General features: G+C 45.6%; 1 protein-coding gene across 6 annotated transcripts; it reads left to right on the top strand.

Annotated features, from left to right (window-relative positions):
• The first annotated feature begins 8110 nt into the window (after positions 1 to 8110).
• On the top strand, positions 8111 to 51042 carry LOC128848916 (dipeptidase 2-like). 6 transcript variants are annotated; one of them, XM_054049192.1, is made up of 13 exons: positions 8111 to 8129; positions 20514 to 20585; positions 28686 to 28908; positions 32359 to 32643; positions 40643 to 40769; positions 41289 to 41418; positions 41630 to 41771; positions 43598 to 43667; positions 46206 to 46382; positions 46853 to 46940; positions 47676 to 47751; positions 49473 to 49608; positions 50453 to 51042. In XM_054049192.1, exons 4-13 carry the CDS (start codon positions 32513 to 32515, stop codon positions 50648 to 50650), a joined length of 1275 nt encoding a protein of 424 aa, XP_053905167.1. In that variant the 5' UTR covers positions 8111 to 8129; positions 20514 to 20585; positions 28686 to 28908; positions 32359 to 32512; the 3' UTR covers positions 50651 to 51042. The 6 variants fall into 6 exon arrangements, with proteins under 6 accessions (XP_053905167.1, XP_053905165.1, XP_053905170.1 ...); XM_054049190.1 differs by lacking the exon at positions 8111 to 8129 and adding an exon at positions 17799 to 17884; XM_054049189.1 differs by lacking the exon at positions 8111 to 8129 and adding an exon at positions 17806 to 18019.
• The last annotated feature ends 1627 nt before the right edge of the window (positions 51043 to 52669 follow it).

The following is a 52669-nucleotide window of genomic DNA, read 5'->3' as shown; positions in this document are numbered from 1 at the left end:
TGGAACTGTCAATAATTGGAATTGCTTTGAAAACAAATTTTAGCAACTGGCTTCTTCATGAATCAGTATTTATGCCATGTGATTAATTACCTAAATTGCTTGGGATTTCTGTTTGCTGAATGATTTATCCTTAAACTTCAGAAAGACGCATAGGCACCGACTCTGTGGGTGCTTCGGGGTTGGAGCACCCCTGGGGAAAAATTAGTGGGTGCTCTGCACCCACCGGCAGCCAAGCTCCCCGCCCCACCTCACCTCACCTCCGCCTCTGCCCCTGAGCACACTGCATCTCTGCTCCTCCTCCCTCCCTCCCAGCACTTGCCGCCACCAACCAGCTGTAGCAAGCTCTGGGAGGGAGGGGGTAGGAGTGGGAATGTGGTCTGGGGAAGAAGCGGGGCCAGGGTGAGGATTTGGGGAAGGAGTCAAATAGGGGCAGGGAGGGGGCAGAGTTGGGGCAGGGACTTTGGGGCAGGGGTTGGAATGGGGACAGGATGGGGCAGGGCAGGGGTGGAGTCGGGCGGGGGCCTGGGGCAGAAGGGGATCGAGCACCCACCGGCACCAGAAGCAGTCGGCACCTATGGAAAGAGAAGATCAGATTCTGTTTGTGAATCCGATCATTTCTAACTGTGGATATCTATTGTGTGTTTGATCAGGTACCATTTTATTCTAAGACTGAAGGGCTGTGCATCCATCACAGTGAAGACCAGTGTGGCGTTTTCTGATAAAATATGACCATGTAGATCATTGTTGCTAACACTGTTCTAGAATTGCAACAGATCTCAGAGAAAGTATGTCAAGTAGTAAGGTGTCTATGGAAAGGTTAAGATTTGCTGAATAAGATTAGGCTGTTTGTATGCATTTATCATTTTTGTACTTGAAGTTATGAGTATTGGCTCTATACCTGTATTTCAAATATGTTTGCTCCTGTGGTAATCCCCACAAGGTATTTAGCCTACACATCTTGAAGGGACTATTCAAGTTAAGTGGCCTATCAAAGGACAGTGAACTCACAATGGACCATGGAAGACACCCATTAACACCTGATGGACTTTCATGTGAACAACTAGAATATGGATAATGGCTTCTGCTGTGACTAAGCAAAATTGTGCATGGACCTGTGACTTGCCCATGTGATTTCAACAGGGCCGGCTCCAGAGTTTTTGCCGCCCCAAGCGGTGCAAAAAAAAAAAAAAGCCGCGATCGCGATCTGCGGCGGCAATTCGGCAGGAGGTCCTTCGCTCCAAGCGGGAGTGAGGGACCGTTCACCGAATTGCCGCCCAATAGTTGGATGTGCCGCCCCTCTCCGGAGTGGCCGCCCCAAGCACCTGCTTGGCAAGCTGGACTTCAAATACCATCTTGCTACCTGTAATTTTCCACAATGAGAACAATGGGTTTCCCTTCGCTTGAGAGAAGTTATAAAAGGCACTGGAAACATCTCCATTTTGCCTCTTTCCTGCTCAAACCTCTGGACTATGAATTTACACTAATGGGAGCATTCTGACTGAGGACTTTCCAATGATTTGGAAGCAACCAGAGACTTAGCAAGCCAGCAGTTTATTCCATCACTGCTACAAGCCTGATCCAAGAACTTTGCCTTTATTGTATATATTTGATTCTTTTAGCCAATTTTAACTCTCTTCTTTCTTTCTATCTTTCTTTCTATAAATAAACCTTTAGATTTTAGATACTAAAGGATTGGCAACAGCATGATTATTGGGTAAAATCTGAGTTGTATATTGATCTGGGTGTGCGGCTTGTCCTTTGGGATCAGAAGAACCTTTTATTTGATTAAATTGGTTTTAAAGTACCACTTATCTTTAAGTCTAGTGTTTTTGGTGGTGATACAAGGACTGGAATACCTAAGGAACCTGCTTTTCTGACTTCTTGTTAGCCAGTGTGATGAAACAGAAGTTTACTTTTGTTGCTGGTTTGGTATATCTTATGGGAGAACAATCACCAGTTTTGGGGTGTGTCTGCCCTATTTCTCAGGAGTTTGTCCTGAATTTGGTATTCTCAGTTGTGACCCAGGAGGGCACGGTGACAACCAGTCAAAAATGATAGCCTGAAAATAAAAGGATAAATATGGCCCACTTTTGAGCAGTAGGGACTTAAGGGATAGACACCTGAAAACCCCAAAGTGTTTTACCACTGTTAAATTAAGTACAATCCTTTTTTTACATCAAGCCTGATATTTCATAGCAATCACCTTTATCCACTAAGAATTGTGCACTCATAACTTAGTTTAGTCTTATGTTGTAATAATTGTGTCCTTTTCACACACTCAATGATTTGTATCAAAGGTATTCTGATTACTCTGCCAACCTTTTTGCACCTACATAATCAGTGCTGATTTCCTGTCGTGCATACAACTTATTTGCCAGTACTGTAGCATAATTTCATAGCTTTCTGCGCTAAACACTTAATGGAAATGGATATGTTTACTCCTCCCAAACAGCTGTTTTTCTACATATTAAACACCATTGTAGTTGTTGAGCAACTTTTTCAACTTGCCACAGAAAAACTGAAATTTTAGTTGGCATACTGTGACAGATTTGTAGAAGTGCTCTAGGTTTTTGTTTTTGTTTTACTTTTTACATGAAGAACTGTTACTTGAATAGAACAGTCATTTTTGGCTTAATGTCTTGATAACCAGCATCTTAAAGTGCAGCTTGTATGACCATCTCTGTGAAATCAATCTTTATGCTGCCAGTTACTGAAGGAAAACTACAGAAAATATCACAAGTCCAGTTAAGTATGGGATATATACTGAGCTAAGTTTTGATCCTAAAAGTAGGCTAGAATTCACATTTGAAAAGTCTCATTCTAATTCTTCTTTCTTGCTGGGTTAGAAATACTGCAGTGTCCTCTTTATCTTCCTGTCTCAGCCAGACTCGTCTCTCAAATTCAATAAATTTGGGGAAGGGTTGGTATGATTATTTCACCTCCTATAGTACAGTAATTCCTGGATGCAGTCTCTAAAGTTTTTTCCCTATGTGTAAAAATTACAGTTCTTAAATACACTTCCATGCAGAAAAATAATATAATCAAAGGCTATGCAACATTCAATTTGCTGGTCTTTTGACCAGCCAGACCTAGGTGGCATATTGTAATAACTTGTTTAGCATGAACAACAGAAACCAGATATCAATTTCAAGGTGATAATAATTGGTCCAGCCACAATTTGAGAAGCTACTTGATGGAAATGGATTTGAATGCATTTTCTGTGATAGTGTTACAGACCCTGTGCTATTTTAAGGTGATGCATTTTCTTAAAACTTTTGTCATAATCAATTCTCAGAGGTTGCACTAGCCCCACTGCTGGAGCTTGTTCCAGGACATCTTGCTCCCCAGAACTGTGTACCTTTGACCTCCTCAGCACAGTTCCAAACCAGAAAAAGACAGAGCATAGGAAAACATAGCCCTGGCATTCCATCCAGTTCATACAGCACGTCACAAGCTATTTTACTAATATTAATATACACACAAATTACAAGTGCTAGAAGAGCACCCAAACTGTTATAAGCTGATGTTTTTTAAATTCAGGGACATGTTACTGGCTTGCCTAAGTCAGTGGGGGTCTCATGAAGTGAGCTCACTTAGGGCATGTCTTCACTAGAAACATAAGTCGACCTCTATTGACCTGGAGCGGAGTTTGGTAGAATTCAATGAGTTGCATTCTTTGCCTCTGACATGGCATATCTCCAGTCCTGTAAAGAAGAGGAGCTCAGAGCAGGAAAGGATGCTAACAAGCATTATGCCAAGAAAATCCAACGTGTGTGAAAGTAGTACTAACTCTGTCACGCAACATTCTTCTTCTCGGTGAGCTCTCCTAGTGTGTCCTTGATGATCCATTATTGATAAACCTTGCTGCTTATTGCTCATGGTTCCTTTATCCTTCAGATGCTTAATGATGATGCTTAATGTTTTATTCCATTATTTCACTAGTGTTGAAGCCTGGTAAACTCATCACTCTTGCCTCCTTGAAAACTGGTACCATGCTTGTCTTTATCCATTCCTCCACTACATCATTCAAAACAATTGCCTGTGATTTGGTAAGTTTGTTTGCCAATTTGCTTAATACCTTAAGATGCATGTCATGTATGTTTGCTAATTTGCTTATGTTCACATTTTCCAGAATTCCCTTACCTGCTCTTTATCCATAGCTTTGGTTAGAGGTTTTCATTACTTCTTCATCGTCAAACATATGTGTCTGTACCTTATTGTGATGGTCTCAAGGAGCTCAATTTATTTAGCTTAACAAAGGGAAGGTTAAGGGGTGAATTGAAACACACTCTACAAGAACCTACTTTGGGAACAAATATTTAATAACGAGCTCTTCAATATGGCAGATAAAGGGCTAACACGATCGAATGGCTGGAAGTTGAAGCTAGACAAATTTAGGCTGGAACTAAAGCATAAATTTTGAACAGTAGGGTAATTAACCACTGGAACAGTTTATGTGGGGTTGTGGTGGATTCTCCATCACTGGCAATTTTTAAATCCTAGTGCACCCACATCCAACACAAGGACCGGTACAAACTCTTTGTTACTCTTTGTTACTAAACTCTGCAGATCAGATTCCGAATACCGGCAGGGAACAGGTTCCTTGGGGAAGACCACGTCATTTTCACATTTTTTCTTTTCCAGAGTAGAATGGCACTTCAGAGAGACAGAAATGTTCCTTTGTAGTAGGATGGAGTTTCAGGACCCCTAGCAGAGAGTCTGAGCCCAGATCAGCTGACTTGGACTCTCGCTATGGGGCTAAAAATAGCAGTGTAGACATTGAACAGGATCAGATCAATGTAGACATTCCCTCTTGGGCTGGAGCCTGGGCTCTGAGACCTGCACCCCCCTTGCAGAGTGGGAACGTCTAGACTACTATTTTTAGCCCTGTAGTGCAAGCCTGAGTCAGTTGACCTGCGCTCTGAGAATCACTGCCATGGGCCTTTTTTGTAGTGTAAATGTACTCTTAGTGTGCAGCAAGCTAGGTGTGAATCTATAGCTTCTAGCCTGCCGCGCGCTAACTGGCTGTGTTTGAAACAGCAGAGCATCAAAGCACACTATGGAACTTTTAGTTCACGGCTGCAAGGTCCCTATGGTGACCTAGGGCTTGTCTACATGAACAGTTGACTGTGGCAAGCTAGGGTGTAAATCTACCCCGACTAGCCTGCTGTGCTGTAACTGTCTCTGTGTGCCCTGATGTACATTAACTGTTTATTATGCACTTTGAGCTAGTCCTCTTTGAAATAGGACTGGTCGAAGTGTGTTAGTGAATTGTTAATGTGTGTCAGCAGGGTGCACATGGGCACTTAGAGCAGACTAGAGCAGGGTAGATTCACACCCAAGCTTCCTGTGGTATAAGTGATAGACAAACCCTTAGAATTCAGCAAGCTGGTGCACTGTAGATTCACACTTGGCTTGTTGCGCAGTAAGGGTAAATCTACACTAAGTCTCCATGTAGACATGTCTGAAACTTTGAATGCAGTATTTCAAAGAGTTTATAGAAACTGATCTGATCCTGCTCAATGCAGAACTTGTTATGGTCTCATTGATGTATTTCACTATCAACTATTTAGATAATAAACTTTCTGCCATTAACCATATTATCAGAAATTAGATGCTAACAAATCAGAAACTCGCAGGTAAATCAGTTTGACCATAGACTTCAATTGAAAATGCCAAACAAATCTCACATGAAACCAAAAAGAAATTGGTGTGTCAGCTGAGCTAAAATGCCAACAACTCTGAACAACTTGAAAGAGACTAACAAATTTATTAGAGCATAAGCTACTGCCCACGAAAGCTTATGCTCTAATAAATTTTAGTCTCTAAGGTGCCACAAGTACTCCTGTTCTTTTTGCGGATACAGACTAACACGGCTGCTACTCTGAAACTTGAAAGAGACTGTTTCACTGATAGACTCTGCATTCTTAGTGGTAATAATCTTATTCTCCACTTATTAGTGTACCAACTGAATTGGAACCATGACAGCCAGCTAGGAGAGTATAGAAGTGATACTTCACATAGTTTGAAGGAAATTAAAAGCCAGCAGAAGATCCTCCCCAACAATTCTGTATTAGGTTACAGATTAACCCTTCAGTTGAGAACATTAGCTGTATACTCAAAGTAGCACCCAAAAGATGTTCAGGTAATGTGGAAAACTGTGCCCTTGCAAATCAAGTCTAGATACAATCTATCTATTCATTTCTCTATTACCATGGAACCAGCCTGCTTTATAAGAGCAAATCCTTGGACCACTTGGAAGCCGGGGTAATGGTGTGAGGTTACATTTAGTCCTCACAGATTCTACTCAGCACTGAACATGTTCATTTGTTTTGAGAGGCGCTTCTAGTTTCCCTTTACTTCCTCCTTAAACCCTGGATAGTCTTTTAGGAGAGATGCTTGTTGTACAGCACAGGGTCATTTAAGGTTTCTTGCAAAAATTCAATTTCTAATCTGGAAAACTAAAAGGAAAAATACTTAGGTGAGTGTTTCTGTGAGACAATGATCTACAAGTCTTGCTAATTTGGAAGCAGGCCTGCTCATTTTGGATTCATTGAACATAGATTTTAAAAGGACTCTCTCTCCCTCTTTGGGATGACGGATTTTGCAGTGTTTCATTGAGACTCAAAATCTCTTAATGTATTCAGATTCTTTTGTGTTTTTAAGTCTGAATGTTTTTTATAGATTTCAGTGTGAACTGAACCACAGTTTTCAATTCTTTCAAGGATTCTTCAGGGTGGAAGGGGTAAGATGATGTGTAGAGGAAAAAGTGGGGTGAAACCTAGCTCTAGCCGAATACCACCCCTTTACAGCAAGCCCAGTTACAAAACAGAACTAGAGAAATTGTAGGACACTTGGCTGCAAATAGTAAAGTAGTCTCTGAGCTAACAGGATTTTAGTTGAGGATGTTTAATAAACTGGCAAGTACTTCGTCATCATCAAGTGGTACAAGTAGATCACCCTGCTGCTTCTTTTTTGTTCCTAATAATATACTTAAGCATTTTCTTTTTTTAAGCCTTGCCAGCCATGGATTGGAATTAATTTACTGGGGCAGGAGGGCTGCAGGTCTACAGCTCATTAATAGACCCTATATAGCCTATGTGTCTTCTTTTTGTATTTTCACATAGGCAGTCTTCCTCCTGGCAACATGCCTTCTGTAAGGCTTCCTCCAGCTATGACTGTCACTGGCACCCACGCTGGTAATCTCAGCAGATGAATGAAGCCTGAGTGTACACAAAGGCTAAACTACCATTTCATCCACAATGGCAACCACTGAAAGCTGGATTGACATTTATAGGCAGAGCAGTATTTTGTGCTGCCCACCTGTGTTTACCTTCATTGTGGATAAGGAGACCCGAAGAGCCCTGGAATGCTAAGCCTGGGACCCTTTTAGGTACTAAAATAAGTGGTAAAATTTTCAAGAGCTCATCGTATTGGGTTCTGAGCTCGTCTACCAGTCTGGGCTTGTGTGTCACCATGGAAGCGGCCGGGTGTTGAGCCCTCCCAAAAACCTGCCCCCTATTGTGGGCACTGAGCTCTTCTGAAAATGTGGCCTTAAATGTTATAACTCCCACATACCAGAAACGCTCTAGTTAAAATAAGTCTCTGAAAACTAGCCTTGTCCAGTATGTTCAGAATGAGATGCGAGAGGTCTCATGCATGAAATCACACACCACTTCAAATTTCAGAGTAACAGCCGTGTTAGTCTGTATCCGCAAAAAGAAGAACAGGAGTACTTGTGGCACCTTAGAGACTAACAAATTTATTAGAGCATAAGCTTTCGTGGACTACAGCCCACTTCTTCGGATGCATATATGCTTATGCTCTAATAAATTTGTTAGTCTCTAAGGTGCCACAAGTACTCCTGTTCTTCTTTTTTCACTTCAAATTGTTTTCTGAAGAAACAGCAGGGCATCTTATCAAGGACAGCAGACAAAGAACCATTGATTCATGGTACGCTCAATATTCTACTCCACTCTTACTCTAAAAAGGAAAATGCATGCGCTGCTCTCTTCCCTTATCCACTTGGTTTCTCACTCTTGATCACATCCCAAGATTGAAAGTGAAGTGAGAAACCTGCCACAGCCATCCAGTGATACTTGCAAAGAAGCCACGTTGTCTTTTAAAAAGTAAGTTTAATGTTGTTGTTGAAAGATGCTATATTGGAATCTTCTCATCATAGAACAGGTAGAGCATGTCTAATGAATACAGGTGTCCTTATTCTGAAATATGCCTTCTCTGAAACGGAAGTTCATTTCCCTCCATGCACTGCCAGTGAGCACCAGCTGTGATGGTGGGAGTGATACCTGTCCACTGAGACGGAAGCCACCACATCTTTCATTAACTACCAAGTATAGTAGCTGTTTGGTCACTTGGCTAGTATTCAAAACTCCTTTTTCATGTGACACTGATAGTTCCTTTAATAGCAAACTGAAGAACAGGAGTACTTGTGGCACCTTAGAGACTAACAAATTGCCACAAGTACTCCTGTTCTTCTTTTTGCGGATACAGACTAACACGGCTGTTACTCTGAAACTTGTCATAATAGCAAACTGTTGCTCTGGACTTGATTTTTGAAAAGCATAGGTGTACATACCATGTATGGCTTTTGAATGTTTAAATGTTCTGGACTTGTAGTAACTGCACATGCAAGTTTGGTGTGCATTTGTTTCCATTTGTATGTCTAAACTTACAATCAGTCCTTCTGTCTCCAGTCAAGTGTTATTTGTCAGTCACTTCGCAAAGAGAAGCTGTTAAATATCTGTTGAATTTCTAGCAAGTGCCCACAGTGTTTTCAGAACTTCACAAGAGGTACAATGTTCCAAAGTACAGGATTACTCTGCAAAGTGACTGTGTAAAAATGTCACCTTTAATCACCTATGTGTATTCAGGACTATCTACTTCAGTGACACAATTCCATGTATGCCTGTTAACACTGCAGAGCCATCAGACCTGTAGGAGAGGGTGCTACATTCTATTTGGTCTCACTTCAGACACAGAATTGATAAGCAAATTGTGTGCTTGGCTACACCTCCCCAGTCCATTGACGGCAAGGGGGGGGGGAGTATGGGAAGAGGAAGAAACAGATGTGCACAGGTATAACTAAAAGCAAAAAATGGCCTCATGGTTAAGGTACTGGACTGGGACTTGGAATACCTGGGTCCAGTTCTTGACTCTGCCATAGACTCAGTGTGGCCTTAAGCACTTGACTTTTGACTTAATCTACCCTGTGCCTCCATTTCCTGTCTATAAAATGAGGTAAACACATGGGTGTTGTGAGGACAGAATCCACAAACGGAGGCACTCAGACGCTATGTTGATGAAGGCCATCAAAGTCCCTAGATAGACACAGATGATATGTATCGAACCAAAACTTTCTTACTGGTGATGACTCAGTATCCAGAATAACAATATCATCCTTTGATTTTTCTAATCCTAAGGCGAATTTGCAGGGCTGGCAATTAAAACAAAACATCTTCCTGGACTGAAATACTGACCCTTGTTATGCCCCTCTTAATGACATTTCAGAGTAGACCTGACCTTTAATTTCATTATTCCTCATTTTACATATTATTGATTTAAATACACATTGAATTTTTGATATTGTTAATTTTTTCACTCATTATGCAGAACTGCAAATATTTTGCGTTGCTTGACTAGATGGTTTACAAAAATAAAAATGCATACTCCCTTCATACATATATTTGTATAGTCTGAAAAGTTGGGTGCATAATTCCTTATGAGGTTAAAAAAAAATAAATCTTGCTAGATCAAGCTTCTAACTGGGAAGCTACTTCCACCTTGTGGCACTTTTACTGACTGCACTCCCTTGTTTTTATTTTGTATGTTGTTGCATAAAGTACTCCTTCTGTTCCAGAAACAGTTCCTCAGGGCAGAACCACAGTTAAAGCATTATGGAAACTGCCTTAATACCGCTGACATTTCACTGTGTCAGTATTGCTATTGAAGTTACTTTCAGTATTATGGTTGTTTCCATGGACTATTCAATTGCTTGGCTGTCAAATGTAATTCCGTTTGTGATGACACACTGTCTGCTTACCCTTTGAACACTGCACTAAGCAAATTAATTCCCCTGTAAAAGGAAGTTGTATGGAGGAATTAGTTATGTACATTTTTTTGATGATTTATAATGTACAAAGAAGAGTTCAAGTTTTTTCAAAGCTCTTTCTGCTTAATTTTTGCATTGGAAATTCAGGTTTTGCCTTCACAAGAAAACTCTGGCCTCGCGAAAGCTGAGGGAAAGACTGAGTTTAAGACTTTCCTTTTTTAACATTTTAACTTCAGTGACTAAAACATTGTCAAGAGAAAATGTATTTGCTAAAGATTCAACACTCCTGACCCTTCAAGGAGGGACAGCTCATAATACACATGCTCTGAGTCATCCAGGAGGACCTCTAGAAAACAGGGAAGACCAGACTGGACACTCCAGATTCTTTAAGTGTAAGAAGCAGAAAAAACTTTAAAAACTATCTCCAGTATTTAAATAGCAATGTCACATTTTGCTTTTGTCAGAATTGTCCTTTGTAGGCCAAATTTATAATTAAGCAAACAAAAATCATGGAGGATTTTGTCAGGTTTGCACCTTTGTCAGGTTTGCTTCAGCACTTGGATGTGATCAGCCTCACCAGATAAATATTGGCAGAAAGTCTATTTCAGAAAGAGGTAGCACCATCTGTATCAACCCATTGTATCTTTTCAGATCTCCATGCTATTCCTTTCTTTTCAACAGATGCCATGATTGAATACCATGGCAGAAGCCTGGAAGTTAAGTGAATCTGTGATTTATTTTGACCCAATTATTACTTTCTTTCTGCTGATTACAAAGTTTTTGTGGCACTATAAGATGCCTGTGGCAGGGCAAGGGTAAAACCCCCTTTAAAGCCCTGCCAAAATGCTGGCTACAGCCTGCTCTCTGGCCAGTAGGCCAGCTGTAGAGATGCAGGTATTCAGCAGGGAGCCCAGCTGCAAGCCCTAACGAGGGCTGGCTCAGAGGAACATGTTGGGCTAAGTAGTGACAGCTGGCCTGGGGCAGGAGAGGGCTATAAAAGCCCTGGGCAAACCTCAGTGGGGAGGCTAGCCTGGGAGGAGACAGGAGGGTAGTATCTTTGTCTTCTTACCAACAAAGAAGCCTCAAGGGCTAGGAGATCCTGGGGAGGGTCTGTGGGGCACTAACTGTTGGGGGATCTGGGAACTGCACAAGCACTGTAAATAAAGATACTGGGGTGAGCTAACAAAAGAAGGAGTGAACGCTCTTTCTTATACCAGCCTAAACACAGGGTACAGGCACAAAAGTGGGAGAGCCTGCGCTGACCCTCTGACAATGCTCCACAAAGATGTCATGTTCAGAACAAGAAAAATAAAAACAGCTGTGTGCTTCTGATTAGGTGGGAGATGAGAAATACTTAGCTTCAGCCTTTTTTTCCTGTTTATCTTCAGCCATTGGTGACCTGCAGCCAGTGCAGCTGCGTGAGTATACTGTACCACAAGTAGACAAAGAAAACTGGAAATGACACTAGATGAGCTTACTCCTGCCAAATTGGAGTCATGCTAATTGTTGCAGCTACACGGATTGGGGAATCAAGGCTAACTCTGTAGACAAAGCATTTGAGTAACTTGGTTCATGATCTATTTGGATTTCAATAGGTTTGGTCAATATTTAAATGGGAGACCTCCACTGAAAAGCTCATTGCATGGATCGCAGCTCATGTAGGGTTAAGGGGCAATGAGTTGGCAGACAAACATGCAAAAGATGCTGTTAAAAATGAGCAAGTTGATTTAGAAATCTCTTTAAGTAAACTGGAGTTTAAAAATCTAAGAATGGGTTGAGAGAGGAATGGCAGGAACAAATACGGGTAAAAGAAACGAGGGGGGAAAAGATTCCATGAAAAATGTCCAAGAGTCCAAAGTGCTAATGTACTCCAAGGCCCTCAGAGAGAGAGAGTAAAGTGGCTCTATTTAGAATTGTAACTGGCCATTGCAGTTTAAATAGTAATTTGTTTCTAATAAGCATACAGACGGATTATGTAGGACGTGCAAGGTCCAGGAAATGGTTCATCATCTCCTTTGGGAGCTCAAAGAATGTACCATTGAAATGGGATATTTATATGAAAAACGAAGATGCCTTAAGGTATCAAAATTTTCACTGTGACACGTAGTAAGAGCATTAGGAAAATGGAACTCTTTTTTTTTTTTTTTAAGGAATAATGCAATTCTTTAATAAAACTGGGAGGTGAAAAACTTTAATGCTTGAATTATCTATAGTGTCCAGAACGTGGCGGTTATAGACTTGGCAAATGAGTCTAAACAAAGTCGATTTCATTTCATGAATTAGAAATGACTTGGAGCTCAGTAAAAGGAATTGCTTGGAACTTTGATGATGTTCCACCAAACAGCAGTCTTGCAGTATGTCTATGTCCTACTTCCAACGAACAGCAGCTTTTTGAACACTGCCAATCTCACTGTATTTTTCATATTAACAGTGCAACTTTTGTAAATCTGCTTTCCTCAATCCAGTCTTTGCATGCAATGATTCTCATTTTTAAAAGTTGGCTTCAGCACTGGATTGACAGCCATGGAGACAGAAATCCTTTCACAGAACATGCAGTCCAGGCAGCAACAATGCAGACTTCTTAACTCTATACCAATGTGCTTCAAACGTAAGTTACTTCATAGCCACAGGGGCCTAAGCCTGACTGACCTGATAACAGAATGTTGAATTACTAGTGAGCAGGGTGGAGGATACATTAAGCTTGCAAAGCATAGGGATATTACAGAAGTTGAGTAAATGCAAAGTTAAAAATGGCTGTCATTGGGTGCATCTCTATTAGAAAAACTTGGACCTATATTCTAATAATGGGGCAATTGAACTTGTCCTAAGTGCTAGTGAAGTGAGTGGTAAAAATGCTTGAACTCTGTCATTAAACCCAGTTTTATGGTACAGTGGTTTAAAAATGCTTGAATGCTGGCTACGCTAGTACTTTTACTAAAACCAGTGTAGCTGCTGTGTGCTGAAGATAGCTGAATTACAGGTACAGGCTTCTGTAGTATAAACAAAGTCTAAATGTATGCTGTTCCATCAGACTTCTGTGTTCTAAAAGCAAGTGATTATAGTTATGTGATACAATTGCAGCAGTCAGTTTACATGTTCTCAACTTGCATGGAAATTTCCAGAAAATAATACAAGTGGGGATTGCTTTGATTGGGTGCAGCTGTGCAGATATCCTTTCAATTATAATTTATTTAAAAAAAGAGCGGAGCTCTGCCGGACAGAGGAGCTTGTAAACAAGAAGTACATCTCGCATGCTAATAATGCAGGCATTATTAAACATAAACTCAAAATGAAGAGCTATCACAGTCAAAGAAATCCAAGGACACCTGACCATAAGTCAAAGGAACAATTTATTTTTTTCAACTTTAAAAATACCCTAAACATTCTAAACTTGTAATAAGGTGAACTCTTAAAACTCAAAGCCGTTATCAGACAAAAGGAAACTCAGTGGTGACTATTGATATTACTGCAGAATTGTGTAAACCGCCCAAGCATTATGTAGACTGACACACTTGGTTTTGTGAGGGGAGAAAATTCAACATTTTATTCTTTTTTTTTTTTTGGTGTTGGGGATGATAATGGCCATGTAGGCTTATGAGTATTGGAAGAAGAGGGAAAGGCGTAAATAAAGGCTGAGAATTGTATTCAGTGTTGGCAAGGAAATAGGAGCTGAGACAGAGTCCCTTTAAGGCAAGCTAGGCTTAGCCTTGCCTGTGATATACCAGCTAGTCCCCACAAGATAGTGATATGGCAACTTAATGATAACTAGTGACCCCAGCTGTTAAAAGGTCAGGAAATGACATAGAGTGAAGAACTTTATTAGGGGGAAGACCTAGGAGAGAGGAGCAAGGGGAGTACCCTCTCTGGGAAAGGCCATCTTGAGGCAAAGAAAGTGACTGCCATGGGGCATTAGAGATGTGGTCCCTGTACAAGTAGACATGAAGGAGTTCCCATGAGGTGAAGGCGCTCTGTAACAGATTGGGGAAGATGTGGGAGTCTGAGGCTGAGACTAGCGTTTGGTGATGGGAGTGAAAGTTGGGAATAAAGAAAGGCTTTGTGCTCAAGGTTCAGAGTGGAGAGGAACACTTTACAAAAGAGAGAATTTGTCCCAACCCTGACCTTAAATATCTTTTTTGTTTAGGATGCTGTAATTCATGTAAGTTGACAGAAAATGTTCATAACTGAAGCTCACTGCACTAACAATGTCCAGTTAAAATTCCAGTGGACTCAGGATTTCTCTCTGTTTGCATCCTAGAGTACAGAGAGTTCTATTTCTGTAGAAATGATGACATACAAACATTCCTGTTAAGAATCTTGACCAATCCTGAAGCTATTGGGTGTAGCTTTTTAACCAGATTATTCCAGTTTTTGTATGACACTGTATTGCTTTTAGATGAGACAATAATCAAGATCCTGATCTCTTTTTGCAAGAATAGGGCTATTACCCAATTGTAATTTGGCAATGACATGGTGCTAACTGCTGGCAAAATTCTCGCCCTCTGAAATTGTTTTCAAAAGTGACATGGGCATATAGGAGCCTTTGTCATTAAAACCTTTGAATCTTAAATTGACTTTACATGAGATTTAAAGGTCAGATTTTTAAGGCATTTAGATGAAAAAAGATGCAGATAGGTGCCTAGTAAGATTTTCAGAAGCACCAAGATACCTAACTCTCCAAAATGGAAGTTAGGTGTTTAGGAGCTTTTAAAAATCCCACTGGGGGGTTAATCTCTATTTTTACATGCTCAAATTTAAAAATCTGGCCATTTAGTTTAAAGATTTTGACAGTTACAAGCGCGTGCTGTACATTTGGCTTAAAAATATAGTACATACAGTAACAACGGCTTTACCTGAGAAGTTGCTTCAAAGTCTAAATTAACATACAACATTGTGCCAGAGGCTTTACACAGGCCCTCCCCCAAAGAGTAGCTAAGGGTTACCCAAAGAGCCTAATTTTGTTTGAAAATTACTCTATCTATAGTAGGATAACTGTCAGGTCCAGTAAAAATGGCTCCTGGCTCCTCTCAAAGTAATATGGTGACACCTTTGGCTATATAGCCCAATTCAATCTGAAAATGAACGAGACCGTTAAAGCTGACACCACAGATTATTCAATTGATTTAAAAATACATATTATCCTATAACCTTCTACTCATTTTAAATGAAAAAAGAAGAACAGGAGTACTTGTGGCACCTTAGAGACTAACAAATTTATTAGAGCATAAGCTTTCGTGGACTACAGCCCACTTTGTCACGGAGTATTGGGGGACTCAGGGCCCTACACCCCCGGCTTCCTGCGATTCACCATGACTCTCAGCCAGCCAGTAAAGCAGAAGGTTTATTTGGATGACAGGAATACAGTCCAAGACAGGTCTTGCAGGCACAGACAACTGGGACCCCCTCAGTTTGGTCCATCTTGGGGTCCCAGCCCCCCTTGGGAGGTCAGAGCCATCTCTGCCCCCCAGCCATCTCTCCAGCCTGCTTCCCACACTCTGCCTTCAGCGACCCCTCCCACAGCCTTTGTTCAGTTTCCCGGGCTAAGGAGTCACCTGGCCTTCAACCCCTCCCTGGGTTCTCGGGTTACACACTTAGGTATGCGCCCTCGGGCTGTCTCCCATCCCCCAATGCAGACTATTCAGCCACACTTCCCTGTCAGCATTCACAGACCACAGTGAGAACAGGCCCAGTTCGTCACATCTCTCCCCCCTTCGAGACCGAACTGAGCAGGGTCACTTTAGCCAGTGACCCGGGGAAGTTCGAACCTACCCCCGTTCCCATGGATGCCCCCGCATCCCTCCAGTTCCTTGGTGGGAATTACACCAGGCCCCTTCAGTTTCACGCCCCCCCCTTAGGTCGGGGTGCTTGATGGCACTCGCAGTTCGCATGTGGGAAGGTTTATGCGGCCTGTGCCCTTTTCCCACCCCCATACCTCTGGGGTTCCAACTGGGCTGTGGTCTTCTCCCAGCGCTCCAGTCTGGAGGTCTGTGCTTTGGGCTCTCTTGGTTTAGAGCCGCCCTTTTAACCTTGGCCACCCTCTGGAAAGGATCCTTTATGCTAGGCAAGGGTCCTAAAGCTGTTTTCCCCTTGTCCCAGGCCTTCCTCCCCCTCTGACAGGGGTCACAGGATCCGCAGTACTGTCGGACAGTAACAAAGACCCCAGGCCAGTAAAAGCTCCGTAGCAGCCTCTGCTGGGTACGCCAGGTTCCCTGGTGCCCTGAGAGGGGAATATCATGGGCCCGGCACAGCAGCTGGCGGCGATACTTCTGGGGTACCACCAGCTGCCTCCTGATCCCCCCTGACTCCATTTCCCCTGGGGGAGCCCATTCTCGGTACAGGAACCCCTTCTCCCACAGGAACCTTTTCCGGCCACCGCTTATGCTCTAATAAATTTGTTAGTCTCTAAGGTGCCACAAGTACTCCTGTTCTTCTTTTTGCGGATACAGACTAACACGGCTGTTACTCTGAAACTTGTCATTTTAAATGAAAATTTTTATTAACAAACAAAAGTCTCTAAATGGGATCAGGGTCTGAACAGCAGAGTGGTGAGTTGCTCTCAATATGTTGGTTCATTGTATTAGTATTTTCCTACCGGTTCTTACTCCCTAATCTCTAAGATTTGACCCTTTGAGGTTGCTGACACCATTCTAATAATAAACTTCTTTTGGGCAAGTGTTTGCTACTCACATTAGTTGCTACTATGCAACACCTTGAGATGATTGACCACTGTCAGCCACAGAATATATGCTTACATTGAATGCAGATTGCCCTTGAATGGAAATCTGTATATTTCATACGAAATACCCGTTCCCAGGAGGTGCCAAACACCTACAGCTCCTCTTGAGGTGCCGACTGGAGAACTGGACAGTCCCTATTGGAGCTGATTTTTTTTCACCAGGACTGATCTGTAGTAACAAAATTACAGGGTGCCACAAGCTGCTTTGTGGCCATTTGACCAAGTACTTTTTTTTATGGAGGCTGCTTTCTTGTACTCCAGAGTATACTTCGTTTGTACAACAACAAAACCCGACGTTTCTAACTCTTTCAGAAATAACTACGTCTTCCTAGAACCAACACTGCCTTGCCTATTAGGTACAGTCATTTTTTGGAAACTGCTTAAGGCTTTGTCTACACACATTTGCATTTGTTAGTCTCTAAGGTGCCACAAGTACTCCTGTTCTTTTTACACATTTGCAATGGTTTAATTAAATTGGTTTATTTAAACTGATACAGTTAAACCAACAAAAAAGGTAGTATGGATACTTATTTTGTTTTAGCTTAAAATGAGTAGGAACAGGTTTAGGGTTAAACCAAGCTAAGCCACTGTTAGACCCAAATAAGCATCCACATAGAGATTTGCACGCTTTAACTTGACAGGTCGAAGGCCTGCTTTACACTGGTTTTGTACAGCATTAACTGCACTGGCTGAGAAACAGGTACAGTTAGAGCAACACATGCCCCTGTGGTGGACACAGTTATAGGGCCATAAATGAGTATAGCTCATTTCCCTAAATCTAGCTATAGCCAGATAAACTCCTGTTTCTAAACCAATCTAGTTATGCCTTTGCCAAAACAAACAATGATGAGTAATCCCTATCACACTCTGCTTCTAAATTGAGCGCCTTTTGGTGGAGGGGATGTGCAAAGAGCAGAGCTAATAGTTTGCCCACAAGGAGGAGCTGACGGTGACGCTGAGCAGCCTGGAAAGTCATCACTTGCCGTCTGCTTTTCAGCGATTACAAACCGGGGGTGAGACTGTGGTGCTCCTCTGTGCTTATCAGCTGGTGGAAGGCTCCCTAAGCCGGAATGTGAAGCCGGGTATGTTTGTGAGCCATCCAAGAAGCAGAGTTATTTGTGGCGATGTGAAACCAAAAGTAACCAGTGCCAGGCTCGTGCTGTTGTATCCAACCCAGTGGAATGTGGATTTTGCCTCTTTTTCATTGCCCAAAGAAGGTAACCGGCACCAAGGATACATTTACCATAAAGAAGAAAGAGCTACCAAGCTCTGTCCTGCTCACTTGTGAGCTCAGTTCAGACAGCAGGGGAAATGGCTGAGTGGATTTTATACTTATAGGCAGTGAGTGGCATTTAAATAAGGATGCTTACTGCACCCTGCTTTAGCTTAACTGTACTGTTTGCCATATTCCTAGAGTATTTGCAGAAGCCATTTAAAATTGCTAAATGATAATGTGCATTGACTATCCATTTATATGATGTCTTAAGAACATCATTAAGAGAAGAGTGAGGCAGGGGGAATTTGATAGAAGCCTTCAACTACCTGAAGGGGGGTTCCAAAGAGGATGGAGCTCGGCTGTTCTCAGTGGTGGCAGATGACAGAACAAGGAGTAATGGTCTCAAGTTGTGATGGGGGAGGTCCAGGTTGGATATCAGGAAACACTATTTCACTAGGAGAGTGGTGAAGCACTGGAATGGGTTACCTAAGGAGGTGGTGAAATCTCCATTCTTAGAGGTTTTTAAGGCTCAGCTTGACAAAGCCCTGGCTGGGATGGTTTAGTGCGTGTTGGTCCTGCTTTGAGCAGGGGGTTGGACTAAATGACCTCCTAAGGTCTCTTTCAACCCTAATCATCTATGATTCTATGATCATAAGACTAACATGTCAACATTGTGCAGTACAACCCCAGTGAATTAATTGTGGCTTGAGCAGCTCATAAAATCAAAAAGTTCATACAATTGAACGTCTCAGAATTACAGTAGCTCTGGTGCACGTACACTGCATCACTTGCTTATTGTGCTTCACAGTGCTTTCCAATGCGTTGAAAATATTGGGAATGTGAAGGAATGTCGACTTGTTCTTCATTGACATCAATTTCATTATGTGACTTTTGTCCACACTGGAAAAGTGGTTTTTATAACTTCTTGTTCTTAAGATTGGTGTTCAGAAAACTGAATTTCCTCCACTACATAATAATTGCATATTTTGTCACAATACTAAGCCTATAAATGATCTTCCATGTATTTTAGTCAACCTTATTTCAGTATCTAAATATTTTCTTTCAAAAGGTAGTGTTACATGGGAAAATTTTGTATCAAATGACATTAGAATTGTTTGGTCAAGTATTTAAAATTGCTGTTATATATATCTTTATAAAGTACTGGAACAATGTCTATGTGGACAGTAAGATGTTACTTTCCTTTAAAGTATTTTTGTTTTGATAGCTAAGTGTATTATCAGTTAGCAATCTTAAATGGATTTTGAAACTTGTGTGTGTTTTGTTTTTCAGACTCTTGACTTCTTCTTTTAAATAGATAGTAGACAAAATGGGTGAGGTATTTCCTCTGGGACTTGAAAGCTTGTCTTTCTCACCAACAGAAGTTGGTCTAATAAAAGATATTACCCTCCCCTCACCCACCTTGTCACTCAACTCTGTGGCATTTCTCTGTCTGTAATGTGGTAACTTTGAACACATCATCCTATCACTTCCAAAATTTCAGGGAACTGTTCTAGGCATCCTTGACCAGAACCGAGTTGTTTATTGGTGACAATGAGAAAAACCAAAACATGGAAATGAGGGACATACAGAGTTCTCAATTGTGATTGACTGTAAACCAAAGAACCAGTTGATGGCAGACATTAACCCATTTCAGCATAACAGTAGTCCCCATTTTAGTTCTGCTCATCTTCCCTATGGACTCCCAGACAGATAGAAAAGAAATGAGAATGAGGGGTGGGGGTGGAGTGAAGGGGGGCACAGAGCCTCTCAAGTGTGAAGGGAAAGTGTGGGGGAAGGGGAAATTGGGGGCATACTGTGCCCATGACATAGGGGAAATGTGGGGCACAGCAAGCCCCTGGCATGCGGCACAGGGAGAAATGGGGGGCACACAGAGCTTGCATGCTGAAGGGGTGGGAGGTGGAATGAGTGGGCACACAGAACTCCTGGCCAGGGGTGAGAATAAGAGACCCTGGCATGGGGGAAGAGGGACAAAGGGGCACACAGAGTGTCTGGCATGAGGGGGGGAATGGGGAACAATGGTATGGTTGAAGGGGTGAATGGGGGGCAACACAACTGCTAGCATATGGTGGAGAGGGGAATCTTGGGCACTGGCATGAGGAGGGTGGGGGAATCGGGAACACATAGAGCCCCTGCAGGAGAGGGGGGTGGGAGGGTGGCACACAGGGACACTAGCTTTTGGGGGAAATGGAAGAATGCAAAACACCCGTGCTGTATGCAATGCATTTGGCTAAAAGAAGCAACAAAAGTTTGCAACTCCCCAATAGTATGAGCAATTGGGAATATTTTCAGACTGAAGGATGAATTCTTTGTTTTAGCCCACGAAAGCTTATGCCCAAATAAATGTGTTAGTCTCCAAGGTGCCATAAGGACTCGGTGGTTTTGCTGATACAGACTAACGCGGCTGCCTCTCTGAAACTTGTTTTTGCTGAACACTCACGTACTTGTTGTTCAAAGCATTTTGGTTTGTGTTCCAGGAAAGCAACAGTGACAAACTGCTAAAAGAGAAGCTTCGTGAACAAAGGAGCAGCCCTCCCGAGGTCCTACAGGTAGGGCCAAATTCCCCCATGATGTAACTCCCCTGAAGTCAGTAGTATTAAACCCAGGATAGCTTTGTCCCAAAACATGTGGGTAGACTCAGTGCTTTGTGGGTGGGGCCGGTGCTACGATTTAGGCCAATTAGGCGGTTGCCTAGGGCGCCAAGATTTGGGGGCGCCAAAAAGCGGTGCCCCCAATTTTTTTTTTTTACAGCAGCCGCTGTGCTGGAAGGGAGAGGGAGTCTGAGCTGCTGGCAGGCAGCCCAGGGGAACCCCTGAGTCCGCGCGCCGCCGGCAGCCCAGGGGTTACCCTGGGTCAGAGCTGCCGCACGGATCCCCGGGCCGGGGGGTGGGGAGCTGCCGTGGGGGGGGGGTGCCTCAGGGCAGGGGGGAGCTGCCACACGGCTCCCCGGGCCGGGGGGGGAGCTGCCACCGGGGGGGGGGGGTGCCTCAGGGTGGGGGGGGGAGCTGCCGCAGAGGGGGCGGGTCAGAGTGGAGGGGGGGCGAGGAGCTGCCGCAGGGCTGGGGGGGGGGGCGCAAGGTGGAAGTTTTGCCTAGGGTGCTAAACTTCCTTGCACCGGCCCTGTTTGTGGGTAGCCACCAGGCTGTTGTGGTGATAACTTTACTCACTGAAGATGAAATGCAGAAGAAAACACATGTGAAAAAGATGATTTGTCTAAAACTGAGGGAACCTGAGAAATTTGGAGTTCATATTTCCACTCTGTCCTCTCCTCTGATAGGAATGACTGCATTAAGGCTTTCTTTCTCTCACGGCTGCCATAGGAGAGATGGAATCTCTTCTGAGTCTGGTTTCTTAAAGGAAATATTATCCAGGACTTGACATTTCTGCATGTGTGTGTGGGCGGACGTGATAGGAGACAAATGAGCCAACTTTAGAGTGTGCGGAGCTGAAAAACTAAATCTGAGGCAACATGGAACAGAGCAGCAAGAACGCCATGGCAATGCTGGCAACAAAGGACCACCCTAGGGGGGAGAGTCTGTGAGACCTTTAATTCCACAAGGGGTTGTAAGTTTCTCCCCATTACAAGGAAGGGGTTAACAAGGGATAGTTTTAAAAAAAAAAGGAAACAAATTTGTTTTTGCAGAGTTGTGGTTTAAGGCCTGTGGCATCTGGCCAGTCTTCTGTGAATTAGTTAGTTATAACCACAGCAGAGCCTGCCTAGGCTTGATGTACTGGTGAGTATTTCCAGCAAAAGCCAACATTCCTAGAGGCATCAGATGAATCTGGGTCAGGGGATCAATGGAGTAAAGTACCCACAACCCCCACTCTGCTAGGGAGGCCAAACCCCTCATCCCTGGCCCCAGCCCAAATCCTGTACCCCAACCCCATGCCCCAGCCCTGAACCCCTCATTTCTGGCCCCACCCCGGAGCCTGCACCCCTTCCCGCACCCCAACCCCTGCCCCAGCCTGGTGAAAATGAGTGAGTGAGTGAGGGTGGGGGAGAGCGAGCGATGGAGGGAGGATGGAGTGAGAAGGGGCAGGGCTTTGGAGAAGGGGCAGGGGCCTCGGGAAAGGAGCAGGGGGCAGGGTAAGGTTGTTCAGTTTTGTGCGATTAGAAAGTTGGCAACAATAGGGGCATCCCAGGACGCTGCTGCTCTGGGGGTGGGGCCCAGGGGCCGCCCACTACTCCGTCCACCTCTGGGACTGCTGCTTGGGCAAGGCCAGCTGCCAGGGGCCACCTAAGTAGCGGCTGGTGCGGCTGGCCCGAGGACCACTCCAGCATTGGCCGGTGCAGCTGATTACAAGGCCACCTGAGCAGCTGGCCCAGGGTCAGCTGCTTTGGTAGGGTTGCCAAATTTCTGATTGCAGAACCAAACCCCCTTCGCCGAGGTCCCTTCCCTGAGGCCCTGTCCCCCACTCACGCCACTCCATCCCTTCTCCCTCTGTCACTCGCTTTCCCTCCACCCTCGCTTATTTTCACTGGGCTGGGGCAGGGAGGGCTCCGGCTGGGCATGCGGGCTCTGGTGTGGGGCCGGGGATGAGGTGTTTGGGGTGTGGGAGGGGGCTCAGGGCTGGGCGTGGGGCTGAAGGGGTTTGGGTGTATGGGGGGGACAGGCTCTGGGGTGTGGCTGGGGAATGAGGGTTTAGGGTGCGGGATGGGGCTCAGGGCTGGGGCAGGAGGTTGAGATTCAGGAGGTGTTGTGGGCTCCAGGAGGGAGTTTGGGTGTGGGAGGAGGCTCAGAGTTGGGGAAGAGGGTTGGGGTGCAGGGTTTTGGCTCTAGCAGGGAATTTGATTGTGGGGGGGGGCTCAGGGCTGGGGCAGAGGGCTGTGGTGTGGGTGGTGCTTACCTCATGTGTCCAGGAAGTGGCTGGCATGTGCCTGCGCCCCTAGGCGGAAGCCCGGTCAGGTGGTTCTATGCACTGCCCCTGGCTGCAGGCACCACCCCTGCATCTCCCATTGACCATGGTTCCCGGACAATGAGAGCTGCGGAGCTGGTGCTCGGAGTGGCATGCTGGCCACTTCTGGGAGCTGCATGGAGCCAGGGCAGGTAGGGAGCCTGCCTTAGCCTTGCTGTGCCTCTGATCGGCCTTTTGATGGCCCGTCAGCTGTGCTGACCAGAGCCACCATGGCCCCTTTTTGACTGGCGTTCTGGTCTAAAACCCTATGCTTGGGCGGTTCTGGGGTCAGCCAGACTGGTTGCTGCAGAAGTCATGGAGATCATGGAAAGTCTCAGAATCTGTGACCTCCGTGACAGACACAGAGCCTTAATTATTGGGTACACAGAAACTCCGAGGACCTGGTGCATAGACTCATACTATTTCTAAAACAGCTACCTGTATGGGGCTGGGTAGGTAAGGCAATCTGTGGCCCTAGGCACACCATGATATAGCCCCCCTCCCCCGACTCCTCCCCACACAGTTGCCCCACCGACCTGCACTTGGAGTGGAGGTGGCAGGTTGCCCCTTTCTACCTAAAAAGCAGCAGCAAGGGGGTCCCTCCCCACTTGGGGCAGCAGAGATCCTTCTTCCCTTTGGCATTAGGTGGCCCCTAATGCTGACCCCAGCAGCTGGGGTGCATCTGTTTGCTTCATTTGTTCAAGCATTTTCCTTGTTAAAATGTAAACTTGGATTCTAATACGTTTGCACAACTCCAGAAGCTGGGACTCTGGTTACGGTACGCACCGGTTGTGCCTGTCTTAATCTCCCTTGTACCTGTACAATCTGCAGATTGTTTGTGGTGCTTCACGTGGGATGTGTACGAGTGGTTATTGCCCATGTGCTGTGGCTACTATTGAAACTTTCAATACTGAAATGTGCTTGGTAGCAGAAGTGATTAATCTCTTTAAAGGGCTAAGACAGATGTCCCCAAACTGTGGGGCACGCCCCCCTCGGGGGCATGGAGGAACATTTGGGGGAGTGTGGCAAAGTCTGAGCCAGCCCCCATGGGGGTGGGGCAGGAGCACCACCCAGCCCCGCTCTGCCACTAGCTCTGTCACGGCTGGAGCCTCGGCTCCTGACTGCAACTCTGCTCCCAACTCCAGCCCCTAGTCTTGGTCCGGGAACAGCTTCCGCTCCCGACTCGGCCTCTGGCTGCAGCGCCATGCCCGGTCCCAATCCCACCCGCAGCTAAGGCTCTGTTCCCGGCCCCAGACGCCCTGGTCCTGGCCCCAGCCTCGGCCCCAGCCACGGTTCCATTCATGGCCCCGGACCCGCCCCCAGCTGCGGCCCCAGCCTCAGCCTCCTTAACCCCATCCGCTCCCCTTCCCCCGGAGCTGTGACCCCACTGCTGTGGGTGGAGTGGGGGGCATGGACAGAGGCAAGGGGGGAACGACCCTGAAAAGTTTGGGGACCACTGGGCTGAAAGGCATGCCTGGAGTTCTTTGCAGAGGCTATGCACACTCTCCAGGGGTATAAAGTTGAATCGAGAATACCCAGGGTTTCAGACTTAATTCACAAATTGTGACAATTGACAAAATCTAAAATCTATAAAAGTTCTGTTTATATTTTCTCTCATGGCTTAAAAATATGCATGGTCTAAATCAAGCAATATAAACAGATCGAATTATTTTCTCCTAAATCTCACTGCTCTGGCTTTTAGGTTGGAAGCACTTTTCAAAACCGAGCTGGTGTCTCATGGAAGTTAACACGATCCCTTGTTCTGACTGACTAAATCAGGCACAAGGCATAAATACTTCCCCTCAGCCCAGACTAGCTGGTGAGGGAGACGCTGGCCTCCCAAGGGCCTACAGAGCTGGGGCTTGATCCAGGGAGGTACTCAGTGCCCTGGATAATTGCTCACTTCAGTGGCAGGTGAGGGTGCTCAGGACCACATAGGGTTGCCAACAGTCCCTTATTTTTTTATCTCTGTACAACAAGATTGGGAATTGCTGAGAACTGCAAAAAGCAGTAAGAAATACCCCTGGAAAATGTAGGCGAATACTGTTTATTAATGATAATATCGAGAGGAGGGATGGGGTGGGGTGCAAAGAAAACAGTCACTTATTTTTTAAATACAATGTTGGCAATCCTAAAAAACTGCTTTTTGGCTTTTGAGAATTGGGCTTTTGTTAGAGATCAGAGTAAAGTTTGAAAACACATCCTTCTGCATCTCATGGGAACACTCACTAGGTGGGAAACTGCCATTGTGCTCTCTAAAACAGGAAGAAATGCCATAAACAGACCCTGGGGTGGCTTGCACTGGTGCAGAAAGCAAGGCAGAGTGATTTCAGTCTAGTATGATTCCCCGTTGGTGCCAGAGAGGCCTGTGTACTCGGTCACAGGCTGATACAACTCAGTATTTTTAAAGAAGAGACACTTGTTTTTGTACTTGAGCTGCACAGGAGTGTCAGAAACAGATATTCAATTAAAAGGTAATAAATATAAAAAAGACCAGACTGATTTGCACAGAACATGGTTAAATTATCAACTTTTTTGTGACTCAGCTGCTGCTGTCACTCACCCCTGCACTCCTAACTCATGGTTTGTCTACACAGGGGCACTCAGGAAAATTAATCCAAATTAGCTAAGGGCGTAGATTAAAAGTGGATTAGTTTAACTGCATTAAACTACTGTGTGGACACTCTCGTTCAGAAGTAAAGTGGCCTTGAATTAAGCTAAATCTAGTTAAGGCCACTTTAATTCTGAATAAGAGTTGTCCGCACAAGGGATTAATGCAGTTAAACTAAGGGTTTATCTACACTGTGCCATAGGGTGTGCTACAGGGGCATGGCAATCTAACTGCAGTGTGTGGACACTGGTGGTGTGAACTAAAAAGTATCTAATCCAAGGTAATGTAGTCTTCTTTGCTAGGGTTGCCAACCCTCCTGGATTGGCTGGGAGTCTCCTGGAATCGGGCTCGATCTGCCGGAGACTACTGAAGCCAATCTGGGAGATTTTAGGCGCTAAAAGTCTGGTGGTGCAGCAGGGCTAAGGCAGGCTCCTTACCTGACCTGACTCCGCGCGGCTCCCAGAAGCAACCGGCATGTCCAGCTCCTAAGCACAGGGGTGTCCAGGGCGTCTCTGTACGCTGCCCCTGCCACAAGCGCTGACTCTGCAGGGACAATTCGCGGTGCCTCCTGGCCGCCCCTGAGCCTAGGGTCCAGACAGGCCGGCTGCTTCCCAGGAGCTGCCCGAGGTAAGCGCCACCTGGATGGAGCCTGCACCCACTCCTACATGCACTCCAACCCGCTGTCCCATCGCTGAGCCCCCTCCCACACCCAAGCCCCTCCCGCACCTGAGCTCCCTCCCAGAGCCCACACCTGAACTCCCTCCTGCACCCCAACCCCCTGCTCTAGCCCGGTGAAAGTCAGTGAGGGTGGGGGAGAGCGAGCAACGGAGGGAGGGGGGATGGAGGGAGTGTGTGGTGGCGGGGCCTCAGAGAAGGGGCGGGGCCTCGGGTAAGGGATGGGGTAAGGGGCGGGGCAAGGGTATTTGGGTTTGTGTGATTATAGAGTTGGCAACCCTATTCTTCACCAGTGCAGCAGTTTCTGCTTTGGCTGCTTCCACACCTACCAGTTGGCTTCTCTGGCTGACTTCTCACTGCAGTTTTTCCACATACCAGGGAGTTGGTGTCCCTCTAACAGCACTTCATGATACAATACTGAACATTTTTCCCCCTTGCTCCTTAAGCATTTTTGTTCACTTAAAAGTTGGAAACCTGACTCTGGGATGGGGTGGGGGTTGGGGGGGGGGAGAATCCAGTTATGAGGCTTAATATAATGCTTATAAAATACTTCATGGCATTTCACTTAACTCAGAGGTGTCAGTTATTAGCAGCTTATGAGGGCTCATTGATCTCTGTGACATTCATAAGTGGATACAACAGGTTTATGGAGTTGGTATAAAGTACTGTGAGCTAGGCTGTCTCACACCATCTCTGAAGTTAGCCCCTGGGAGAGGTACAGGAAGAAAGGGGTGTGACCACTCCAAATAAGCCCTAGCAAAGCTAGTGTAATAGATGTGTGCATGTTACAACCAACAGCAAGTAATGCAGCAGTGTTCAGCGATTAAATACACAATCAAAACCTGAGAGCCAGAGATCCTTAAGAGCCCTTAAAGGGACACTTAAGATAGAAAGGAAACCTTGTTTAAGTTATCAGTTACTCCTGAGCTGAAAACTGTAAAATAAAAAAATTTCCTTTTTTCACTGCTTTGTTTCCTTTCTGTGCTTCACTCAGCTTGAGAAATGGAACTATATGGGTCATTGGCTTCATTTTTAGTCCCTCTTGCATGGGCATTCACACCAGGCTGAAACACAAGCACTTTGATTTCTACCACTTCCTGAACTCCCTAAATCAAGAACAAGAAAACTCCTCACAAAACCATTTCACTTCGTATTAGGATTTGTAACCATTCTTCTCATCAGCACCAATTTTCTTTTGATAAAATCTAGTTTTGAATTGTCACTGACACTCAAGATCTCAACTGGAGAGAGGCATGGTCTAGTGGTCTGAGCCACAAATTGACTTTTGATCTCAGCCCTGGCTGGCACTGAGAAAGCTAATTATGTCCATACTTCAAATTGCCTGCTAATTTTGAGTGTCTCTTTTGTTTGGGAGTCCAGCTGGATACCTAGTGCCTGACTTCTCCTAACTGCTGTTGCTATTGAAATCAATTGGAGTTGAGGGTTCTTGGCATACACTGAACAATCAGAGGTCTCAACTTCTCTGCCTCAGTTTCCCTATTGACTTCACGGCTTATCTCCTCCTATTACTTTTCTCTCTTTGAAGTTTTCACAATCCTTCATTAGCATTAAGTTCAGACTGGTGAAAGGAGATCCATTGTGAACCAGACAATACTCAATTTGCATTTAAATAGCCAGCTAGATAAACATTTCTTGTCTGACTGAAACCCTGTTTTTCACCTTTGCTGTTGACCAGTCTCTAGACAAAGACCTTAAGAATTTAATTTTCAATGTATATACATAACTCTTCACGAAACACACTTACAAATGTTGTATAACGATACTAGTGACCAGAGTGGAACCAGCTTTATTTGAAACTTCACATGATACTCTTCGGTGAATTACAATATATGCACCAGATGCAGGAGATCCCTGTAACCCTTCTGTGCCCCCGCTGAGCCTCTTCCAGTTGGTACTAAGAGGTTCTTGGGTCGCAGTGTAGAAAGTTAACATGGGAGAAACATGGGAAGATTTCTATGGCTGTAGCTCAGATGGAGGAAAGATCGCTTCTTCTGTCAGTTGTGGCACTAACCCTGTGAAAATCCAGAGGATTTCCAGGGACTGGCTGGCCTGTGTGGAGAATGGTTAGACAATTTCCTCCGAACCTGGTACAGTAGTGGGAGTTCTTTGAGATTGGAATGAGGAGAAGGGAATGGTGAGGGCTACTCCTGTGATTAAAGCAAGCAGAATTTGGTGCTCATCAAAGGAATGGCTCTTGGGATTTAATCAATATAAAGGTGGTACTATATTCAGACTGTTAAACAGGGTTTAACTGGCTGGGTTTTTTTCACCTTTGAAGCAACCCGGGCTGTGTTTGGTTATTCTGGGAACTAATGTCACTAGACAGGGTCCTGTAGCTGCTGGCCTGGACCAGGCAGTCATGGCAGGGTTAATCCTCTGGGAGTTGACGATTAAAGTGTTCTTCCTCAGGCGTTATTTTTCCAATAAGCATGTTTTTCATTTGCAGATACTGTAGTATCGGGCCATCCACATGTTTGGCAGCTTTCCAAGTGCCTACAAGCTTGTGTTTACTGTACAGTTTCTCACACTTCTGGCATGGAACAGGACTGTGCTAGTTCCGCCAAAGAAAAAACACATTTGGAATCTGCCAAAGAAAAAGGAAATTACCAGAACAGCAGCTGGCATCTTTCCAAGCCCAAAGGGCAAGTGGTACCCCTGTGAACCTAAAGGTAATATTCAGAATAGGTTCCGCGCATAATCTTTATCTGCATGAATTTGATTTTGGAAGGCAAGTTCAGGAGCAGACTGCCAGCTGTTAGTCTGGAAGAGTGGGTATTGGACCACCACAGTATTGCTCAATGGTCTGTAGAAATCTAGCAAAAGAGAATAAGTGCAGAAAGAATAAAATGTAATTCTTCTTTTGCTTTCAGGAGAGAGCACATATTAAAGGGATAGTGTTGGGTTAAATTAGAGTTTTTAAAAGTTCTAACTGAGCTAACAGCACCTTACATTATTAAAAACAAACTCCTATATTTTTTAAATAACCCTCACATTCTTATTTAATCATCTTACTTGCATTCCTCTGAGCTTGGACAATGCAAATAGGCTGGTCAACTTTTTTTTTTTCAGACTCCAGTCAATGTGATACATCAGCAAAATAGTGCAGTGTTTGGGTTAGAAATATCTCAAAATCTTATAACAACAAACTGTTGTCACTGGAATGTTTTGTAACTCAATGGATACAAATCTATTCACTTTTGTTCAATATGCGTTTTGTAATCTAAAGTTCCACTAAAATGAAAACAATAACTTGAATTAGGTAATTAATTTAAAATGATTTAAATTCATGTCTGGGACTGCAGCTGTCTCTGGAGCTCCAGTTTTGTGGTTTTTATAATTATTAATCTGTTTAATAAGGGGGTCTTTTCTCCTGTTGCTTTGGGAGGTTCATATAAAGGGGAAACAGACTGTGCAGGGGAGAGTGATATAGACGAGAAAGGAAATTCCATCAAATGCACCAAGTCAATTTTTTTTCTTTAATTTTTCAGTTATAGTAACTGAAATTTTAAGACCAGGAGAGACCACTAACTAGTTTGAGTAGATGAAATTCAACGTTGATAAGTGCAAAGTAATGCACATAGGAAAAATTATCCCAACTACACATATGTAATGATGGGTTCTAAATTAGCTGTAGCGACTCTAGAAAGATCTTGGAATTATTGTGGATAGTCCTCTGAAAACCGCAGCAGCTGCAATCAATGTGCAGCAGCAGTAAAAAAGGCTAACAGAATGTTAGGAACTATTAGGAAAGTGATAGAAAATAGGAGAGAAGATACCATAATGCCACTATATAAATCCAAGAGGCATCCACACTGAATACTGTATCCAGTTCTAGTTGTCCCGTCCAAAAAGTATACAGACGCTCCCCAACTTCCGTTCTGGAACGCCTTGCGTAAGTCAAATTTTACAGAAGTCAGGAGCGTATACCCGACGATTACATGTGCAAAAAAAAAAAAAAAGCTTACGGAATTTATGGAACATTTCCCCTAAGTCTGGATTTGTGTAAATTGGGTTTGTGTAACCTGGGGAGCGTCTATGGAATTGGAAAAGGTTCAGAGAAGGGCGACAAAGATAGTCATGGGTATGGAACAGCTTCCATATGAGGAGAGACTAAAAAGATTAGGGCTGTTCTTCTTAGAAAAGAGACAATTAAGGGCGTATATGATAGAGGTCTATAAAATCACGTATGTGGGGAAATAGTGAACAGAGAAGTGTTTATTTACCCTTTCCCGCAATACAAAACCCAGCAGTTACCCAATGAAATTAATAGGCAGCAGGTTTAATACAAACAAAAGGAAGTAATTGTTCTCACAATCCATAATTCAGTTGTGGAAGTCATTGCCATGGGATGTTGTGATGGCCAAAAGTATAACTGGGTTAAAAACAAAAAGTACTAGATAAGTTCCTGGAGGATAGGTCTATCAATGGCTATGGGCCAAGATAGTCAGGGATGGAATGTCACGCTCAGGGTGACCCTAAACCTCTGACTGCCAGAAGCTGGGAGAGGAAAACAAGGTGGATCTCTCCAAAACTGCCTTTTTCTGTATGCTCCCCCTGAAGCTCTGGTATTGGTCACTATTGGAGTTAGGATTCTAGGCTAGATGGACCATTGGTCTGACCCAGTAAGGCAGTACTTACGTTATGTTCACCTGCACAACACAGGCAACTTACAACCCACCCACTAATTCCTACATCCAGCCCAAATCTGTTGCCAACCCTTGTTGGCATATACCTCCCAACGTGTGTGTTTTTTTTTAAAGCCACTGCTGCTGGAGTCATGAGATTACATGAAAACATCAAAAAGAAGAACAGGAGTACTTGTGGCACCTTAGAGACTAACAAATTTACTACAGCATATATATGCATCCGAAGAAGTGGGCTGTAGTCCACGAAAGCTTATGCTCTAATAAATTTGTTAGTCTCTAAGGTGCCACAAGTACTCCTGTTCTTCTTTTTGCGGATACAGACTAACACGGCTGTTACTCTGAAACTTGTCATGAAAACATCTTACTTTATTAATGAGAGAGCTGTTTCTAGCTTTCATTGTTGTGGAGAAAAGCTTAAGAATACAAACAATTAAGGCTCACAAACCAGAAGGCAAATAAAAAGCCGTTTAAAAAAATTATATTCTTTTGGGGCTTGACTCATTATTTTTTGAATGCCTGTGATTGACAACACCAGTACTGTGATGTTAAAATTACAGAACTGTGTCATTGCCAGTATATGACGTCCTACATGAGGTATTGTTGGAGCAGGGAACAGTGGTCAGGAATCTTCTGGGTTTTATTCATAGTTCTGCCATTGACTTCAATCCTGGAACAATTCTTTCCTCCTTACGATGGCATCTTCATCCGCTAACGGGTTTAATATTCATATCATACTGTCAGGTATAGTTAATGTTTGTAAAATGCTTCCTGATTCACACTTAAAAGATGCTGTAGAAGTGCTTAAGTATTGCTATTATCTGGATTTCTATACAAAAGGTAGAGAAGAATGCTAACATTATTTCTTAGCAGGGTTCCATGCTCAACTCTCTTTAATAGAAATAAATTTAAAAGAACAAATTGACCCTTTCAGATTGTGCTCTGGTTACTCAACTATGTCATAATGAAAGTATTCCATTCAGATTGCTTCACTCAGAAAATACACTCTATCCAGTGGATTTATTGCTTCAGTCATTGCAGTGGGTTTATTTTTTATATAATAAAGAGCTTGCTTTCAAATGAGACTTGGAATTTTGGTGAACAATTTCACTGAAAGTCTCAAAGGAGAGGAAATCAGCCTATTTGTACATGCAAATCAGTTAATTTCCACTTTCAAATGGGAACTAGATACATAGCTTTCGCTACACGCTTTGGACATGTAATTACTAGTTGGTAGATTTAAATCCAGGCCCACCCATTTCCTCCAGCTGCAAAATGGGTAAATACTTCCTTTAATTTCATCTGGTAGCAACTGTGTTTGGAAGGAAGGGGTAACTGCAAATATCTGCTGCTCAACTTTCGAGCAACAGTGAGAAGTGTGAATCTCTTATTTAGAAAAAGGGAACTGAATACCATGAACATCATCCACCTCTAATCTCCTTTCTTACTCTCTTAATTCCTTTTGTTTGTCTTCAGAACTTCAGAACTTCCTTCACCACCAAAGACAGAGACACAGCAGTTCTGCCAAACTCATTAAGTCTAGAACCTTTGCAGACTGGAAATTTGCTGCTTCTTCATAACCAACATTCTCTGGTGGCAGCCTTCTTCTGTAGTTAACGCCTTTGTGGAAATGAAGAGAGATCCTATGAAGCTGTTCCTGTGGCTCTTGCTGGTCATCTCTGATGTTTTGGCTTTCAGAATGGAGAAACCTGTCAGAGAAAGGGCTGTTGAGCTAATGAAGAAAGCCCCTCTAATTGATGGGTATGTAGAATGTCTTTTTTTTCAATACACCTTGGTAACTTTCATTAACAGGGTTAACATTTCTAAAATGGTGGCCTAAACATAAGATATCCGTAGGTATTCAATATACACTATGTGCAGGCATGGAAGGTAGATGGCTCAAGACCAAATTATGTAGCTAGTAGACTAAGAAAGGGTTCTGTAGGGGCTATGGGGAGATGCTAAGTTACATGTAGTAAAATATATATGTTTTTTGTTTGGAGAAGAGTTACATCAAATAGCTTGAAAACCAGCCAAAAACCTTTAATTCACCCTTCCCATATAACATAAAAAAACACCTTGGTTTCCTTATACACACATACTTAAGACTAGCAAAGCATATTAAATGTAACTGTACTTTATAGTGAACCTCCTAGATCACTTATGAGATGCAACAAGAGAATCAACCATTCACCACAAATTATTGAAAATCTGAAAAATATGGATCTAGCAAACTAAACACTTCAATGGTAGGATTTCAGTTTCAATCCTTGTAAACAAATATTGGTGTATTTTAAGGCCCCCCCATTATCCTCTGCCTGTTACAATGGAAGACTAAGAGCTAAATCCTGTAAACCCTGAGCACAGGGCCAGATTAACTCTCCTGTGGGTTTGGGGCTATTAGATTTTGTGGGGTCCCTGGGGGTTTGGAGTGGGGGAGTGGGATCAGGGCTGGGGCAGAGGATTAGGGTGCGGGAGTGGGTGCAGCTCCAGCTTGGGGGGGTGGGCTCTGGGGTGGATCCAGGGATGGGACATGGGGTTAGGGTGCAGGAGGAGGTGTGGGGTGCAGGCTCCAGCTGAGAGGTGCTTACCTCGGGCAGCTCCTGGTCAGTGGCGCAGCAGGGCTAAGACAGGATCCCTGCCTGCCCTGGCTCCGTGCTGCTCTGCTCCCCGAGGTGGCCGGCATGTCTGGCACCTAGGCAGAGGGGCCAGGCTGCTCTGTGCGGTGCATGCTGCCCATCCCCACAGGCGCTGCCCTCACAGCTCCCATTGGCCGCGGTACCTGGCCAATGGGAGCTGCAGAGCCGGTGCTGGGGGCCGGGGCAGCGTGCAGAGATTCCTTGAACACCCCTCGCCCAGGGGCCGCAGGGGCACATTGGTGAGCTGGCGCTCATGGCTCCAGCCTGGGGTTGGGGCAAGCGCCGAGGCTCAGGGACCAGTGTCCGGCCGGCAGCGCAGAGACTTGCCACGGGCCGAATGAAAAGAAGAAGTGGGCCGCATCTGGCCTGCGGGCCTTTGGGGCCCCCCTTAGCAAGAGGCCCTGGGCTGCAGCCCCTAAAGCCCCTGCATTAATCCGGCCCTGCCTGAGCAGCACAACCAATTCCGATTTCGCCCTGGGCTCTAAAAGCAGAGGCCCATCCATTGTTGCACAGCATCAGTGGATCTTAGCAGGTTCTGAAGACCAGAGATGGAAGCAGCACCCGTGGCACAGCATTTATGTCTCATTGCATTAGCTTATTACTCTGAAGGCATTTTCCATTTGAATTCAAAGGCTATTTATAAACTCCTTTGGCTCAAGTTGCATTAGTCTTCAGGGGAAATTTCAGCGTTTTTCTACTTTTGCATTATGCAATTCTACCATCTCCCTTCTTCAGCTCTAACTTTACTTCCTTTTGTATATGTTTATAAAGCAGGCAGCACGATATGGGAGCATGCCCAGGCAGCTCAGAGGAACATTGTTTCTGTTGAGTCTGACTTCATCCAGGAACAGAAGGGAAAGGGGTCACTCTAGCACTCAAATACTATTGTGCTGTAACCAGTGGTGAGCTGGAGCCGGTTCGCACCGGTTCGCGGGAACCGGTTGTTAAATTTAGAAACCCTTTTAGAACCGTTTTCCTGTGTGGGACAACCAGTTCTAAAAGGGCATTTAAATTTAACAAGCGCTCCCCGCCGTGGCCCCAGCTCACCTCAGCTCTGCCTCCTCCCATGAATACTCCGCCCTGCTTCTCCTCCCCCCCTGCTTCCCGCGAATCAGCTGCTCGCGCGGGAAGTCTGGGAGGGCTCAGAGCAGGCTTCCTGCTCAGGCCAAGGAAGAGGGAGCTAAGGTAGGGGAAGGGGGGGAGCGAGGAGGGCCACGCGCCCTGGCCGGTCTCTGGCCATGGTCCTGCCCGGCCCCGCATCCCCGCCTGCCCGGCTCTGGCCGCAGCCCTGCCCGGCCCCGCATCCCTGGCCGCCCGGCTCCGGCTGCGTCCCCGCGTCCCCGGCCGCCCGGATCCTGCTGTGGCGCGACATGGCCCGGCTCCGGCAGCGCGGGTCCGGGCGCGGCCCCGCATCCCCAGCTGCCCGGCTCCGGCTGCGGCTCTCCCCAGCCTCCTGGCTCCTGTCGCGGCCCTCCCTGGCTCTGGCCAGCTGCCCAGCTCCCGCCACGTCTCCGGCCCCGACCCCGCGACTCTGGTCCCGGCCCCATGTCTCCGAGCTCCTGCCGCCTGGCTCCTGCCCTGGCCCCACGTCCCTGGGCTCCGGCCGCCCAGCTCTTGCCCCGGGCCTGCGTCCCCGGGGCGGGGCAGGGAACAGGAAGGGGGTATTGGAGAGAGGGCAGGGGAGTTCGGGGGGTGATGGGGAGGTGGATAGGGGTTGGGGCGGTCAGAGGGCAGGGAAGAGAGGGATTGAATGGGGTCAAGGGTCCCGGGGGGAGCAGTCAGGAAGGAGCAGGGGTTGGATGGGGCGATGGGAGGCAGTCAGGGGCAGGGGTTTCAGGGGCAGTCAGGGGACAGAGAGAAGGGGTGGTTGGATGGGGCAGGGGTCCCGGGGGTCCATCAGGAATGAGAGGAGGGGTTGGATGGAGCGGTGGGGGGCAGTCAGGGGACAGGGAAGGGGGGTGGATGGGGCAGGGGTCCCTCGGGTGGGGGGGGGCATCAAGAAACACGGGGGGTTGGATGGGGCAGGAGTCCCGGGGGGTGGGCCATGACTCCCTCGTGGGGTGAGGAGGGAATCGGTTGTTACGATTTTGGCAGCTCATCACTGGCTGTAACTCAAATAAAATTCAAAAATCCAACTTGCCTGTCAATAGCATGGCTGCTATCTGCAGAGCCAACATTTGAAGAGAAAGAGTGGAGATGGGAATAGAGCTAGAAGAATAAGGTGGAAAGAGGGGCTTGTGAGAGAAACTTCAGCATCAAGGAGTGAAAGGGGGAAAACCTTCAGGACAGCAGAAAAAAAGATCTGCAAGGAATGAAATTTGTTACAGAAAGTGAGGCTCCAAACAAACCTCACTGCGAGGTGGTGCTTAAAGTGGGCTGAGAAAAGTGGGTGGGGTTTATCATAATTTGGGAGCAATAGCTTTGGTAAGACAGTCAAGTCTGGCCTTAGGGAAAATGGCACCCTGGGTGAACTTGCATTTTGGTGCCCTGGCCCCCATGGGCATGGTGCCCCCCATTGCCCCTGGTCACCACCCTCCCTTCCCCCCCAACCCCTGCACCTTCCTCCTGCCCCCCTAATCCCTGCACTGTGCCCCCTTCACCCCAACCCCTGCACTGTGCCCTCTCACCCCAACCCCTGCACTCCCCTCCTGCCCCCCTAACCTGTGCACTGTGCCCCCTTCACCCCAACCACTGCATTCCCCTCCTGCCCCCAACCCCTGCACTCTGCCTCTTTCAACCCAACCCCTTCACCCCGCTCCTCTGCCCAGAACCCCTGCACTTTGCATGCCCCCTCCTGTGCCCCTAACCCCTGCACTGTGCCCCTGACCCCTTCACCCTCCTTCTATGCCCCAATACCTTCACTGTGCCCCGTTCACCCTGAGCCCTGCATTCCCCTCCTGTGCCCCCTTCACCCCAACTCCTGCACCCCCCTCCTGTGCCCCAATACCGGCCCCTCCTGTGCCCCAACCCCTGCACTGTGCCCCCTTCACACCAACCCCTGCACCTCCCTCCTGTGCCCCAACCCCTGCACTGTGCCCCCGACCCCTTCACCCCCTCCTGTGCCCCAATACCTGCACGGTGCCCCCTCACCCTGACCCCTGCACTCCCCTCCTGTGCCCCAACCCCTGCACTGTGCCCCCTTCACCCTGACCCCTGCACCTCCCTCCTGCCTCCTTCACCCTGACCCCTGGACCTCCCTCCTGCCCCTTTCACCCCGACCCCTGCACTGTGCCCCCTTCACTCCAACCCCTGCATTTCCCTCCTGTGCCCCAACACCGGCCCCTCCTATGCCCCAACTCCTGCACTGTGCCCCCTTCACACCGACTCCTGCATCTCCCTCCTGTGCCCCAACTCCTGCACTGTGCCCCCGACCCCTTCACCCCCTCCTGTGCCCCAATACCTGCACGGTGCCCCCTCACCCTGACCCCTTCATCCCCTTCCTGTGCCCCAACCCCTGCACTGTGCCCCCTTCACACCAACCCCTGCACCTCCCTCCTGTGCCCCAACTCCTGCACTGTGCCCCTGACCCCTTCACTCCCCTCCTGTGCCCCAACCCCTGCACTGTGCCCCCTTCACACCGACCCCTGCACCTCCCTCCTGTGCCCCAACTCCTGCACTGTGCCCCTGACCCCTTCACTCCCCTCCTGTGCCCCAACCCCTGCACTGTGCCCCCTTCACACCGACCCCTGCACCTCCCTCCTGTGCCCCAACTCCTGCACTGTGCCCCTGACCCCTTCACTCCCCTCCTGTGCCCCAACCCCTGCACTGTGCCCCCTTCACACCTACCCCCTGTACCGCTCTCCGGCCCCCTAACCCCCTTCCTGTACCCGCGTGGGGAAAGTACTGACCCACCTGGATGCACAAAGCAGCTGGTACTGCTTCCGGGTCCCCCACTGGACTGCTGCTCCTCTGCCCCGTGAACCCCCTGAGCTGCATAAGGGGAGGGCAGGAGAACAGCAGCTGCTGATGCCTCAGCACAGCCCAGGTGGGGAAGTGACCTGAATGCAGGGAGCCCTGGTGTTGTGTGTGTTGGAGGAGTGAGAGAGAGAGAGTGTGTGTGTGTGTGTGTGTGAGAGAGAGAGAGACAGTCAGTGGGTGTTATGTTGAGGGTAGGGTGACCAGATGTCCTGATTTTATAGGGACAGTCCCGATATTTGGGTCTTTTTCTTGTATAGGTTCCTATTACCCCCCACCCCCGTCCCGATTTTTCACACTTGCTGTGTGGTCACCCTAGTTGAGGGGAATGTGTATGTGCCTGAGTGTAGGAGTGCCCTGTCTCTTTAAGAAAGCACTCAGGGCCAGGAGCCTGAAGGCTTGTGTTCAGACACAAGCAGCCACCAGGAGCTCCAGACCCAGAGAGGCAGCAGCACACACAGATTCCCCCTGTCCCCTCACCCCAGTTCAGTGGAAATCAGGTGCATGGGTGAGGGGGACACCTGGACACCAGCAGACAGGAGGATGCTCCCAGTCCAGAGTGGCTCTGGGGAGGAAGTGTATGGGGGGGGGACAAAAACAGCAGATGCGAGGAGGGGAACCCCTGCTCCAGAGGAGTCACCTGGCTCGGACAGCTGGTCATCCAACTGCCCCCCAGCCCCCTCTCCAGTGCTGCTGCTCGCCTGCCTGCCTGCCGCCTCCATTAGCCCAGTTGGCCCTCAGCAGGTCAGGTGGGAATCCAAACCCTGCACATGGCACCCTCTTTGGTGGGGGCCCGGATGATCCAGAACTTAAAGGAAAGGGGTCACTCTAGCACTCAAATACTATTGTGCTGTTGTAGCGCTGAGAGACCCTGGTCTGTCCGTGGCCAGGATCAAAGCGGGGCCACCCCCCCTACTCTCCCTACCGCCTGACTCAGTCCTGCCTGCACTGGGGCCAGGCCCGACTCTCACTCACTCCAGCCCCGCGCTCCCCCTGCGTCTCCGGGGCCTCTCTCCAGCACTTGTGGAGGGAGGAGGAATGGCGAGCTTGGGGAAGAGGCGGGGATTTGGGGAGGGAGCCAATGGGGGAAGGAGAGGGCGGAGTCGGGGCGGCGGGGGCGCAAGCCCTTCCGGGCTCCAGAGCCTTTGCTTGTTTGTCTAGTGTTCCAACCTAAGATTGGTCGGGACGCAGGACAAACAAGCAAATATCGGGACAGTCCCGATAAAATCGGGACGTCTGGTCACCCTACTCTAAGGCCTGGTCTACACTGGGGGGGGAGATGGTCCTAAGATACGCAACTTCAGCTACGAGAATAGCATAGCTGAAGTCGACGTATCTTAGGTCGACTTACCTCGCGTCCTCATGGCGCGCGGTTGACTGCCGCCACTCCCCCGTCGACTCCACTTCCGCCTCTCGCCGCGGTGGAGTACAGGAGTCGACGGCAGAGCGATCAGGGATCAATTGATCGTGTCTACAGTAGACACGATAAATCGATCCCCGCTAGATTGATCACTACCCGCCAATTCGGCGGGTCGTGTAGACGTACCCTAAGTAATCTCGGCGCCACTAGATGGGACAGAACACCACACCCAGGAGGTGTGTGAGTTACAGTAACTCAAATGAAATTCTAAAATCAAACTTGCCTGCGAATCGCATGGCTGCTATTTGCAGATCCAACATCTGAAGAGAAAGAGTGGAGATGGGAAGAGAGCTAAAAGAATAAGGTGGAAAGAGGGGCTTGTGCAGTGATGAGCTGCCAAAATCTTAGGAACTGGTTCCCTACCGGTTCTTCGGCGGCACTTCGGCGGTGAGTCCTTCACTCGCTCCGGGTCTTCGGCGACACGTCGGCGGCGGGTCCTTCAGTGCCGCCGAAGACCCAGAGTGAGTGAAAGACCTGCTGCTGAAGTGCCGCCGAAGAACCGGTAGGGAACTGCTCGGTGAGTACAAGCACCACGTGCCTCCCAAAACAGCCTATTTCCCCCCCTCATCCGATTCCCACCCACGTCCTGCCCCCGACTGCCCCCCTCAGAATCCACAACCCATCAACCCCCCCGCTCCTTGTCTCCTGACCACCCCCTCCCGAGACCTTCCACTCTAACTGCCCCCCAGGACTCCACCCTCTACCCAACTCGCCCTGCTCCCTGTCCCCTGACTGCCCCAACCCCACCCACCCACCCCGAGAGACTCCCGGAACTCCCACGCCTACCCAACCCCCTCCCCTGTTCCCCGTCCCCTGATCGCTCCCCCCAGAACCTCCGCCCCCTCCAACCGCTCCCTGCCCTTTATCCAACCCCTCCTCCCAGCCCTGGCCCAGCCCCCTTACCATGCTGCTCAGGGCAGCGTGTATGGATGCCGCACGGGCCGCTGGAGCTCGCAGCACCACCCCCTTACCATGCCGCTCAAAGCGGCAGGAGGTGCAGAGCTGCCCAGGAACGGTGCAGAGCGCTGGCGGCGTGGCACACTGAGGCTTTGCAAGACAGGGGAAGGCGGGAGAGGGGCCGGGGGAGCCTCCCCAGCCGGGAGCTCAGGCAGGCTGGATGTGCCCAGGGGCCGGTGTAACGACAGAAAAACCTCCCTCTCCCAATTGCCCACCCCTTTAACAACCGGTTCTAAACCAGCTTCTAAATTTAACAACCGGTTCGCGCAAAACGGTGTGAACCAGCTCCAGCTCACCACTGGGCTTGTGAGAGAAACTTCAGCATCAAGGAGTGAAGGGGAAAAACCTTCAGGTAGGGTGACCAGATGTCCCGATTTTATAGGGACAGTCCCGATTTTTGGGTCTTTTTTCCTATATAGGCTCCTATTACCCCCCCCACCCCCAGCCCGACTTTTCACAGTTGCTGTCTGGTCACCCTACCTTCAGGACAGCAGTAAAAAAGATCAGAGGAATGAAATTTGTTACAGAAAGTGAGGCTCCAAACAAACCTCACTGTGAGGTGGTGCTTAAAGTGGTCTGAGAAAAGTGGGTGGGGTTTATCATAATTTGGAAGCAATAGCTTTGGTAAGACGTTCTTAAAGTGTACCCCTCAGCCACTCAACCTAATTACATTTTATTTGCCAGGTTTGCAACCTCTCCAACCTCTAGAGAACTGTTGCAAGGGTGTTGGCAGTTAACTTTCAAGGGGAACTAAAAGTAGATAGATAGATAAACATTAGGAAAGGACAAGCTTGTTTGTATCATTAATGCTATTTATTTTACTTCTTAGGCACAATGACCTTCCATTACGACTGAGGATATTGTACCAAAACAGACTAAGTAAAATCAACTTAAAAATTCTCAACACCACACGCACAAACATTCAGAAACTTCAGTCTGGCCATGTCGGAGCTCAGGTATGTACTGTTGGTGGTATGACATGGATCTCTTAGAATATTTATACTGCTTGTTCTACAGGTGGATCTGAGCAAATTCCAGACACACATCCAGATTTTGGATATGCCATAGTTTAGGAGAGGTATTTCAGATCTGGGATTTTGATTCAGCCCATGATAGAAAAAAGGGAAAACTGCATGGCTACAGAAGCTTTTCTATATTTACATTTGCCAGACTTTAAAATACCTTTGCAGAATCCAGCTCCACTTATCCAAAGTTTTATGTATTTTTTTTTTTACAGCAACTGAATTAAAAAGTTGTTTTATCCTCCTGTCCTTGGAAGACCGTGTGAGTGATTGGGGTTGCCAAGATCCTATTATCAGCGAGTGTGCCCCTAGTCAGATTATGTGTTCCTTTGGGATTTCCCAGTGATGAAAGCTCCCTAACAAATTGCCAAGGAGGAAGTGGTTTTATTTATGATTCTGCTGATAATGAAGTCCATGAACTTGTTGTTTGGCCTATCAATGTCTCTTTTTCAGTTTTGGTCGGTGTATGTTATATGCAGCGCTCAGAACAAGGATGCTGTGCGTCTGACCCTAGAGCAGATTGATGTTGTCAAGAGGATGTGTCAAAGCTATCCAGAACTTGAACTTGTTAATACTTCTCAAGGTGATACTTTTTTATAATGAAAATGTTTCTTTAATGAGATTGCAGGAGGGAATATATGTGAGATGAAGTACTTGGCATATCACACATTGCATATTAAGAATCCTAGTTCTGACATTTACGGTTGTGAAATGATTGTCTGCTGCTCAATGCAGATAGCTCTAAGTCTTTGTCTTCAATTTACTGTGGCGTTTATCTTCCCTTTAAACTCCAGGTATTGCGGATAGTAAAAATATAGCATGCTTGATTGGAATAGAAGGTGGCCATTCCATTGACAGCAGTCTCGCAACGCTAAGGATGTATTATGACCTGGGTGTTCGGTACATGACTTTAACGCACACCTGCAATACTCCATGGTAACTGATGTGCCCTTGTTTCTGTAACGCTTACTTTTCCAGTGCAAATGGATGGCAGTTTTAAGAGGTGCCAAAATTGGTTTGAAAAACGTGGGAAACTGCTATCTGTGACTAATGGTGGAGGAGTTGAAGGGTGACTGGTGTCCTTTGGATAGGTCCGCTTGTTATGTGGTGGGTTGAAGAAGAATCTGTTTGCCACTTGATATCTCAGTGACATCATGGGATCTATTTTAGTTTGTTGGCAAAATAAATACAGGGAAGTCATCATCTCCATTGCTTTGTGAGAAAACTAGAATAGGATGTAACTGACACGTTTCTCTTCTGGAAGGAATGTTACTGAGACTGGTAAAAAGTTCGTTACAGGCAGGAAAGGCAGTAAGAAAGGGTTTTCTGTGCGATCCAGCTAACTTCATACATTCCTTATTGGAGTGGTGAGTGCTGTGTGTGAATTCAGCTCTTGATGGCACTGGAGACTCTCCTCTTTGGCCAGCCCCAAGCACATACCACATGTATAGCTGTAAAGGCTTGTGTACTGCAGGTGGGTGGGCTGGCGCTCGGTTCACACACCTCCATATCACACACCTATTGCCTCTCCCAACTGCTGGCCAAGCACACCCCTCTTGTACATACCCAGTGAAGGAAGGATTTGGATCCCAAACTCTCCCTGTAAGAAGCAGATTGATCCATCTCCTAGAAGACTTTGCTGTTATGCCTCCCTCCGCCACACTAGTGGTGATGAGCAATGCTTTTTTAACCCACAGTTATACATCAGCTCTTAAGTCTGCTTAGAGCCCCCTCATCCTGCAGCTTCTTCTAGGGTCAGCCTTAAGTCCTCTGTCCACAAATTGACCAGCAAGGAAAATGTCATTGCCACACTCCTGTCATGGTGTGAGAGGCGTCCACACACTTTCAGTCTTAGGATTCTTTACTGAGGGAATTAATTGTGATGTAGACATCTGGCACTGGGAACTGCACTATGCCAGTTCTTTCCACAAACACCTTCTGAACAGTAACGTTCTCTGCTGGGTTCAAACTGGTGACCTAAATACCAAAGCCTGCAAATCATATTTCTAATTCCTGAGTCACACAGACCCATATGGGGCGAAGAACAGCTAACAGTAAAAAATGGCCCTGCATAACGCTGTTCCTTCCTACTGATCTAGTTTTGACAAATTGCCCTCCAGTATCCTCTGTTTGGCTATTGATGCCAGCCTGAACATCCTGTATCCACTTCTTACAAAGCCATTGTCATATCTTTCTACACTGTCTCCATGGACATAGATTGTCCTTTTGGAATTGCTCCTGAAGACCACCACTCTCTGATTAGTCCTAAAGACCCACCTCTGCTGTAACACCCACAAGAAATAAGTCAACAAAAGCATTCTTTATTATATCATTTAAAAAGTAACCTGTGCCCATGCTGCACTCAGGCCTAAGAATCACCACGTTATTGCCCTGTTGTAATTCCTTTTCTTCCTCACCCAAACTGGCCCTGGTCAGATGGCGTGGGTGCAATTTTAAAAGTGAACTTAGTTTTGGTGAAAGATACCAGATTGATAGCCCTGAAGTCTGCTAGTGTTGCAGCATTAGACAGCATGCACTTCCTCAAAGTGCCGCACCCATGTGAACTAGTTCTGACCTGGAGGACTAATGTCTAGGAGTGAGATACAAGCATGACATTGCATGAATGAGAGCTATGCTTATCTGTAAACTCAGCTATATGGCTTCAGGGTGAGGGTTTTTTACTGTGTTCGTGTGAAATTTGATTGTTTGGATCTAACCCACTAGAATAATGCAATGGTTTCTTACATGTTTTCTTTTTGAAGGGCAGAATCTTCATCAAAGCAAGTACATAACTTTTATCCTAATCTGAATGGTCTGAGTTCATTTGGCAAAGTAAGAATCTCTCCTCAATGGCAACCTAAGCAAACTTTTCTCTCATTAACACCTTCAAAGATTCTGGTCCTTTTTTTTTTTTTTTTTAAAGCAGTGTGTCTGAAGAGATTTAATTACTATAAATTGTAGATGGCCTTGGGATGGGGGATTCAGAACTTATGTAAAGAGACTGACTATATAGTTCTATAAAAACAATGAGGAGTCTGGTGGCACCTTAAAGACTAACAGATTTATTTGGGCATAAGCTTTCGTGGGTAAAACCCCACTTCTTCAGATACATGGAGTGAAAATTACAGATATGGCATTTATGCCCATATCTGTAATTTTCACTCCATGCATCTGAAGAAGTGGGTTTTGTTACCCATGAAGCTTATGCCCAAATAAATCTGTTAGTCTTTCAGGTGCCACCGGACTCCTCGTTGTTTTTGTGGATACGGACTAACACGGCTTTCCCTCTGATACATAGTCCTATAGTATGTAATAAAAATTGTATTCTTACTCTATAATTCTATAGACTTTTCCCCATCCTACAGAAAGGATTTCCCTCTATTAAACTGTTTATGTTCCATCATTCCTCAGCCTTCTCTGTTTGTAGCAATTCAGTAAATGTCTACACAACCTTGTGGGTTTTGTCTCTATCAAATTCTGTACAACTTTCCCAGAATGGGATATTTTGAGGGGCAGAAGGTGGGAGTATTCAGGACTTGAGGTACAGTAATAGGTTGCAGGAATTGATAAATCAAGATTAAGGCTAAGATTGTGTCACCGATATTTTTAGTAAAAGTCTCAGACAGGTCACGGGGAAAAAGGAAAAATTCAAGGAAGCCGTGATCTGTCCGTGACTTTTACTAAAAATATCTGGGACAAAATGGGGATCTGCGGGTCCCCCCTCTGCCTGAAGCTGACAGCTGCACAGGGGCTAGGAGCTGCTGGCAGCAGCGGGGGGCTGTGGGGTACCCTGGCTGCCTGCAGCTCTGGGTGTCCCCCTGCTGCCCGTGGGGGCCAGGAGCTGGGGGTGTCCCTGCCTACTGTGTCAGCTGGGAGCTGCGGTGTACCCCTGCTGTCCGCAGCTCCAGGGGCCCGCAGTGGCCGGGAACTCAGGGATTCCCTTGCTGCCGCTGGGAGCTGTGGAGTGCCACCACTGCCTGTGGTGGCCAGGAGCTGTGGCGCTCTGGCATCTGGCACTGGGAACTGCACTATGCCAGTTCTTTCCACAAACACCTTCTGAGCAGTAACGTTCTCTGCTGGGTTCAAACTGGTGACCTAAATACCAAAGCCTGCAAATCATATTTCTAATTCCTGAGTCACACAGACTGCAGCTCCTGACCACTGCAGGCTGAAGTCACGGAGGTCGCTGGAAGTCACGGACTCTTGACAATTTTAATATAAACTATCCCAAATCCTGTGGTTCTTTAACTCAGTTTTTACTCCAACTTCAAATGAAGCTGTGGAAGTTTGCCTGAATAAGAACCTCAGGATTTGACATAATCCATTAAATAGCAGCTATAACATGTTCTTGACATTCCTGTTTCAAAGTACTTTATAGCAGTTGTTCCATAGACTCAAGTACTGTTTCTTTAAAGAGTGCCCAGGACAAATGGGCTTCTAGAGCCTGATTGCGTTGCCATTAGAGATGGGCCAGAGAAATTCTAATGTGGATTTTGAACTCCTTTTCCTCCCGCAAAAGAACTTCTGTGGTGGTTGGGTCCATGACTTAATCCAGGCCACCTCTATTCAAAAATATTTTTTTAGACCTGAAACTAGAAGAATGTTGTCAGTGCTGGCTCAGTGCTCACAAAACATAGCACCTAACACAGAAATTGGCAAAACTTGAGAAGCACAAATTTGGTCTGAAAATAGATTTCAGTCTTATTTCCAAGGTATTAACTTCAAAAGTAAATTAAATAAGTTTAAACTCATGATGTTGAGGTTCCCATGCTCCTTTATTTTCAGTTATGTTTAGAAGTTTATCCTGGGAAGCCCTCCTGTCCTTTCAAGTGTTCAGATGGCGGGGATGAGCAAACTGGGTTAAATTTTCCTGTCAGAAGTGCATGCAAGTCTGTTGGTTTCCATGAGTGTTGCAAGTGCTTATTTAAGGCACGAGAGACTTAGAATCTGGCAAAATGCAACAAATAATTTGGTAAATTAGTACAATTTTCCCACAGCTGTTTCAGAACACTGAAAACTCAAGGAATAAGAAATTGCAACATTTCGTATTAGCAGCAGTACTTATTAGTGAAGTATACAGTATACAGTGAAGTATCAAGACCTGTATATTTTATATACAAGGCTGAGCTTTTAAAAATGTGATAGCTGCAGTTAGCATTGAGAAAGAGACCCTGTGATGTGCTAGTGTGTCCCCATTAGAGAAACGATTAGGAAGCCTGTGCTAGCCACAAAAAAACCCACTAGTAGAGAGACCCATACCCACTTCTATGACAGCTGCAGACTGTAAGTATTTAGTCACATACATCTGCTAACCGATCTCCTTTAACAGAACGCAATATACTAATACTGCTGTCTGTAAATCTGTGTTAGGAAGTGGTGATGGAGATGAATCGCTTGGGGATGATGATAGATTTATCCCATACATCAGACTCCACAGCAAGAATGGCTCTCCAGATCTCCAGAGCACCAGTTATTTTCAGTCATTCTTCAGCCTTCTTTGTCTGTAACCACTCAAGAAATGTTCCTGATGATATTCTTCAGAGTTTGGTGAGTGACTTGAAAAGATTTCACTCCTCTGGCCGGCCCAAACCAATCCTGCACATACAGGATTCAAAGTGTACTTCTCTTCCTGTCATCTCGGAAGTCAGTTCACTCTTAGTCATAAGCAGATTCTAAGCAATAAGTTAAGCATTTGCTCCTCAGGCTATGGCTTTGGGTTATATTCGGTATGTGACTGCAAAGGTGGAACAATTGCTGGCAGGTTGAAAAGAAATGCTTGCAATGAGAGGAGGTTGAATTGGTTTGACATGGTCACTGAAGTAAATGGAGTTACGCTGATTTACACCAGATGAGGATTGCATAAGGGTTAGGGAGGCAGCAAATTGTGTTCTCAACTGACCTTCACATGTAGAATGGCATTGATGGGCTGTAGATGGAGCTGCGTTCACATCCCTTGAGGGTGACCATGACACAGGGCCCGTGAATAGCTGCTCACAATACGTCCCTCTATCTTTCAGGAAAGGAACAATGGAATTGTGATGGTGACTTTCTATACAAAGGTGCTGGCCTGTGGAAGAAAGGTGGTGAATGTTACAACTGTGGCAGGTTTGCATCTAATACACTGCAGTTCTGAATAATGATTCCTTCTATAAATTTCTCTTGAGTCTGAGCCACATTTCAAGTGCAAATCTTTGTTGCTGGAACGCACACATTTGCCCAGCCCCACACTGTGTAAATCACAGCCACTCAGTGACTTGTAACATACATCCCTTTAGAGTGCACATCTAAATCTGGTCAGTTTTAGAGTTTACACTTATTGAGCAATAGTAAGGCACAGGCCATTAATAAGTAGCTAGAGGAACTGATGGCCCAAAGTGGACCATTAACTAAATCCTAACTGGGTGTTAATCCCCAGGAAAAGCTCTGACCGTAAATAGTTAGTCTGAGAGTAGAAAACCCCCCAGGGGTGTTGGGATATAGGGGTAATGCAATTTCCATTGCTATATACATGGTATTTCTAGAGAATTAAGGTCCTGCATGTGAGCCAATCATAAACCTCAAATCACTTTTAATCCGTCTAGTTATTTTATTCTCAAAATGACTAGTACTGCACTGAATACAAATGTCAAGCTAAGCACCAGTAGGTATCAAGGGCCTGTCACATACAGCATTGAATTTTATCCCATGTTCTACACGTATCTTTTGACATCACATATTTAAAGTGAACTTAGTGCTTTGTCTAAACATTGTGAGACATGTTAACCAAACACCAATATGTCTGAAATAGATTTTCTTCTTGCCCTGTGCTTTGACATTGTTTTCTTTATTATTTTCTTCTAGATCATTTTGACCACATAAAGAAAATTGCAGGTTCAAAATCAATAGGAATTGGTGGTGACTACGATGGAGTGGATCAGTGAGTAAAACAATATATAAATTCAGAAATAAAGTGCTCCTCGGATCATGAGGATTTTCTTTCAGTTCTTTTGAAAATGGCAGGCTACGGCTATCGGAGCAGTTTGTTGTGCCGTTTCTATTAAAACACATTTTGATAAAGCAAGGGCTTGATTGTTCCCTTCTAGATCAGTGGGAAGATACATTTCATTTGGTGTGGGGTGGAAATGAGCTTGTCAGCACAACAATCCCCCTATTGTCCTCCTCACCTCATAGGTGCCCTCTTTGAGGTCAGGGATTTGCATGTGCCAGCAATGAATGGCAGAAAAGCTGCCGGCGCCTCAAATGGTTAGCTCTTCTGGGAGGCCATTTGTACTGTATAACTGTTCCCTCCCCCTCCCCTTCTTAGCAACTCGGGAAGGACCACGTGGCCCTGAGGCTAAAGTAGAGGTCTGGCTATGGCTTCCATTGGTTCCAGGGATCTAGGGGCTTGGGGGGCAACATTCTGTTCTGTCAGGGAACCCTCCTCCCTTCAAAACAAGCAGTCTGATCTCTGCACCCTGTCTCCCCTTGCTCATGCCTGGGATTGCTTCTGGGGTAATGTATGGCCCAGCATAACATATGGACTATAGCATAAGACTAGGCTGCTTGGCATTTGCTTGCCTTTAAGCTTTTCTCCTTTCCTTTTCTATTGACTCTTGACCTTGCGCATCTTTCTTGCTTGTGTCAGAGACACTTGGGTACAAGTCATATCAAATGGTGTGGATCACAAAAAAAAGTCTGCTCCCACAGGGACTAGCCATTCAGTAATAGGAATCTCCTACACGGCAACAGTTAACAATTGGAGCTTATTGTCTTGTACACATTTTCACTAGGATATTCAATAGAACTGGTGTTGGGGGTTCCTAAAGTGCTGAATGAGCCATGGAGAAAAGGGATGACGCTGCTAGTTTGCCTGACACAGATTTAAAACAATGAGCCCTGCACATAGTCTTTCAAAACAATGCCAAAGGCCCATGAAAGTAAACCCTGGAAGACCAGGTATGCATAGGTTTGGCTGCTTCCTACTTCCAGCTCCCATTGCTGTGACAGGAATTACACAATAGACGTCAAATTGCTTATTGCATTCCCTTCAAATGGAGGGTTTCATGTAGCTTTCTTTGCATGTCCAAAACTCCCAGTGAGCTCAAAACTGGGACTTCTCCCAGGACTTTGTCCCCCTAGCTTCTTCTGATAAATGACTTAACGTGTATAGTAGAGTAGAAAAAATGCTCAGCAATTGTTCAGGGTATCATATGCGTACAGACTCTCTTTTTAATAGTATAGAATTTCATAGGGGAGAGTACACTACAGCCTTCTGTTGCATAGATGTTTTCCTGGCCATCAGAGATGGGGTGTGGGGAATGAGGGGTGTTGTTTTTTTAATACTGCTCATGCTGCTTTAGTGTCTGCACAGAATGTAGCCTCTCTCTAGAATGCACAGTTTAGTCCCACTAAAGGAATGCTTCATGCAGAAAGAACCTTGTTTGGTATGGCTCTGGGGCTCAACTGCTCTCCCAATTAAGTCAGTTGGACTTTTGATTTTGACTAAATTGGGAGAAGGGTTGAGTCCTCTGGTGACCTGTTTGTCAACTGGACCCTTGCCACAATCATTTAAAAACCCCTCTCTACATTATTCATCCAGAAGTATGGGTTATATATATATATAGTATGCCATTCTGTGTTTGTTGTTGTTGTTAACAGATTCCCTGAAGGATTGGAAGATGTTTCGAAATACCCTGCATTGATTGAGGAACTTCTGAGAAGAGGTTGGACTGAAAGCGAACTGACAGGGGTTTTAAGGGAAAACTTCCTCCGTGTTTTCAAGGAGGTGGAAAAAGTAAGATTAAAAGCAGTTGCAAAATTATGTTGACAAACACTGAATTTCCGGTTGCTGCCAAGGGGGAAAAGAGACTGTAGTTCTCAAAGCCCCGCTTTTTTTGCTGTGCAGGAAGGATGTGAAAAACAAGGGAGGGAGTTAATACAAAGATTCAAAATGGCTCTTGGGAAGCAAAGATTAGAAAAGAGGCAAGGGGAAGAGTGTGGATGGGACAATACAGAGCCAGTTTCTTTTTAAAGAGGACTCCAGTAACTGCCACTGTTCTTTAATTCTAAATTAAATTACTTCTCAGTTTGCTAGCTACAAATATACCAGGATTGGAACTATCACTTGAGTTCTAAAAATGTCAGTGTCTTATGCTGAATTTTACATGTGCAGCCAAATGCCTGACATGTGATGTGACTGAAGTGTTCATGACACCTAATCCATCTTTCACTGACTTAAAATAATTCAAAAAGGTGAAAAATTGTTAGAGACGTTTAAGTCTTTGTATTAAGACTATTAGCTGACTATGGTGGAGATACTAATTAACTCAGTTCAGTTGGAGATTTCCAATGGAGATATCCACCGCAGGCATGGACCAAAAGATTTACCTGCTGAACTGCTAGATGTGTGACGCTTTGCCAGGATGTGTGCCATAGCAGACTCTGGGAAATCTTTTGTATTGAAGAAACTCATGAGAGCACAAAAGATTAGATTAAGATAACAAAGTTGCTTTCCTCATCCTGAATGTATTTTGCAGTACAGTTTAAGTATGGTTCACTTGAATTAACAAAGTTCTATTATAAGACTCTCAATAAATGTATTACAAATCTCCAGGGCAATACTATTTGAATTCTTCCAGGTGCGGAATGACAGTAGATCAATGAATGAGAATGAGGATGAAATCCCACAAAGAGAGGTGCAAAATTCCTGTCGTCTGGACCTAAGAAATCCTCCTCTTCAGACATCTGATACGCTTCCCATTTCCTTTGGATCTGCTTCTGTGGTACAAACTTTGGGTCTAATGTTCATTAGTGTAGTATATATAATACTGCATTAACAATGCACAGAAACCTGATGGGTCAAAAGGGTTATTGAATACACATACAAAATACACATGTAGAGTGAACTGCAATGCAAATGGATAAAATCTTCTGCTTAGCTACAAAGCTGTACCTCCAAGATGTGTAAATAGTATTAAACCTAGAGCATCATTTAAGCGTACCTACATATGGCTTTAGCTTAAGTGTTTAGGTAGCAATGTTTGGAATACTGCTTGGTGCTGAATACTCTTGGATCCACTGATGTCAAAGGAAGCTGGTAATGCCCAGAACCTCTCGTCAGATCCTGTACTACGTACAAGGCCCCTTGTTTTCAGTTTTTATTTTGTTTAACATTTCCTGTGAATTTCAGTGTTTATTACAAAAAAATTAAAAACATGGATGAAAATGAGTGCAGAAAATTCACTTCATGGTTTTCTGGGTTATTAAGAAAAAGCAACAGAGAAAAGTAGGAATATTGAAAAGTAAAAGCAGCTCACGCTGTGATTTATTTCATGAACTGTATGTAAACACTTGCACGTGTATGCGTGTGTATCTTCCACTACATTTGCCTTACATTAACAGACAGCCTTGCCTAAATGTAAATGCAAACTTATTAACATAAACACGTCACCTAATGTAATGTATTGGATTTCCTTAACATAATCAGTATTTTTATATACTTGAGTAGTCCAAAATCTGGGTGAAAATCAGTAAAAATTGAACAGTAGCTTTTTGGAAAACTTGGGAATTTTCCAGTAAAAACGGAAAACGAAGGGCCTGAACTATGTGGTTCAAGCTCTTAGCTGGTCACTTGTCTTTGGATGCATGCCTGGTATTAGGATTGGGGACCAGAAGTACTAGTCAAATGGAATTTATTATTATTATTATTATTATTATTATTTTTTTTTTTTTGCATTTTAAGGGTTTGTAGGTGACCATTGTGACATCAGTCTGAGAAGGAAAAAATGCCATGGCTCTTTGAAGGAGAATGTGGCCTTTTTAAATTATGTTTTTGCCAAAAGTTAAAGGATTCTCTCCACCTGGAGATTATTTGAGAAACTATATTCTGCCCTTTATGTAGTGTCACTGCAGTAACTGCCTTCACTTAAGTCTGTGGGCCAGGTAAAGATTCTAGGCATGTGGCACTGTGGATCTGCTACAAGTGTTTGAATGCTGTTCACCAGGGACAGAATTAAGCTGTCATTGGTTTGTATATGCCGCAATATCTTGCTTTGAATCCTATCTCCAGTTCATTGCTTTGAGCCAGGGAACGCTAAATAACTATACAATTTGTTTTGGGTCCCATTCCTTTAGTAGCCCAGGGCAGCATTATTTATGATAATGACATCTGTCGTTGCATGTCTGCACAACATTTAGCATCTGGCATCTTCAGGACAACAAAGGCTGGATATCTCAATTGTTTATAGAAATGTAGGTCTCTTCTAAATATGTAAAAATCAGACGCCTACCCTCCACTCCAAGAACTTCAACAGTCCTGTGCTGACTTTTTCCCTTTGGGAGCACTGTTTATTTGCCCCATTCCTGTTTTTATCTTTTCAAATGTTAGTAACTGAACTTCTCTTGAGTTATTAGTGATAAAGCTGCCACGTGCCATCTTGAACTTCTCCAGGCAGTGACTGTGGAGGACTGCTGGAAAGTAAAGAGCATTCTTGGAGGAGATGATAATTAGGGTTGGGTGAAAAACGTCTTGTGAACTTGCATCTGATATTTTTGCCAGCTAATTTCATGTAGTTTTCAATTTGTCAATGTCATTTTCTGGTGGAATGTCAATGCAGTTCAGTTTTCAAGACCCACTTCTAGCACAGAATTATCATCTTGGCTGCATCATTAGCTGTTTTGGCTTGTGGTTGTGCTAAAGGGTTAAACTTCAGCAGGAAATCTGAAATTGCCCCATCCTGCCAGACACTAGTGTCACACCTCTTGTTGACACTGACAAACAGATAGAAGCCAGGTGTCGAGATTAAGATGAAATACAAGAAGGGTAGATTTTCAGCAGCATCAATACCATGATTACT

The sequence above is a fragment of the Malaclemys terrapin genome, chromosome 14, assembly GCF_027887155.1.
Source record: "Malaclemys terrapin pileata isolate rMalTer1 chromosome 14, rMalTer1.hap1, whole genome shotgun sequence".
In the NCBI taxonomy this organism is placed as follows: domain Eukaryota; kingdom Metazoa; phylum Chordata; order Testudines; family Emydidae; genus Malaclemys; species Malaclemys terrapin.
The sequence above is the reverse complement of the archived record's forward strand: the minus strand, read 5'-3'. Positions and strand labels throughout refer to the sequence as shown.

Excerpts from the sequence above, each read along its gene's own strand:
- LOC128848916 (XM_054049192.1), top strand. The coding sequence starts at position 32,513 with ATGAAGAGAGATCCTATGAAGCTGTTCCTGTGGCTCTTGCTGGTCATC. Across the intron at positions 41,772-43,597 it reads CACACCTGCAATACTCCATG|GGCAGAATCTTCATCAAAGC; the intron begins GTAACTGATGTG and ends TTCTTTTTGAAG. Across the intron at positions 47,752-49,472 it reads GACTACGATGGAGTGGATCA|ATTCCCTGAAGGATTGGAAG; the intron begins GTGAGTAAAACA and ends TGTTGTTAACAG.